Source organism: Enhydra lutris, unplaced genomic scaffold (genome assembly GCF_002288905.1).
Source record: "Enhydra lutris kenyoni isolate GAN:26980312 unplaced genomic scaffold, ASM228890v2 scaffoldscaffold22, whole genome shotgun sequence".
Classification (NCBI taxonomy): Eukaryota; Metazoa; Chordata; class Mammalia; order Carnivora; family Mustelidae; genus Enhydra; species Enhydra lutris.
The window spans coordinates 10939632-11011720 of NW_019154106.1; the positions used below are offsets into that span (position 1 = coordinate 10939632).

A 72089-nucleotide genomic window follows, 5' to 3' on the forward strand; every position below is an offset into this window, starting at 1 on the left:
AAACAACCAGCCTTTGATTTTGCTCAGAATTCTGTGGGTCATGTGGGTGGTTCTACCGGTCTGGTGGAGCTCAGCTCTTGTGTGCCAGGTTTTCTCTGAATCTGTGGTCATTTGGTGGAGTGGCCAAAGCTAGGTGATTTAGCATGGCCTCAGTCACATATCTGGCAGTTGGTAGGCTCTTGGTTCTTCTCTAACTCACACATGTTTTTTAAACTTCTGCTGAATCATGTATGCTAACCTAAGCAAATTGCAGAGACAACCCATATTCGAAGGTAAGGAAACAGACTCCATTCATTCGCTGGAAGATTTGTACTGTCATATTGCAAGGACATGGATGAAGGGAGGAGAAGAATTTGTATTCACTTATACACACTACCTTGTCATTCTCTGGTGTTTCCTAATAGATCAGATCTTCCTAAATTAAAAATTGTGATGTGACAGCCTCTAGCCACTTGCCAGTTAGAAATATTAAAGGACCAACCCTCTTACAGTTTTTCCTCCAAATTTACCTTCTAGTATTCAGTTTTTCATGAACATGGAATCTTTTTTTTTTTGTCATCTAGGTAAATAGCTTGAATTTAATAACATTAATTAATAACATTACAAAATGTACAAGACGTAACATTACAAAAATATGTATCATCACTTAAGTAAGATTTTAAGTATTACTATTTTTTAAAATTTCTTTTCAGCATAACAGTATTCATTGTTTTTGCACCACACCCAGTGCTCCATGCAATACGTGCCCTCCTTAATACCCACCACCTGGCTCCCCCAACCTCCCACCCCCCTGCCCCTTCAAAACCCTCAGGTTGTTTTTCAGAGTCCATAAGTCTCTCATGGTTCACCTCCCCCTCCAATTTCCCCCAACTCCCTTCTCCTCCCCATCTCCCCATGTCCTCCATGTTATTTGTTATGCTCCACAAATAAGTGAAACCATATGATAATTGGCTCTCTCTGCTTGACTTATTTCACTCAGCATAATCTCTTCCAGTCCCATCCATGTTGCTACAAAAGTTGGGTATTCATGCTTTCTGATGGAGGCAGAATACTCCATAGTGTATATGGACCACATCTTCCTTATCCATTCACATGAACATGGAATCTTAATGGTGATCTTCCCTTGTGAAAATCCTTTGATATTGGGTTAGTGTTCTCTGAGTTAAGCAAACTCTATTCCAATATACTTTATGATACCATGTCATCCTTATTTACTCATGTTTTAACTTTCCTCTGAACCTTCTCCAGTTCCTCTTTCTCTTTCTCTTTCTCTTTTTCCCTAAGCATGATGACTAGAACAATGTTTTAATAGCCATCAGACAAATGGTAGAAAGATTACCTGAAGTTTTAATTATGCTTTAATTCATGCAAGCTAATTCTGGAGAGGCAGTTCTGAAAGACTCAATTCTTGGAGCATAAGAGCTTAGAATTCCAAACCCTTTTATTTACTAGGTATGAAGTCTCGGCTAAGTGATACATTAATTTACATATTCATATTACTTACTTATTTATTAAAATATTACATCTTTTATCTAAAACTGAGAATAGTAGTTACCTTATAGGGCTATTGTGAGTGAATAATAAGGTATTTGGTATGTAGTGGATACTAAATAAATAGTATTTACAAAAATAATAACAATCAACATTTTTTACTATTATTACTATTTTAGTCATAGTGGCTAAATGCTTCATTTTATGTTTGCATTATTTCTAAAGTTTATTTCGGTTGGTTCTTGGTCAGCTAAATGTTCGATGTATTTTCGTAAGCTTAGCTATAGGAACTTTGGAAATGTCACACTGAGTTGGTCCAGAAGTTACTTTACCTCATTTCTACATTTCAGAATGGCTGTGGAACTCCATAGCCCTCCTGCTAATAAGGCATCTAGGCCCACTGATACATGGGTAAGATAAATTTGTGCACTACCTTCTCCCCATGTCTTTAGGTTTTTTTATTTTCCGATCTGCCAAAATTGACTCTGGGGATTGTTCTAGCTCTAAAGTGGTTTATGGAATAATTGTATAATATCCCTGTATTCCTCAACGTTCCCAAATCAAGCTTTTATTCAAGCCTCTTATTGCTGGCTACTCCAGGGAAGTTACAATGATCCAAGTGGTTGATGTTCTCGGATTCATAGTTAATGGGATCTCCTTGTCACAGCTGCCCTCATTTCCTTGTTAGAAAGCTCCAAGAAAGGCCCTCTGTGCTCTTTATCTTTCTCTTCTCTTCCTGCAGCTGAAGCTCAGTTTTGTTTTTAAATTTCTTATCTTTCTCTCTGTTGCAAAATCTCTCCCATTTAAAAGATCCAGATTCATATTCTAGACAGTAGCTGTCAGTTAGTGTGACCAGATGTCACCTGTGTAGGGGCTTGCAGATCCTTTAGATTTCTCTTGCTCTTTAAGTTATAAATATATTATTCCATGAATGATGATAAAACCCAGTGTCCTTCCCAGATATATTTCAGAAGGGGTAATTAGATACAAGGGAAGGAGATTATTTTAATCACGGACTAAAGGGGAAATAAAATCATTGCCCAGAACATCACACAGGTAAAAACACTGACTATATCAGAACCTAAAAATAAATTAAAGCCCTTAATTAGAAAGATATGAAGGATACTAAAGTGTAGGGTTTCTTGAATCAATGACACGGTAAGTTCATCTAACAGAAAAGCTCACTGATGGCAAACACTGTAGGCTCCAACCTTCTAATTAAGCTTTCTCACATTTTCCTTCTGTCACGTGAACAACCACAAATTATTAGAAATGTGAGGGAACATGGAATATAGAAACAGAAATAAAAGGAAAAAATCAGGGACTATATAAAAGAAGAAAACTTAACCAAAAATCCACTAATACACTCAGAAATATAGGAAGAAATACTGCATCCATGAAATGAGAACACTATAAAATGGGAACAGAGAATAAACACATCTCTTGAAGATGATAGCCAAAGAGAAAATGCCAGTAGAAGCGTTGGCATATTCAGTAGAGAAAATTAACAAGAATGTACAAAAAAGGAGCAAGTTGATAGAAAATAGAAGATAAAATATAATAGTAGTAGTAGTTGTAGTAGTAGTAGTAATAATAATAATAATAAAATGGTTAATTCAGGAGATTTAACAGCAGTTCCAGAGAAAAACAGAGGGGAGAAAATAATTTTAAAAATTTATACTTAAATACTTAGAAGAATTGATAAAAATAGACCCATATGAATAAATTTCAGAGCAGTTGGTATAAAAAAACATCCTTTAAGATTCAAAGAGGAAAAAAACTGAGTCACACACATAAAGGACTAGAAACCAGAATGGCTTTGGACTTTCCAACATCAATACTAGAACAGAGAAGAGTGTGAAGCCTTAAATACTCAGAAGAAAAAGTTGTTCTAATCTAGAATTTAAAAAAAAATTTAAGGATTTTATTTATTTGTTTGACAGAGAGGGAACACAAGCAGGAGGAGGGGGCTTAGCAGGGAGCCAGACATGGGTCTCGATCCCAGACCTTGAGATCATGACCTGAGCCAAAAGCAGAGGCTCAACCCACTGAGCCACCCAGAAGCCCCCTAATCTAGAATTTTATAGCCAAGACCAACCATCAAACTTTTGAAGATACATAAACCAAAAAATTTTCAGGCATACACCATTTCCAAATTTTATCTTCCATGTGCTTTTTCTCAAAGGACTACTGGAAACATAAAAGGACGTTCAAACTCATTAGCCATTAAGGAAAATGTAAGTCAAAGCCACAGTAATGTATCTCTACAAACATATTAGAGCGGTTGAAACAGAGAAGTGATAATACCAAATGCTAGTGTGGATGCGGAAAATTGGATCTCTCATACATTGCTAATGGTAATATAAAAATGGTCATGTACCTTCGGAAAATAGTCTGGCAGGCTCTTATAACTTAGCAGTTGTACTCTAAGACATTTATCCCAAGGAAATGAAATTTTACATTTCAATTTAATTCAATTACATTTCATTACAATTCAATTTACACAAAAACCTATACGTGAATGTTTCTAACAGCTTTATTCATAATCGAAAAATACACGAAACAGCCATCTAATGTCCTTCCATAGATGAATGCTTAAATGAAGCTTAGTGAAAAAAAAAAAGCTCAAGAGTTTAAGTATAGTTGATTTTACTTATGGAACATTCTTGAAATTACAAGACAATGGAAAAGGAGAAGAATAGTGGTTGCCGGGAGATAGAGATAGGGTTGGCGGTGAGGTATTAATACAAGGAAGTATCAAGAAGGAGTTGTTTTGTGGATGTGAAACAGTTTTGTATCTTGATTATTGTGATAGTTCCAGAAATATATACCCAGGATAAAATTATATAGAACTAAACACAACTAAACACACAAACATATACACATGCAAATGTAGGACAAAAAATGATAGAAACTAAATAAGGTTTGTAGTTTAATTAACTGTAAATGTACCAGTGTCAGTTTCCTGGTTTTGCTATTGTGTTACAACTATATAAGATGTAGCCACTGGGGGAAGTTAGGTGAAGAAAAATCAGACACCTATCTTTGCATCTTCTAAGAATTTTAAGTCTATAAGTACCTCAAAATGTATGATTAAAAAAAACTTTATAGAGCTTGAAAAGTAAAAACACTGAAGTATGAAAGTAAAGTGTATATGCGCATTTGTTTTTTATTGTTATGTTAGAAAATTAGAGAATAGTTCTTAGGAACATTAAAATCAATAAATGTGCTTCCATGTTTTGGCTATTATGAATAATGCGTCAATAAACATAGGGGTGCATCTATCTTTTTGAATTAGTGTTTTTCTTTTCTTTGGGTAAATAACCAGTAGTTGAATTATTGGATTATATGGTAGTTCTGTTTTTGTTTTGAGGGACATCCATAGTGTTTTCCACAGGGACTGTACCAATTCCTGCCAGTAGTGCAAAGGGTTCCTTTTGCTCCACATCCTTGCCAACAGTTGTTATTTCTCATCTTTTTTATTTTAGCCATTCTGACAAGTGTAAGAGGATATCTCATTGTGGTTTTGATTTTCATCTTCCTGGTGATTAGTGATGTTGAGCTTCTTCTCATGTGTCTATTGGCCATCTGTATGTCTTCTTGGGGAAGTGTCTATTGAGGTCCTAGGCCCATTTTTTAAATCAGATTGTTTGGGGTTTTTTTGGTGTTGAGTTGTATAAATTCTTTATATATATCAGATATTATTAACACCTTATGGATATATCACTTGTAAATGTCTTCTCCCTTCCAACCAGTTCTTGGGACCTGTAGGTGTAAGGTAGCATCTGAAAAATCAATTCTTCCAGTTTTACCAGAACAAACCTAACCTAAAATAGGAGTAAGTTAGTTTCAGAAAGAAAAATAGGTTGCCTTTAAGTAAATCATAAGTGCTCTGGCTCCCTATAGCCCTTTTCACCTTGTTTTATAAACAGCTACTTTACACATTTACATTCCTTTATCGGCTCCTAAACACATCTGATTTTGTCAGCTCTAGACCCAAACTTATTGATGGGATGGTACAAGGTATCTCAAAAAAAGAAGGAGAGGGGTGGGGGCAATGCCTTTGAAAAGCAGAGAAAAGTGGAATTCTTGCAGATTGGAAAGCTGCCTCTGGGCCCAGGGGGCATTGAGGACTTCTGACTTGCTCCCTAGCATTCTCAGTAGAATGAAAAAACCTCAGAGAGGATGGTTTTCAACTTTCTTACATTTTCACATTGTAAGTCCAGCCCTAGGCACTGTATTTTTGCAATTTGGGGAAAAAATCCTGTATTCCAAGTGTGTTATATAAGCATCAAATTCAGAGGACACTTTGGATCTAATAGGAATTGAGACAATGAGTTTCTCAGTGTAAGTGGTGTGGACTAGTCATTAATGATGGGAATCACCTCTACAATGACTTACATTGTTTTAAGACCACAAGACCCTGTGCTTGGGTGTATGTGTGTGTGTGTGTGTGTTGGATGGGTGTGGAGAAAAATGAGCAGAACTGACTGCATGGGTTGGATTCTCAAAGAATATGATTTAGAGTTGTAAATATCTATTTACTGAACACCAGCGTTTGTGGACTAAAAGTTAAACATAAACAAACACCACATAAATATGTGCTAATCTAGCTGAAGCAAAAGGGGAAATTATTAGTATTATTCAGAGTGAGTTGAATACAAAGTGGCAACCATGTAGGAACAGGTAAGGTAAGGACCCTACCAAGGTTGAACTAACTCGGGATTCAGGCGGCTCATCCTTACTACAGAGGCAAAAGCGACAAGGAGCGGATTGTCAGTCTCTCCAGCTCCATGCCTCATTATTCTACCATACATAAGTTCACTCAACTCTAGTTGGAGAGCTTGGGTTTTTAAAAATGATTGAATGCCTGCTTAAAGCAAGCCTTTTTGTGGAATTCTGCTGAAGACACAGCTATGACACGGTCTGGGGTTATTCACAAGGATATGAGAGAATTATGAGAGTATATATGATTTCAAAAAAGGAGAAAGATGGAGAGAAATCCCTGGAAACACTAATTTTAGACTTTTTGAAATGGCAAGAAAAATGCAGAATCTGACAAGTGATGAAGACCGCAGAGAGAAGGGGTGGTTAGCAACTCCAAATGTACTTAAGAAATTGAAGAAATGTTGATAGCCTTGGAGGATGCAGAGTAACTGATGGTTTTTGACCACAAAACGGGCAACCAAAGGTCAATTTCCTTTGTCCATTGAGGTTATGTGTTGACAAATTAGAAATGATTGCAGGCATACAGAAGTGAGCAGATCTTCAGTATGTGACAGTTTGTTACAACATCTGCATCTCTGCCATTCCCTGCCTCCTACTTTTCCTATCCCTAGGTATGTTTTTTTTTTTTAAAGATTTTATTGACAGAGAGAGAGATCACAAGTAGGCAGAGAGAGTCAGAGAGAGGAAGCGAAGCAGGCTTCCTGCCTAGCAGAGAGCCCGATGTGGGGCTCGATCCCAGGACCCTGAGATCATGACCTGAGCTGAAGGCAGAGGCTTTAACCTACTGAGCCACCCATCTATCCTATCCCTAGGTATGTTTTATCCTCTCCCTGTACACTACAGTCTGTACCCATTGCTACATTACATCTCATTAACAATTGGACAAACTTAGAGCATATATCCTCAACACAGATTTGTGGAGTGAGGAGTTGGGTGGGTGATTGGAAACAGCAAAGCAAGGGAATGGTGTGATTGATTTTTATTTCTCACGGACTCTTGGCTCTTGAGCCCTTTGAAAGCCTACCTGGACTTCTTCCTGGTTGACTTACTGAGCCCCTGTAATACACAAGGGAGGAGGCAGGGAATTGTAGCACCATAGAAAAGTAAGTTCATTAAATATTAAACTGTAAAACAGAAATAGACTCATAAATAGAGAACAAACTGGTGGTTTGGGGGAGGGTGGGTGAAATAGGTGAAGGGAATTAAGAGGTACAAGCTTCCAGTTTTAAAATAAATCATGAGGATGAAAAGTACAGCATAGGGAATATAGTCAATAATATTGCAATCCCTTTGTACGGTGACAGATGGTAACTACAGGTACTGTGGTGAGCATTTTTTAATGTATACAATTGTCAGATCGCTACGTTGTATACCTGCAATTAATTTTGTATGTGAACTATTCAATAAAAAATGTATTCTGTTGTAAAATGAATTGGTGATCATAAATTGAAACACTCACACTAGTAAGAGAGTTTAAATGTGAATTACTCCTTCAAACACAGAAAGTTCTGATGTAGCATTAATATTCGTTGCCATTTTATTTTAATTAAGGACAAATCCTTTGCGTGTTCTGCATGCCCTTTTTTTTCTGCTGAGTGAATAAGGTAGCAACTGTACTTGAGAACATAGGTTGGAGGAGACTATATTGTTTTTCCTTATTTTGGTTCCATAATTAGGAGCAGTGTGGCATTTGGGTAGATTTTGCCCGTTAGTCAGAGTCTTCAGATTGCTGTTGGTCTTTTGTGTAACATGAGGTAGAATTTAAAGGAATATCTTCTTGGTATGAAGTTGAGCAAATTGAAATGTCTTTCTGCACATCTTGTTCTGAATTTATATCAGATGCAGAAGTGAACTGTGTGTCTTGTACTGAGCTTTGGCGGGAGGAACTACACTTAAAATCTGGCTTTTTGTCTTCCGACTGCAGGTTGTATAGGTTTTGATTCTCATGGTTCATGCTTGTTGGTTTGTTGTCTCTTGTTTGCATGGTATCTATCTGCATATCTTCTTTTTGGTTATCTGTGGATTTACGGTCTTGTTGGTTATCTTGATCCTGACTGTCTTGAAACGGAATGCTTTGTAATTGTTGTCGAGTTATGGCGTGCACAGCTTGGACTTCTTGTTGTAGAGCGGTCTGCTTTAGGGATTCTTCCTCTACTAGATCTTGGGTTTGCCAGATTTGAGATTCCCACTTTAGGGAATGTGGCATTTCTAATTGCACTTCCTGCACTTTCCAATCTTTGCTTCTCCAGCCTTGAACTCTTGAACTCCAATCTTGGGACTTTTGGTCTAAAAATTGCCAGCCTTGGTATTTCTGGATTTGGAATTGTCCATCTTGATGTAGCTGCTCTTTGACTTGCAGGTCTTCAGCTTGCTGTGTGTGTTTCACAAGGGATTGTCCCTTATAAACCTGTAGAGCTCTTTCTTGTCTATCTTTGTATTGTTTTTTCAGGGATTGCTTCTCTTTGTCCTGTTGATCTTCATCTTGTCCATATGGGGATAGTTGCTTTTGGGGTTGTTCCCATAGGACCAGCTGGCCTTCAGATTGCTGATCTGGGTATTGTTGTTTGTCTTGCTTAACTTGGATTTGCGTATCTGTGGAGTGCCTCTTTGGGGATAGCCAGCCCTTGATGTGCTCATCTAGGGATTTCCTTTTTGGGGATTCTTGGCCTTGAATTTGTGGGTCTGGGGATTTCTGTTTTGCATATTGCAAGGCTTTGTCTTGCTGCTCTAAATTCTGTGACTTTGGAGGTTGTGAATTTTTGTTTTGCCAGTCTAAGGCTTGCCAATTTGAGGATTTCCTGCTGTGGAATTCCTCCTTGGATTTCCATTCTTGGGTCAATAACTTGACTTCTGATTGCATGTCTTGATATGCTACCTGCATAAATTGCTGATTTTGTTGTTGAAGGGACTGCTGATCTAAGCATTGAATATTAGAGGACTGTACAGCATGGAATGTTGGAGCTTCAAATAGCACGACTTGTGCTGGCAGAGCTGGTACTTGGGAAATCAGATCTTGGTTAGTTATGCCTTGGGCTGGTGCATTTGGGGATAGCATGTCTTGGGGTGCCATGTTTTTAGATGGTGTATCTTGGTATGGTGGATTCCGGTATGATATGTCTTGGTATACTACCTTCTGAGATGGGAGGTCTAGGGATTGTGCATCTTGGGATGGTATGTCTTGGTATGGCATGTCTTCGGATGTCAGGCCATGAGGCTGTGTGACATAGGGTTTTGGGGCTTGTACTGGCAGAGCTTGGGGTAGCAAATCTTTGGGTGGTAACGCCTGGAGTTTTTTAGAGTAGGATGGAAAAACTTGGATTGGTGAAGCTGAGGACTGCAGCAATTGGGTTTGCTTTTTTGGGGGTTGTGGGACAGCAGATTTTAGGTCTTCATCTTTCAGTTGTCCAGTGTGTGGAATATTTTCTGTGGGCTTCTTCTCCTCTGTGAGAGGCAAAACTTTCAGTTTAGTTTGTTGTTCTTGAAGTTGTGAAGGTGGAGGGTTATTTTTATGTTGTTCGTCTAGCACAGATGCAGAAGATGTATAGTAAACATTGCTGCCTCTCCTCCTTGAATGTTGAAAGACTAAAGGATTTCCTGAGATTCTTAACTTGAAGAAAGCATAGCCTCCAATGAAAACAGGTTGCTTGTTTGTTGTTGTTATATCAGTAGAAGACTGTTCTTGAAGCTCAAATTGTATTGTAGCATTTTCTTCAGGGGCAGATATTTCACTATCTTGAGTAATATCCGAAGACAAGAAAAATACAATCTATAAAACCAAGGGGTAGGGAAAACATTAATGTAACAACCAACTTTTGATGTTCTTTTCTTCTTGTTCACAAATGATTTTTCATCTCTGCCTTAAGGTAGCACACAGAACATAACATCTACACAAGGAGTCAGAAAACGAATACCATTATCAGCACTGCCTTTGTCATCAACTCATTGGTTTTATTTTGAACAAGTCATCACCCACCACTATCTCAAATATTGAAAAGGGGGAATTTGATTAAGATTGCCTGAAATATTCTTCCCATACTTAATATTATAAAGCATCTCAAAAATTTAAAATTATCTACTTGGTATTGATATAATCAGTTAAAAAAAAAGATTTATTTATTTCAGTGAGAGAAAGAGCAGTAGGGAGGGGCAGCGGATGAAGGAGAGAAAAACTCAAGCAGACTCTGCATTGAATGTGGAATCCAATGCAGGGCTCAGTCTCAAGGTCTGACCTTGAAATCAGACCTGAACTGAAACCAAGAGTCCAATGCTTAACTGACTGTGCCACCCAGGTGTCTTCATACATTCAGTTTTATAATGATTTACTGCCCACCTACTAGATGAACAAAATACTGGAGATAAAAAAAATTGGATGTAGGTTTTGTCTATTAGGTGTTCACAATGGATAGGTATACCAAGATATAAATAGATAGCAATACAATTTAGCAAATGTTATTATAGAAATCGGTATTAAGTGCTTTATGGGATTGAAGAAGGTGACCTAAATTTGAGTGCCAGGAAATGCTTCATTAAGGAGCGGTATTTGATCCATGTCTTGATGGATGAGTAGGAAATTCCTTAGGCAAAAAAGTCAGATGAAGCAAGATAAAAATAGAAATCCAGGTAGAAAGAAACAGTAGGTAACAAAACACCAGGTTATGATGCAGCATTGTGTCATGGCAGATGGTAAGCAGTTAGATATTGTTAGATAGCATGCTAGGCGCTATAAATTGAATGTTTGTGTCCCTCCAGATTTGTATGTTGAAACCTAATCTCCAATGTGATGGTATTTAGAGGTAGGCTCTTTGGGAGGGAGATTAGATTATGGGGCTGGGGCCCTTGTAAATGGAATTAGTGCCCTTGTAAGAGGACCCCAAAGAGCTCCCTTGCCCCTTACTATCTTCAAGGACACAGTGAGATTACCAGTTATGAACCAGGACTCTGACTATATCAGTTTTGATCTTGGACTTCGCAGGTTTCAGAACTATGAGTAATAAATATTTGTTGTTTAAGGCCTTCTATCTTTGGTATAGCAGCCCGAATGAACTAAGGCATAAATAGATACCAAGAAGTGGGAGTGCTTCTGTAACAAATATCTAAAATGTAGAAGCAGATTTGGAACTGGATAATGTTTGGAGACTGGAAGAGTTTGGAGGTGCATACCAGAAAAAGCTTATATTGCTGTGAATGGACCATTAAGGGCAATTGTGGTGAGGGCCCAGGAAGAAAAAAGGAGAGCCAGAGAAATAAAATCTCAGACTTCTTAGAGAATATCTAAGTAATCCTGAATGAAATGTTGGTGGAAATATGAAAGATAAAGGTCATTCTGATGAGATCTCAGACAGAAATGAGGACTATGTTATTAGAAACTAGAAGAAAAGAGATCTTGGCTATAAAGTGGCAAAGAACTTGGCAGAATTATATTTGTGTTCCAGTGTTTTATGGAAGGTAAAACTTGCAATAGTGAATAAAGTGATGAAATTTCATGTAGCAAATGATATTATTAATAATGAATAATAAGTATTTTATGAAATAAATAATGAAATTTAGCTGAAGCTATTTCTAAACAGTGCTGAATGTGAGACTTATCTCCTTCAGAGAGCTAATAGTAAAATGTGAGAAGAGAGAAATTACTTAAAAATGGAATTGTTAAGCAAAAAGGAAACAAGACTTAATTTTTTGGAAGATTCCCAGTTTAACCATACTGCAGAAAATGAGAGCACTAAGAGTCTGACCAAGTGACTTGTTTGATGAAGAAATTGGTATAGATCAGCCATCTCAACAATAGCCAGAACCTGTTCTCCAAAACAATGCAAGAATGACACCAAAGGTGATTCAGAGAGCATCAGGGCCGCCACTCCTATCACGCGCCCAGAGTAAAGGGCCCTGGGAGAAGAATGGTTTTTAAGGATAGGACCACCTCTCTGGTTTCAAGCTAAGCCAGGATGCCCCTTCTCAGTGTCTCCGAGGTGGGCCACTGCAGAGAGCTGCTGCATGACTGCAACCAGCTGAGCCATGGGATCATGACCACCTCCACTGAGATTTCAAAAGACAGTGCTTCCCCAACAGAGCCATGGGTTTGGGACCCCAACCCAGAAGAGCTGCAGGCATGGGACTCCTGCCCAGGAGAGCCACAGGGCCCAGGCAGAGAGCTGCTACAGGGGTAGAGCTCAGGTGAAGAGTTACTGTGGTGCCTTCACACTGAGCCACTGGGAAGATGTCAGAGCATTGAGCCAAAGAGGGTTATTCTTGCCTTAAGGTTTGTTTTGCCCTGTTAGGTTTTAGACATAAGTGGGACTTGAACTTCTTTTATTTTTTAAATTAAAAAAAAATGTTTTTTTTGCTATTTCTCCCTTTTGGAAGAATACACCATTGTATTTTGGAAGATTAGTGTCATAACATGTTTGGTTTCATAAGTTCACAGCTAGAGGGAAATTTGCTTCAGGATGGATCATATGTTCAGTCTTACCCCTATCTGATTTAGATGATACTTATATGAGACTTTGGACCTGACTTTAAAGTTAGTGCTGATAAAAGATAAAACTTGTGGGCCTATTGGGATGGAAATAATATATAAATAATATATGAAAAGGACATGAATTTTGGGAATGGGAAGGGATGGAATACTATAGATTGAATGTGTTCCCCCTAAATTTGTAAGTTGAACTTAATCCCCAGCGTGATGGTATTTGGAGGTGGGGCCTTTGGGAGGTGATTAGATCATGAGGGTGAAGCCCTTATGAATGGAATTAGTAAGAAACCCAGACAGTGCCCTTTCCCTTCCTTCCATGTGAAGACACAGTGAGAAGATGGCATCTATGAACCAAGAAGTGGGCACCCACCAGGCTCTGAATCTACTAGCACTCCGATCTTGGACTTCCAGCCTCCAGAACTTGGAGAAATTTTTGTTATTCAAGCTACCTAGTCCGTGGTATTTTTGTTATAGCAACATGAATGTACCAAGACCCTAGGCCAGGAAATTTGAGCTTTCCTCTACAGACAAGTGAGATCTATGGACATTTTTTAAACAACTAAATGACAGCAGCTGATACTATCTTTAGCCAATGCTTCCCATTCTTTCCATTTTTCTTTTTTTTTTTTTTTTTGAGAGCAGTTGACATTACAGACCAATCTACTGAGTCCTGTCAGCCTGTGCCCTTTCTAAGGTCATCCACAGAGTCAGATTAGACTACTTGTTCTATTTGATGAAGTGATTGGAATTCTGAGTGATTAAATGACCTAATTATGGTTGCCTATTTGATTGATGGCTGGTCTAAAATGAATCTTCATGTTCTCTTATACTACACATTGTCATTCCCACCTTCTAATTGGTTCACATCTATATTTTATCACCATTGGAAGGGTATTTATGTGATACATTTTTACTCATCCTCAAACTTTTGTTTCATTTGAATAGTAATTTTTTTCACTTGTTAAAAGATTTAGAAGCATGAATTATAAGTTCTTTAACTTTATTCAAGATTTTAAGTGTATAACTTTAAATGTACTCATCAGTGATTACCAGGTGCTGGATTAGTTTCCAAAGTCGTCTCAAGTAACACTTATAATATTCCTATGAGGTTATTTGAGAGAACTGAGTTCAGCCAGTGTCTAGGAGTCATATACTACAGTTGAATTCTGGATCCTGTGCTTTTCTCTCCAACTAATCTATCCTAATTTCTAATACATGCTTCTTTATAATAACCACTTCACGAACTTATTCCAGGGTGGCTATCACTGAAAACTATATAAAATAATGCTTTGGGCATGGTGATTGGCATGGAGAACTTAATCCATAAATATTAAGAGTTCCCATTCCCTTTCCTCTTTTTGAGTTCAGAGTGCATATTACATAGTACCTTTGTATTCTCTGCTGTACTTTGCACATTACTATGCCATTAAAAAGCCCTTTTTGTGGAATTAAATTGAGTAGTTATTCAGTGTGAGTAATATGTTTTAATATTTCTCCTAAAGGGTTTCATACTCTCCTGTGGTTGTATCAAGAAAAGAACAACACATCAAATACCTGGGCTCAGATAATGTTATAAAAATGCAAGCTTGAGATGAAAAATGATAAAAGTTGATGCTCATTGATGATAAAAAAAAAAAGTTCGCTACAAATGAGGATAAATTTAGTTTATGAAAACCCTATAGGTAACATCATATTTAAGGGTAAAATGTAAAACTTTCAATCTATGGTTTTGAACACAAAAAGTTGGCTATACTCAGCATTTAAAAAAACTTGGAGGCTCTACACAGTGCAAAAGTCAAGAAAGTAAGGAATATAATTTGCAGATAAAAATGTTTTCATTTACTAGTATAACCATTGTCTACTTAGAAAATTCTAGGAAATCTATATAAATGCTACTAGAATTAATAAGTTTATTAAAGTCTTAGTATGCTGGTATATAAAAATAAATTGCATTTCTATATGTAGGAATAGATATTAAGAAAATAAAGTTTTAAAATACATGTACAATAGCAAGAAAAAACATGAAATACTTAGGGATAAATTTAACAAAATATGAAAACTACAATATATTGCCGAGAGAAATGAAAGGAGATGTAAGAAAATGTAGACATATTCTATGACATGGGCAGGCAGACTAAATATTTCTAATAAATAAATTTTTCCTAAATCATTTATAAGTTTAGTGAAACTCCAATCAAAAGCCTAACAACATTTTTTTAGGAATTGATAAACTAGTTCTAAAACTTATATGGAAATCTATAGGATGTGGGCTAGCCAAAAATTATTTTGAAAACAACAAATTTAGAAGATTGATACTATCTGATTTTAAGAATTATGCTAGGGGAACCTCAGAGAAGAAAGCAGAAAAGGAAGCTCCTGGAATCTGTCTGTTCAGAGACAACAATTGTACTGGTAGAAGCGCTCTGAAATAACTATTTTGCAACTCTGGATTCTTGCAGCTTCCAGATGAAAGCTTGGCTGGTAGATTCATGGCTTTTGTCTGTCAGTTTAAACCTTGAGCAAGTTAGTGACTACTTATCTCCCACTCCAAGCCCCTGACAGGCAGCTGGGAGGTGGCAACCCATGCTGCTGGAGCCAGGGTAGCCAATTAGGGTCATGTTTTCCAAATATCAGGTTTTCTGTATTCTTACTGTGGATTGCTGCTTCTGATCACTGATATGTAGGCACAGAGGCTAGATGCCATTATTTCAACCCATATTGGCTGAAACAGCTTGTAGGGGAAATTATTCAACTTCCAACTATTTTTGCTTGGGTTTTTTGGTTAATTTTGTTTTCTTGATATTTAAAAACAATGGTATTTATGGGAGAATGTAGAAACCCACCATGCATCCCCAGAAAATGGTGCAGGCTCAGAAAAGACCTGAGAAGACCTGAAGCTTTCCTCTCAGGATTATCTCTGGCACAGAGATGTTTTACAACAATAAAAACAAACAAGCAAAACCACCCAGCAAAACCCTAAGGCACATGGATAATCTGATTTCCAGAGTTAACACATTATAAGATTCAAATAATGACTTTTCAATAAAAGAAATCCCAAGGTATACAAAGAATCAGGAAAGTATGGTTTGTTCAGTGGAACAAAACTAATGAACATAAACATACCCAAGAAAGCCCAGACTTCATGTTTACTAGACAAAGACTTTCAAACAACTATAATAAGGATGCTAAAAGGGCTAAAGGAAGTCATAGGAAAATGATGTATGAGCAAAATGAGAATATCAATAAGGAGATATAAATTATAAAACAGAACTCAAAGGAATTTCTGGAACCAAAAAGTACAATAAAATATACACTAAGGGGTTCCAAAACAGATTTGAGGAAGCAGAAGAAATAACCAATGAACTTGAAGATAGAACAATTGAAATTATTGAGGAATTATTGAGGAACAGAATAAGAATTTACAAAAATGAACAGAGCCCAAGCGTCTTGCTATAAGGCATATAGAAAACAAAAAATGGTAGAAGTTCTTCTTTGCTAGTATTTACTTTAAATATGAAAGGTTTAAACTCTCCAGTCAAGAGACAGGGATTGGCTAAATGGATTAAAAACAAAACAAAACAAAACAAAACAGTTCAGTTATATACTGTGTACAAGAGACTCACAGTAGATCCAAAGGCACAAAGAGATTGAAAGTGAAATTATTGAAAAATTATTTGATACAAATAGCACCAAAGGAAAACTTGGGGAGGGGCTATACTAATATCAGATAAACTTTAAACCAAAAAAATTATAGGAGACAATGAAGGACTTTATATATTAATAAAAGTTTCAGTAGAAGATGAGGACATAACAATTATAAACTTTTACACACCTGATAACAGACCCTCAAAATATATGAAGCAAAATTGGTAAAATGGAAGAGAGAAATAGACTATTTGACAAGAATAGTTGGAAGCTTCTATACTCCACTTTCAAAATTGGTAAAATGACCAGACAGATGATAAGAAACAGAGGGCTAAACAACACAGTAAATCAATTAGACTTGACAGAACATTCCAACCAACAACAGCAAAAAGCACATTCATATGGGACATTCTTCAGGATGTACTACATATTATGCCACAGAACAAGTCTCGATAGATTTAAAAGATACTGCACAAAGTACCTCTACTTTGTGTCCATACCTTTTCTGTCCATACCTGGATGAAGATAGAAACTAATAATACAAGGAAAACTGAAAAGTTCACAAACATTAAAGAAGAATTAGTACTATTCCTTCTCTTAATGCTGCTAAAAAACTGAAGAGGAGGGAAAAATTTCCAATTCATTCTATGAGGCTGACTTTACTCTGATACCAAAGCCAGATAAAGACATTGCAAGGATAGAAAACGTCAATGTTCCTATCAAAATTCCAACAGCCTTTTTCTCAAAAACGGCAAAATCATTTCTCAAATTCATATGGAATTCCAGAGGGCCCAACTGGTCAAAAAACATCTTGAAAAAGAATAATGTTGAAAGAATCACACTTCCCAACTTTGTAACTTAATCCCAACTACAGTAAATAAGACAGTATGGTACTGGCATAAAGGCAGACATATTGACTAATGGAGTCAAATACAGAGTCAAGAAATAAACTCTTATGTATGGTAGATGGATTTTTTAAAAAGATTTATTTATTTAAGGGAGAGAAAGAATTTATGGGAAGGGGCAGAGGCAGCGGGAGAGAGAATCCCAAGCAGATTCTGCCCTGAGCATGGATCCTGACACAGAGCTCAGTCCCACGACCCCAAGATCATGACCTGAGCTGAAACCAAGAGTCAGATGCTCAAATGACTGTGCCACCTCATAGACAGATTTTTGACGAGAGTGCTAAGACCATTCAGTGGGGGAAAGGATAGTTTCAACAAATAATGCTAGAAAACCATATATCCACATGCAAAAAATGAATTTAGAGCCTTGCCTTGCACCATATATAAAATTGAACTCAAAATGGATAAAAAAATCTACTGCTAAAAGTAGCCGAATCTACAAAACTCATAGAAAATATTGAGGGAATTCTTCATGACATTGGATTTGGCAGTGATTTCATAGATATGACCCTAAAAGCACAGACAACAAAAGAAACAAGTAGTAATTGAACCTCATCAAAATTAGAACCGTTGTGCATCAGAGAATGCTGCCAAGAACAGGAAAAGACCTTAGAGAATGTCATTAGAAAATGACAGAAGATATTTACAAATCCTATATCGACTAAGGGGTTAATATCTAGAATATAAAAAGAACTCCTACAGTTCAACAACAACAAAACAACCCAATTAAAAATGTGCAAAGGAATATAATAAACATTTCTCCAGAGAAGATACACAATCAATAGGTACATGAACAGATGCTCAACATCACAATTTCTGGGAAATTTGAATCAAAATCATGATGAGCTGTCTACCACTGCATACCCATTAAGATGGTTATTATAATGAAAAGAAAGGAAATAACAAATGTTCATGAGGATGTGGAGATATTGGAACCCTTGTGCACTGCTGATGGGAATGTAAAATGATGCAGCCATTGTCAAAACATTTTTGCGGTTTCTCCAAAAGTTAAATACAGAACCACCACATGACTCAGGAATTACACTCTTAGATATGTATCCAAAATAATTGACTAGAACAGATATTTGTACACCAGTATTCCTACCGGCATTATTCACAATAGCCAAATGGTACAAAAAAGCGGTGTCCATCAATAGTTGAAGCTAGACAAAATGTGAAATATACACAAAATGGACTACTGTTCATCTATAAAAGGAATGAAATTTTGATAGATGAATATGAATGAACCTGAAAAACATTATGTTTAGTAAAGTAAAACAGATACAGAAGGATAAGTATTATATGATTCCACTTTTATGAATTATTTGAATAATCAGTAGATAATGGAAAGTAGATGGAGAGACATAAAATAGACTAGAAGCTACCAGGGGCTGGAAGGAGGAGGAAAGGGGCATAATGTTTATGGGCACAGAGTTTGTATTGGGATAATGGAAAAGTTTGGGCATAGGTAGTGGTGACAGTTACACACCATTCTGAATATATTTAATGCCCCTGGATTGTATACTTAACAAATGGCTAATATGATAACTAGTATGTTATGTATATTTTACCACAATAAAAAAAGGTTACTATACTAAAGCTGCAGAAATTAGGACAGTGTGGAATATGTGGAAGAATAGACATATAGATCAATGGGACAAGGTAGCATCCACAAGAGACCTATAAATAAGAGGTCAGTTGATTTTCAGCCAAGGTGCCAAGGTAATGGGGGAAACCAATGCATTTTCAACAAATAGCATTGGCACAGCTGGGTATCTCCATGGTGGGGGGTTGCATGAACGTCTCACCTCACTGCTGCATAGCATGTAAAAGTTAACTTGAAATCTGTTATAGACCTAAACACAAAAGCTAATTCTACAAGAAAATAGAGAAGAAAATCTTTACAATCTTGGTATAGGCAAAGCTTTGTTAAAACACAAAAAGGACTAATCATAAAAGAAAATAAATCATAAATTGGACTTCAATAAATTTGTTATTTGAAAGAAACTATTAAGAAAATAAAAAGGCAAACCAAGGTTGGGAAAAATGTTAGCAATACACATATCTCAAAAAAGGACTTTTATTAAGAATCATTTAAGTTCTTATAACTCAATAAGATAATGTAATAAAAGTTGGCTAACGATTTGAACACACATCTCCAAAAAAAAAAAGAGATATACAAATGGACAATAAACACAAAAATAGTCATTGACATTTGTCGTCAGGGAAATGCAAGTTAAAACTACAATGAGATTTCACTATATGCCCACTAGAAAAGCAAAGTTACTAATATAACTGGCAATTCCAAGTGTCGGTACTTATATAGAGCAACCTGGCAGGGAGAAAAGGAGCTATATTTGAACAGAGATGACTGGATAGCAGAGAAGACTGGAAAAAGAAATGTAGTTATCTCAAAAGGTAGAGTGAACCATCGATGTTATATACCTCTCATATATTGCTGATAAGAATGCAAAATGATACAGCCGCTTTGGAGAACTGTTTTACATTTTCTTACAAAGTTAAATGTCCCCTTGCCATCTGACCTAGCAACCAAATCCAAGATATGATGCTCCAAGAGAAATGAAACCACATGTCTACACAAAGACGTGAACTCAAGTGTTCATGGCAACCAAGTGCCCATCAGGAAGTACATGGATAAACAAATTGTGGCGTGCCCTCACGTAAAAGGAACACAGTATTGATACATGCAACATCATGAGTGAAGCTCATGAATGTGTTGCTTGGTGAAAGGAGCCCAGACACAAAAAAAGAGGACTTATTTATAATCCATGTATATGAATTTGAAAAAGTAAAAACTAATCAAGACAGAGATACTGGGGCGCCTGGGTGGCTCAGTGGGTTAAAGCCTCTGCTTTTGGTTCAGGTCATGGTCTCAGGGTCCTGGGATTGAGCCCCGCATTGGGCTCTCTGCTCAGCAGAGAGCCTGCTTCCTCCTCTCTCTCTGCCTGCCTCTCTGCCTATTTGTGATCTCTGTCAAATAAATAAATAAAATCTTTAAAGAAAAAAAAAGATACTGTGAAGAGGTTCCAGAGAATCTTTTGGAGTGATAGGAATGCACTAAATATTTTTTTAAGATTTATTTATTTATTGGAAAGAGAGAGAGAGAGAGAGAGAGAGAGCACAAGCAAGGGAACAGCAGAGGGAGAGGGAGAAGGAAGCTCCCCGATGACCAGAGAGCCCGATGTGGGGCTGGATCCCAGGACCCAGAGATCATGACCGGAGCTGAAGGCAGACGCTCAATCAACTGATCCACCCCAGTGTCCGAGGAATTCACTATCTTGATGATGATGGTAGCAAAACAAGGGTTTATAATTTGTCTTAACTTCTTGAATTAGGTATCCTTTTTTTTTAAGATGTTATTTATTTATTTGACAGACAGAGATCACAAGCAGGCAGAGAGGCAGGCAGAGAGAGAGGAAGGGAAGCAGGCTCCCCACTGAGCAGAGAGCCCAGTGTGGGGCTCAATCCCAGGACCCTGGGATCATGACCTGAGCCAAAGGCAGAGACTTAACCCACTGAGCCACCCAGGTGCCCCTTAAATTAGGTATCCTTAAAATGGGTGCATTATACTGTTAGTAAACTATACTTCTATAAAATTAATGTAAAAAAGAAAAACCCACCTAACACAGGGTGTGGAACTGTTTTTTGGGATTTAGAGAACAGGTTCTGGAGCCTCTTTATTTTAGTCAGAATCCTGATGTTCTGTGACACCGGAGAGGGTGCTCTTTGTGCTTTAGTTCTTTCATAGGTCAAATAGGGAGTCTTGATAGGTTTGATAAGTATCACTGTTAAATATTTTTCTTCTCTGCTTCCACTCTGATGAGGGGATTGTCTCACACACCCTTATGGCCTAGGAATAAGCTCCCCATGACATACTAATATAGGTTCCCATTAAGTCTGTTTCTCCTCATTTATTTTGCCAGGGAGATAAGGAGCTGTGTCTAAACAGAGTCTACCAGATATCGTAGAGGGCAGGAAAAAGAAGCATCATTATCTCCAAGCGTGGAACGAGCCATCAATGTTAAGCTTTTCTCTCCTTGACCCTCTTCACCTTAGAAGTTCTAGTTCAGCATCTGAGAATACTACTCCGGCAATTAATAGACCAGAGGTCATCTTGCAGCATCCCAGCAGGAACCCATTCTTCTAACAACACTGAACGCACCTCATCAGAGTTTGTCCAGCACTTGCTTCTGAAGGAGGCGATAGTCACCGCGATGCTGAGCTCCACTATGCTGATGATCAGTAAGACCGACAAGATTCCCTGCAAGTTATGAGGATGGCGTTTGGAATGAAAGCTGTATCATTTTAAAGATATAAGCCAAAGACTATTTATACTGTATGACCAGCTAGGGGAAAACACACATTTTATATGCTCCCGTAGCCATCAATGATTGAACAATCTTCATCTTATGTCTTTTTGATAAGCAGAGGTAACAAACTCCAGTGCTTATAGGAGCCAGGCAACCATCCCAACTGAGTGGAACAGTTAGGAGGGGAGACAGTAGAGAATAAGGGTATTCCTAGAATGTGTCCATTAATCAGTTCCGAGCAGTAGGTAACTACGTGGGAACATGGGCCCCGTGGTGTTTATTTTTCTTTCCTAACGAAGCTGTATATGCGTATTTTTAATGTGAAATTTTCCAGCTATTCATTGACTTGTGTGAACCAAATAGAACATATCTGCAGGCTGGATATAGCCCACAGATTGCTGTTTTGCACACTCTGCTTTAAGTTAAGAGCTAGATCAAAAAGCAGGGTAAGAAGTAGCATGGTGTCCAGAAAGCTTGGGCTGGGGGCACTGTAAGAACTGGGTACAGTCAGGCCGCACTTAACCTGGCCAAGTAACTGGGTCTGTCTGAACCTTGATCTCGCTGCAATACATTCAGGGGCTTGGGTATTCTCCCATTTGTTGGTAAAACTGAAATGTATGAAGTGTCTACTATAAATTTGCTGTTGGGGAAGATAGACCCACCCCTGGTCATTGTGGAACTTAGATCATAATAAGGGAGGCAGGCAGTGGAAAATAATTAGACAATTATTTACTTAACTAAGTTGTGATAAACGCCATAAAAAAGTATTGGGAACTACACCCTACTATAATGGGAGATCCCAACAAGCCTGCACTGGGAAGGGTAGAGGGCAATCAGGAAGGACTTCTGAGGTTCAAGAACAAGGAGGAGTTTTAATTGGTGGGGGGGGTGTGTGGAAAAGGGTAGGAACCAGGCCAGAAAACATTGGAAGCAAGAGAAAGCTGGTCTTATGGTCCTGGGACAGTGGGTATTTAACACGTTAAGGAATTTGAGGAAGTACCGGATGTGAGGAGTAAGAAAGATAAAGAACTGGAACAGTGTTGGAAAGGTAGACTAGGTAGGTGTTACAGGGTCTTGTAAGCCTTTTAAGATTTGGATTTTAATTCTGTGTTTCACAAAAAGTCACTGTGTAATATGCTCAGACTTGCATTTTTAAATGATGGCTTTGGTCATGGTGTAGACAGTGGATTGGTCTTTGAGACAGAGGTCCATTCAGGAGATGTCTAGAGCCCACTGTTCTGGCTTTTTTTTTTTTTTTTTAAGTTTATTTGTGACATTTAAATTACACCAAGGAATAGTGGCGCCATACACGTTAGATTTTGGAACAGATTCTCCCTGATTATATATACAGAAACTAATCCTGCATTTGCCATCCGAGCAGAGTCAAAAATCTGGACATTTAACACTTTCAGTGTACGGTTTCTTCCTGATACATACTAACATAATGCACAGTAGTGGTCTCCTGTCCACTAGATAAAAGAGTAAGGGATTATAATGCTCTATGTCTTGGCCCAATTAGGACAGTATTATGTTCCTCATATAGTTTTCTGGCTTTCCTTAGTAACTTTTTTTGAGTCTAATTCTGGAATTTATCTCAGAATATATGAGCATTCTTTAGGCTCGCCTTTATGGATGATTATAAAGATTAAATAAGAATTCGTATCCAGGAACTGGTAGCTCTTTTCTCTTTCCTTCTTTTTTGGGGGAGACATTTCCTGTGATTCTTTTTCACTTCCATCCAAACAGGTCAAATCTCATTAACATTTTAGGAACAAAGCCTTCAAGATGTGGCTGACAGAAATAAAATGAAAGCCAGGATTTCATTGGGGAAGTAAAGGGCAAGGCCTTTTGGAGTCCTTGACATTCATAAAAATGATGTCATTGAATGCTTACTAGATAAATACTGAAAACTACACGTACAGTTGTGTTTCCTGGCAATAATGATACATCTTGTCTGCTGTAATGAATAAAATTGCTACATTTATGTAAAATAACTTATGTTCTAAAATTATTAGAATACTTTATTAAATGGCTCAAACACCTGCTCCCACTATATTTTGTTTTTAGTATTAATTGGGTAAGCTTTATTTTTTTAGGATTTTATTTATTTATTTGAGAGAGAGAGAGAGAGATCGTGTGAGAGAGGGCACAAGCTGGGGGAAGGACCAAAGGAGAGGGAGAGGCAGACTCCCCACTGATCAGAGAGACCCATGCAATGCTGGGTTTGACAGCAGTTCACTGAGAGCATGACCTTAGCCAAAGGCAGCCGCTTAACCAACTAAGGCAACCAGGCACCCCAGTTGGGTAAACTTTTTAGATAATTTTGTCCTCACTAATTCTTTAAAGATAAAATTTAATCCAATCTATGTCAGTACTAATGGTAATAACCAAAACCTATTGACTGTTTACACTGTGACAGGCAGTGTTCTAATTTAAGTAATCCTCATGACAACCCAATGCAGGACATATTCTTAACATCTTCATTTTCCACAAAAGAAAACTGGGGCTCAGAGAACTTACAAAAGTCAGATTCAGATCCTGAATCACAATATAGTTCTCAACAGTCAGCTCAAATGCTAACTCAACTTCCATTATTGGAATCAAAAATTTAATGAATTGATGTATTGTGAACATAGTTCAAATAAGATTGTACAGATTCACGTTACAGAGTAGGACCACTTACATTAAAAAGAACTCTACCTACGACACATATTCCTTCGAGGGAAGGCATCTGACAATATTTGTGTTGATATCTGTAGCTGATAATGGTTAGAGTAATCCCAGCCACTGCAACCAAGGAACTGAGGACATTCATGGCCATGACACTTTGTCCCTGAAAAATAGTTTTTAAAATAATATTAAAATAAATAAAACCCAACCCAAACCAAAAATACCTTATAAGAAATTCTTAGTGCCTTTGTCTTTCCAGATACTCCTCAGGGATGAATTCCTTTGTCAAGTCAGTATGCCTGAAAAGCATGATAAGTTAAATCCTGATTCATTGAATTCAGAATAGAAACTAAGTTTTAGAATGAGCTAGGAAGACAAGAATGAGTACAGGTCGAGAAGAAGGAGTGCTCTATGGCTAATGCTAAAGAAAACATTCACTCTGTCCTATTGCATGGTCTTTCATAATCTACAAGCAAAATGGTGTGTCAGGAAATATCTTCACCTTATAATTAGACCTGATTTTGAGTCCTATTAAACTAGGACCTTGTACAAGGTAACTTAATCCCTTGGAAATCTCAATTTTTACCCTCAAAAAATGAGAATAATGTCACTAATTTATCCACTTATTCACTTATTTTAACAAGTGTTTAGTGTGCCCCAACTATGTATCCAGCACTGCCTTAGGCCATAGACACAAAGATCGACACAGTAGATGAGGTCCTGTCTTTGTGTGGCTTGCATTCATTCTCCCAGGGATTTGAGCAGTAACCAACCAAATCACTGACATATTTATGGATTGCAACAAATTTAGACTGGGGTTTAGTGATTTCCTTGATTTCAGTGTCTCAACATGTAAGTCATGAAAAGTCCTGATTGCCCCACTACTATATAATATATATTATATATCGTATATATGATATACATATTATTATTTTACATCTATTTTACATATATTTTACATATATATACATTTTACACACTATTTTACATATAGATTTTATATATATATGTATATAAATATATATATATTTTACATGTCATTCATATATATATATACAGATATATATGTGTATATATATGTAATAAGACACCCCTACCCCCTTTCCTGGCCTTCCTTTAAAGGAAAAGAAAATGCCAGGAAGGGGGAACTGTCTTATTCATACCTACTCCCAGCACTGCTATTGCTTTTTTTTTTTATTAACATATAATGTGTTATTTGCCCCAGAGGTAGAGGTCTGTGAATTGTCATGCTATTGCTTTTTTAAAGGAAAAACAAAGAAAAGCCTCATATCTCAATTCAGTAGATCTTTACTCTTCTTGATTTATGTATGCCTGTTGTGATGGGCAAGGCAGTGGTGCATTTACAGAGGCTGTCCTGTACAGGAGCAGCTGTGGCTTAGTGTGGCAGGACTTGGAAGTATACCTATGACTTCATGCTTATCCCATGTCCGGGTCTTTACTACACACAGGCATTTTTGGTAGAAAATGCACAGGGACATACAAATGTTCTGTTTCTATCAATCTTCAGTCTTTCGCTCTTTCTGGGCTCTGTTCTGGCTCCCATAGGACATTTAATGGACGAAAATTTCTAAGTAAGGAATCCCCCATGTGCTTTTGGCTTTATGGTCTACAAAAAATATCCCAGCCTTTGTCTCATCTGATCCTCATTATGGCTTTGTGATGTAGGCAGATCACTGCTTATCCCCACATGACAGCTGAATAAGATTCAGAGACTAAGTGATTGTGAGTAATCCTGCAGTTGGTGGAAGATCTGGGATGGAAAACCGGATCTTCTGATGCCCAAAATTCAGTGTTCTTGCACCATGTTTTCCTGCCTGCCTTCGTCTGTGCAGCTCTCAGTGAGTGGGGGATGGGTCTGCCTACCCTTAGTTTATTCCTGAGCCCTGAAGGGAATTGATATGGCGGGAAGAACAGCATCTGGACCTATCTGCATTGTATTTATTTCTACAGGTAGAGAGAGATGGTGGCTTTCATGCTCTCAGAACTTTCCTATGGTCCATCACTATCCCTAGAGGAAAGTGGCAAAGGATCATAAAAACACAGTTAAAATGGTTTTAAAAGAACGCTTATATCTCCAGAGCCTTAAAAAAATGAGTTGTTAGAAAGGAGTACAAATGTCAAGTATCTTTTATACATAATATCTTTTTTAAAAAAGATTTTGTTTCGTGCTCGCTTCGGCAGCACATATACTAAAAAGATTTTGTTTATTTGAGAGAGAGCAGAGTGAGAAAGAGCAGGAGCAGGGGTGAGGGGCAGAGGGAGAGGGAAACGCAGACTCCCCACTGAGCAGGAAACCCAATGCAGGGCTTGATCCCAGGACCCTGAAATCATGACAAGAGCCAAAGGCAGACACTTAAGCCCCTGAGCCACCCAGGCACTCCTATATGTAATATCTTATTAAATTCTCAGAATAACCCTTTGAAGTAGGTACTTTAGGTACTTTTCCCTCTAAGTTGACACAGGAATGAGTGTTAGCCTTGATTCCATCCCAGAATGATCTGGCATCAATGTCAGACTCTTTCCTTCAGACTTTGGGCAGGTCCCAAAGAAAATCTGTAGGTAGGGGTGAGGGGCAGGGAGATTAGAGCGATCCTGGGACTGTTTTTGGTTAGAGTAGAGTTTCTCAAACTTGGCACTACAGACATTTTGGGCTAGATCATTTATTTTTTGTAATGATAGACTTTTCTGTACATTTTAGGATGTTTAGGCACATTCCTGACTTCTACGCCTGGGTAACAATAGTACCCTGCAAACCAGTTGTGACAACTAAAAATGTCTTCAGATACTGTCAGATATTTCTGGGGGAGGAGGCAAAATTATTCCCAGTTAAGAACCATTGAGTTAGAGGAATGTAGACTGGTTTCCAACAAATAAATCTCTCACATTACTTGACCAGGGAAATGGGAACTAGTAGAAGGGTGAAGGCTGATGGCAACCCTGACAAATAGCAGTGTCCTGAACTGCAAATTTGGTGTCTAAAGATTTTCCTGGGAGATCCTTTCTTACTAAAGAATTTATATACAAAGATGATGTAAAGCAAGTAGAAGGTCATAAATTACAAAGAAGTCACAAAAGTAACTTACCTGGCATTTTCCCTTATCATTTGTTCCTGTGATAAGGCATCCTGTAATAACATACTGTTAAGAAAAAAAGATATAAAAATTAACAGGTGATGTCCTTGACTCCCTTACAATATAATCTCCAAATTATATTGTAATATCGCAGATTGTAATTTCCTTTGGAGATTCTATTGTAGTCTATATGTCTGTGACTCCCCTCGACCGTATTGTCTTTCGACCTGAGCATCAAGGAGGAAGAATAGTAGGTACTGATATAAGATGAAATATTGTGTTGGGCATAAGCAGCACTGAATAACACCCCTTTTGCCAGGGTCAGCTGGAAGAGTCAGGCTCCTTAACATCCCAGACATACCACCCAGATGTTTTGCCTGGCTGGGCTCTAAACAGGAAGATACTTCTGGGCTCTGGGCCTGGTGGAGAGAAGGGACAGGTGAGCTGTGTCTGCTCTAGCTGATGGAGGGAGAATTCCTCATGCCACTTCTTTATCTGGAACGTAAAGAGTCTACCTATCTATGGACCCTCAGGGTGCTCTTATATCTTGGCTCATCGTAATCCTCATCAAAATATCCAACATTTTTCACAGAACTAGAACAAATAATACAGAAGTACTGAATTTGTTTGGAGCCGCAAAAGACCCTGAACATCCAAAGCAATCTTGAGAAAGAAAAACAAGCTGGAGGTATCACAGTTCCAGATTTCAAGATATCATACAGAGTTGCAGTAATCAAAACAGTATGGTACTGGCACAAAAATAGACATAAAGATCATAGAGAGCTCAGAAAGAAACCTATGATTATAGGTTCAGTTAATCTGTGACAAAAGAGGGAAGAATAAATAATGGGGAAAAGACAGCCTCTTCAATGAATGATGCTGGGAAAACTGGACAGCTACATGTAAAAAAGAATGAAACTGGACCACTTTCTTTAGCACCATATACAAAAATAAACTCAAAGTGGATTAAACACCTAAACCTGAAACTATATATAAAAATCTTAGAAGGAAACATAGGCAGTAATTCTTCTGACATTGGCCATAGAAACATTTTTCTGGATGTGTCTCCTAAGGCAAGGGTTTAACAAAAGCAAAAATAAAATTATTGGGATTACCTCAAAATAAAAGCTTTTGCACAGTGAAGGAAGCCATCAACAAGATTTTAAAAGATAACCTACTGAATGGGAGAAGAGTTTTGCAAATGATATATCCATTAAGGGGTTAATATCCAAAATATATAAAGAATTTACACAACTCAACACCAAAAAAAAAAAAAAAAAAAAGCAAACAATGTGATTAAAAAATGGGCTGAGGACCTGAATAGACATTTTCCCAAAGAAGACATACACATAGCGAACAGACACATGAAAAGAGCAAATCAAAACCATAATTGGGATATCACCTTACACCTGTTAAGATGACTAAAATAAAAAAGATAAGAAATAACAAGTCTTGATGAGAATGTGGAGAAAAAGGAACTCTCATGTAATGCCACTGTGGAAAATAGTATGGAGGTTCTTAAAAAAATTAAAAATAGAAAAACTGTATGATCTAGTAATTCCACCATTGATTATTTATCCAAAGAAAACAAGAAATGCTAATTCAAAATATGTATATATATATATATATATATATATATATATATATATATGCACCCCTATGTTTATTGCAGCATTATTTAAAACCACCAAGATATGGAAGCAATCTAAGTGTCCATTGATAGACAAATTGATAAGGAAGATGTGGTATATATAGTGGAATATTACACAGTATTGAAAAGGATGAGTTTTTGCCATTTGAGACAATGGTTGGATGGAACTAGAAAGTATGATGAGTGAAATGAGTGAAATAAGTCACACGGAAAAAGACAGATACAATGTGACTTCACTCATATGTGGAATCTAAAAAAATATGAATGAACAAACAAAAAGCAGATTCAGACCTATAAATACAGAGAACAGACAGTTGCCAGAGGGGTGGGGGTGGGGGAATGGAGAAAATGAGTGAAAAGGAGAGGGAAAAACAGGCTTCGGTTATGGAATGAATAAGTCATAGGAGTAAATGACACAGCACAAGGCATATAGTCAATGGTACTGAGTTAGAGATGTATGGTGATGGATGGCAGCTACACTTATGCCGAGCATAGCATGATGTATAAACTTGTCAAATCACTCTGTTGTACACCTGAAACTAACGTAACATTGTGTGTCAACTACACTCAAGTAAGAATTATTATCTACTCTCAAACGCCAATTCTGTATTTGCAAAGGAGAAAGTTGGATATTTGCCCGTCTGATCTCCCATTGGTAGTAAGGAGCAGATGACTTATCCTACACACAGGGCTTTGGAAACTTTTAAACACTGTACACCTAGAAGCATCACTGTTGTGATGCTGGTAGTGCAATGACCAGATGGAGTGACTTCTCTTGCCAAGAAGGGACTGGCTATCTGGTCTCCCTGGGGACCACATTCATAGGATTCATTATTCCAGGACCTGAGGCAGCTCAAACCAGTCTTGATTGTAATTTGTCAAGAGCTCCTGAGAATACTCACAACAAGTGCTCCCCAAAACGGATATCCTGTGAGGAAAACGAGGGGAAATTTCTGGGAGAAACTGATGTAATTAAATGCAAATATAGTTCCGACGCCCAAAATGATCAGTGCCAGGAGGATCTGGATAGCCTGTGAGGAAAGAAATGGGTCCATGAGATCACAAGTGCCCCAGCCTCTTTGGACTCTTCTAGGTTCCTGGGGCATCCTGCTATTTTTATGTCACACCTCCCTCCACATGAACGCCTTCCTCTTCCATGTGCCAACGGCCTTGAGATTTGCAAAAAGTCCGCTGTCTCTTTCCTCATCATGCTTACCTGGGTCCTTCACATTCCTCTCATCCTTCCCTACCTATTATATCCCCTCTATTGCTAATTTACCTTGCACCAGATTTAACTATAAACCTGACCTACTTGCAAGCTTCTTCAGGGTGGCCTGCAAACTATTCACCCTTAACTTTTTTCCCTTCTGTAGCTCCAGCATCCTATTATTACCACCCCCCACCGCACATATTTTCCACATTCAGTATATGCTTTTTGGAGTTAAGGCTCAAGTCCCCTTCTCTCAAAGTCTGAAGTTTACTGATCTAGAGTGTAGAAGCTGGGGTGAGCTCTCTGTCTCATCTGCTCTTTGGGCAAGGGTTTGTCTAGAGGTGAGACTAATCCAGTGAGTTCATCAGCCTGTTAGGAGTCTGCACTGTGGTGGTCTTGGGGTTGGCAGCTCTTCTCAGGACAGAGCTTCTCCTCAAGCATTCTGGGTTTTCCCCAGGCCACAGCTGTGGAGCACTGTACCACAGGTTGTGTATTTTCCTTTTGTACCAGGGATGGAGGCTGTGTGTACAGCCCTCCTCTGGGTATATTTATGATTGAAAATTTTTTTGTCTACCTCGTGGCTCACCATGGAGCTTTGAATATAATTTTCAAAGAACTCCCAATGCCAATGACAGCACAAAGGGGAAGTTTAACCTATCAAGGGGTGGCTTTTAGCTCCATGGGAGGTATTACCTCACCCTGAGGTCACTGCCTCAGTAAAATATTTGGAAAAATTACACCAGTTTTCTGCATCCTCTCTGCTAGGATTCAGAGAGCAGTACTAACTCCTCATGAAACATGCCCAGGATTTCCTCAGTATTAGGAAGTTATAGCCAAACTGTGGAAGGAGCCCAGATGTCCATCAACAGCTGAATGGGTAAAGAAGATGTGGTCTATATCTACAATAGAATATTACTCAGCCATAAAAAGGATGAAATTTACATTGATGTGGTTGGAACTGGGTGGTATTATGCTAAGTGAAATAAGTCAATCAGAGAAAGACAATTATATGGTTTCAATTATATGTAGAGCATAAGAAACATTGCAGAGGATCATAGAGGAAGGGAGGGAAAAGTCAATGGGAAGAAATCAAAGGGGGGAAAACCATAAGAAACTCTTAAGTATGGGAAACAAACTGAGGGTTGTTGGAGGGGAGGTAGGTGGGGGGACAGCATAACTGGGTGGTGGGCATTAAGGAGGGCAGGTGATGCGAAGAGCACTGAGTGTTATGTGCAGCTGATGATTAACTTAATTCTACATCTAAAACTAATGATGTGGGACGCCTGGGTGGCTCAGTTGGTTAAGCAGCTGCCTTCGGCTCAGGTCATGATCCCAGCGTCCTGGGATCGAGTCCCACATCGGGCTCCTTGCTCATCGGGGAGCCTGCTTCTCCCTCTGCCTCTGCCTGCCATTCTGTCTGCCTGTGCTTGCTCTCTCTCTTTCTCTCTCTCTGACAAATAAATAAATAAAATCTTAAAAAAAAAAATAGTATGTCATTTTATAAGTGATGAACCTGAGCCTTAGAGAAATAAATAGGTCACAGCCTATAAAAAATATAGTAGCTATGGGACGCCTGGGTGGCTCAGTTGGTTAAGCAGCTGCCTTCGGCTCAGGTCATGATCCCAGCGTCCTGGGATCGAGTCCCACATCGGGCTCCTTGCTCATCGGGGAGCCTGCTTCTCCCTCTGCCTCTGCCTGCCATTCTGTCTGCCTGTGCTTGCTCTCTCTCCCTCTCTCTCTCTGACAAATAAATAAATAAATAAAATCTTAAAAAAAAAAAAAAACTAATGATATACTATATGTTAGCTAATCGAATTTAAATTAAAAAAAAGAAAGATGCTTTCTAAATAAATAAATACTCTATTTCCCAGAGTTCCATAAGCCCCCAGAAGCATCTCTAAGGCATGCTTATAAATAAGACATTTCTAAGGCAAACTGTGGGCATTTTCTAAGCAGAATATTTATTTCTCTTGTTTATCAAAATCTAGGGAAATGGAATTATTGGCTACATATTGGCTCTTCTACTGAAGATCGAGTTATTTGTACAAGCAAGTGACTTAGAGGTTTTTATGATTAATCAAGAAGGAAACATTACAGAAAGGTGAGAGAAAAGAAGGAGAATCAAGTCCCTCCCTGAAAAAGCATCCATATGGTCACACCTGGAAAAATAGGTTCTTTTCTCCCTTCCAGGAAAACCAATGGATGGGAGAGGACTTACCCCTAAGACTTCTGGTTCTCCCTTCAGGAAATCCAACAGTGAGGCATGAGGTCTGTAGGGAAATGCAGTTAGTACTTTATCATTTGGTTGTACAGTGATGACATGGGCCGATCTTTTGACCTCGGATGATGACTCCATGTTTCAATGGTAGAACTCTATTAAAAGAGTGAGTGATTGAACATTGCAGCGAAAATCATGGTCTTCCATCAGTTTCACATGGAGTCCTTAGCAATGAGCCTTTGTGACTGCTCTCCTCACTCCTAGAACCACAGAATCACAGTCATTGAGTCATAGAGTCTTAGAATTCTAGAGCATATCCAGGCCCTAGATCCAGGTGAAGGATAGTCCAGTTTTCCAGAAGACCAACTTCCTTGTCAGTTTGATTACAAGCAAAATGTACAAAAATAAATAGATGATGTATATGAAAACAAATCCCAGTACCCGTGTTCAAGAGTGCTTTGTTTTGGGACGCCTGGGTGGCTCAGTTGGTTAAGCGGCTGCCTTCGGCTCAGGTCATGATCCCAGCGTCCTAGGATCCAGTCCCACATCGGGCTCCTTGCTCTGCAGGGAGCCTGCTTCTCCCTCTGCCTCTGCCTGCCATTCTGTCTGCCTGTGCTCGCTCTCTCTCCCTCTCTCTCTGACAAATAAATAAATAAAATCTTTAAAAAAAAAAAAAAAAGAAAGAAAAGAGTGCTTTGTTTTAATATCTAGTAAACAGTTCTATCCTTTTAACAATTCTATAGTCCCAAAACTGAGGTACAGAAAGACAACATTGCCCAAGGTAACATACTAAGGGATTGGGAAAGGAGCCAAACTCCACCTGTCTTAGCTCTCAAATTTGTGTTTCTTCCACCCTCATTCAAAAGGAGTTTTCCACTTGTAGTTGATGAGTTGTCTCATTTGCTGTTTGATCCTATTCCTTTATAGTATAAAAATCCATATTTAAGGAGGTATAGGGCTGGATGTAATTGCCACTTTATGAGAGCATATTTTAGCTTTCAGAAAGACAGGTAAAGCTAATCCTGCTCAGAGCCTTCCTGATTTCAAACTACACAAGTACGGTAAAAAGAACAAAAAGTTCCTTTTGGAATTTTGCTTCCCACATTTAATCCTTTATAATCCTGTATTTGTTAAGATTTTAACTATTAAACCACAACAGTAAATAGTTTCACAAATCCAAAAAAAATTATATGCACAAATGTTCTCTTGAGTAATTCCTAGTTTGTGGCAACCATGCCTAGCAGGGTTTCTCAGCCTCAGCCCTGCTGGCATTTGGAGTCTGCTAATTCTTTGCCGTAAGGAATTGTTTTGTGCATTGTAGGATATTTGGCAAGATGCTACTACCATATCCCCAGTTGTGACAGCCAAAATTGTCTGCAGACATTGCCAAATGTCCCTTGGGGGTGGGGGTGGGGCAAAATCATTTCAGGTTGAGAACCACTTCTGGAGAGAAATAATTGCAGACTGTTCTCTCTTATTTATTTATTTATTTTTTTTCTGATAGAATGACTCTTTGTTTTCACAACCTGGGTACATATTTCTCAGTACAACATTTTCCTAACAACATTTATTCAAGTAAATTTTAATTCATGTACCCAAAGCACAAGGCAACCTTTCAAACAAAACCAAGTGTGGGACCAGTCTGTATTTAAATTGTAAGCAGAACTGATAGATCATCAGAATCATGTGAAGTTATGAAAAGCATGTTGGGTCCAAAAAGGGGAAGTGCCCCCAGGATGGCTCTGACTCAGACTACAGCCATGTACTGCCAAAAAAAAGCCAACTGCTGTGATTACGTGGCATTGAAAGAATCACAGGATTTTAAGCGTTTTTATAGCCTGACATGTTAATTTACTATTCACACGTAGATATTTTATTGCCTTTTACTTATATTTTGGGAAATTGGATGGGAGTTTGGGTTGACTGAAAGCATTGGTTTTTCCCTTAGAATGCTGGGAAAGAGCTGTCTTCACGCAGCATACCTGGTTTTTAGGAAGGACTAAGTGATATGCAGCAGGAGACACTTCAAATTTCATTGCCTTGGTTTTTTCAAAAATGCATCTTATTTTATTATTTCTACTTAGTTATAGTTGTCAGCTTCAGCTCTCTGCCCCTGCTTCTGACTTTTAAGCTTCTTAAAGATGGGTTGTCTCACATCAGCCCACAGACTCAGGACAGAAGGAACTAGGCTATTCCATGGAAAGGCAAAATGACAGGATCTGTGTGGGACAGCTACAAGCAGGGAGATACACTTTGGGTCGAAATGGCATTCCCTCTTGCTTTCCACCAGCAGAAGGCCACTCAGCATGTGACAGATAACACTTAGCATGTGCCGATGCTGCTTTAAATAAAACGAGATATTTACTCCCTCACTAAATTCCTCCTTCTGCTTATACTATCACATCCATTTTATTTTAATTTTTAAAAAAGATTTTATTTATTTATTTGATGAAGAGAGAGAGAGCACAAGTAGGCAGAGGCAGGCAGAGAGAGAGGAGGAAGCAGGCTCCCCGCCAAGCAGAGAGCCCAGTGTGGGACTCAATCCCAGGACCCTGGGATCATGACCTGAGCTGAAGGCAGAGGCTTAACCCACTGAGCCACCCATGTGCCCCTATCACATCCACTTTAAAGAAGAGGTAACTGAGGTCCAATGTTACTGCTGGTAAGGGTTGAAGCCAAAATCTGAGCTTGGCCTTCCCCCCTTTCATTTTCTATGCAACAATCTAGTGTCTATTCATTTTTTTTAATTGTTATTATCTACCACAAATTTTTAGGAGCTCAGAACAACACACATTTATCATCTTATGATTTTCATGGACTGGGAGTTGAGGCATAGCCTGGTTGGGTACCTCTGTTCAGGGTCTCACAGGGATGCCTACAGTCAAAGTGTCAGACAGCATGTATTTTCATCTTGAAGCTCAAGTGGGGAAAAACCCACTTGCAAGGGCAGTCAGATAATTGACAGAATCTATTTCCTTGTGCTTGTATGACGCAGGGCCCTGGGTTTTGCCAGCTGAATGCCCTGTTCCTCTTTTTCTCAACATGACTGCTTACATCAGGCCAACAGGAGAATCCTTCACCCCCGTTGGTTAAGATGGAGGAAGGATGGAGAGTTTGTAATAAGGATTTGGGTATGTGTGGCTCAGCCACAAATTTTGGGTTCCTTTTGGGGAACCTGCAATTTTTTTCTAAACTATTGAGAGAACACAGAATTGTATTATGTATGTTCAGTATCTGCAGTATCTGCTTGGAATTGGTTGAAACTGTTCACTCTTTTTCTTTCCATGAATTGATTTGACCTTCATGCTTATGGTTTTTTGCCTGATTGAGTTCCCAAAGTGAATAAGGTAGTGAGGCAAAAGATGGAGTCAAAAATGACTCCCAAATTTCTGACTTCAGAAATCGAGTGGATGGACATATCATTTGGCCATCAGGCTGAGGGAGTGGAGGGAAGTTGCAAATGAAATATACATTGTCTTTACTGTACCTACTATTGGTTTGGAATATTATTCCAGATAATTCTGGATATATTCCAGGTAGCATTATCTGAAATATTATTCCAGATAATTCTAAATATAATTCTTCAAATATTCTGAAGAGCTTTCCTATTAACAGAGAAACAAAAAGTAAGAAATAGGTCTTGGATTAAATATTTTATTGCATTGCTTGGCTGATAGAATGAGGAGGAATCTCCAAGGCCCTTCACCCCCTGTGTGAAATACTAACACACACACACGCACAAACACACACACAGGTTTGAAAACACATAAACAGGAGCTGAAAACCTCAGTAGAGAGTAGTAAGGGAGTATCCTAGCTTACAGACTGGTGGGGGTAGACATAACATTAACAAACCAAGAAAATACATAGTCTGTCAGATGGTCATAAGTGCTTTGGGGAAACAAATAAGGAAGTGAATGGGAGAGAGGCCCGTAATTTTGTGTGGGTCGGTGCAATTAAGAGATTTGAAGAAAGACCTGAAAGAAGTGAGAAAGGAAGCGATGGAAGTAATTGCAGGAAAAGTACTCCAGGTAGAGGGCCTGCCAGTGTAAAATTTCTAAAGAAAGAATTGTGTTAAGGGACAGCAAAAGGCCCATGTGCCTGGAATAGAGGAGCCAGGGGGGATTGTCAGAAGGTCAGAGCAGATATGACAGTTCAGATCCTGTAAAGACATTTAGGGACTCTGGCTTTTCTTTGGAATGGCATAGAATGGTTTTGAGCAGAGGAATGACATGGTCTGATTTTAGATGGGGAAAAAAAATCTGTTATCTGCTATATGGAGAACAAACCACATGGTGTGGGTGCCCAGCTAGTTGCCCATTGCAGTAATGCCTGTGGGAGATGATGAGCCAGAGGACTCATGAGATGGTGAGAAGTAATCAGACTCAATATATTTTGAAGTTTTAATGATAGACTGGATATAGTGTATGAAAAAAATAGAAGAGCCAAAGACAACTCCTTGGTTTTTGGAAGATGATGTTTCAAAGGAAATTGACTATGGAGAAGTGAGGGGGCTTAATAACTAGACAGGCCAAGGAGTCAAAGTAACTTTTTAAAAAAACATTTTTATTCAATTATAACATAGAAGCAAGAGAACACAAGTCACCTGTGTATGACACCAGCATCCAGATCAAGGAAAAGAACGTTTCTGCAAGCCCATAGACCCTCTGGGTTCCCTACCTATAACTATCTACCCCCCAAGGGTAACCACCATCCTGCTTCTAACACCACCTGCTAACTCAGCTTGTGTTTAAACTTTATACACATACAGTATTTACTCTTTTATAAATGGCCCTTTCCCCCCTGAACATTATGTTTGTGGGATTTATCTATATGGCTGCATGTAATTATAGTCTGCCCATTCACATTACTGTTTAGTACTCCATTGTATGAATATAATACAATTTTTATTTCTCTCTTTTATTGTTTATAGTCATTTGGATAGTTTCCTTTTGGAGGCAATTATGTGTATTGGCTCTATGACCATTTTTGCACATGTCATTTGGAAAACGTGTATGCATTTCTGCTGCGTCCTTGTCTTGGGGTAGGACCCAAGACCTAGATCTGGGGGACAATATTGGGACCCTCTTTATAAGGTAGGTCATGTTATTTATTGTTTATTCCAATACAGTAATAAAGTGGATATTCATTCTATATGGCTAATTTCTTATTTGGTCTAGAACTTAGATCAGGAAGTGCGTTATGATAAATTATAATCTTTGAAGCCACATATTTAAGAATAAAGTCATAAAATGAGACAGAATATTGAGCCACATTTAGTTGGCAGAAATGCACTTCAATTGGCAGAAATGGAGCCATATATTTTTAAAGTACTTCTAATTTAAAAGTTCTTGTAGTCTCTAATATCCAGTGTTTAAGCAACATAGTGTGAAAATAATACAGGCTCAGAGCCTGCAAAGCCACGTGACTTGGCTGCGTCACACTAGCACAAGAGTGCACATTTTCTCTTCTTATTCATGGGTAGGTGAATCACTTTCTGTTCAGCTTACCCGCCTGGGCTTTTGAGAGATTATTTTCAAAAGCAATGAAATCGCTCACACTGAGCAAGTGCAACACAAAAGCTGTTTTCTGAAAGTTTCTTTCAGTGTCTGTAGTAGCTGAAATTTCAGGAAATTATAATCACACTTTGCCAGGAGTGCTGGATTTCTCCTTTTTCTTCTGAAGCATTACTTTCATACATGACCCCGAAGAGCTTTTTGACATGTTGAATATGACCTTGGCAAGGAAAATGTGTTCTAGAAAAGAGAAAGTGTATTATTTTATTATTATTTTTTAAATTATTATTATTATTTTAATTAACATACAATGTGTTATTTGCTTCAGGGGTACATGTCTGTGAATAATAATAATATTATTTTAATTAACATACAATGTATTATTTGCTTCAGGGGTACATATCTGTGAATAATAGTATTATTATTATTATTTTAATTAACATATAATGTATTAGTTTCAGGGGTACAGGTCTGCGAATCATCAGTCTAGTAGTAGTAGTTACTAAAACCTGATTTTGAAGGCTTTCTTTGATCCATATTTAGAATGCATTCCCCCCACATGTTGTACAGTAGTAGCCCTTCCAACTTTACCAAAATATATCATTGATTCAATATTATTTCAGACAAATTCCATTCTTCAATCTGCTAATCATGTTACCATTTAAGACCATAATTGAATCATTATTCTGTCCCTTTAAATAATTTCCTTTAAAAAAAAAAAATATGGCTTTGGGCACCTGGGTGGCTCAGTGGGTTAAGTCTCTGCCTTTGGCTCAGGTCATGATCTCAGGGTCCTGGGATGGAGCTCTGCATTGGGCTCTCCGCTCAGCAGGGAACCTGCTTCCTCCTCTCTCTCTCTGCCTGCCTCTCTGCCTACTTGTGATCTCTGTCTGTCAAATAAATAAATAAAATTTTTTTTAAAATTCTGGCTTTTAGAGGAAAAGCGAAGATTTTTAAATTGTAATGTCACGCCCTAAGAAGGGATAAAGAAGAACACAGAAAAGCATAAACAGAACAGAGATGCCCTAGTAAGATCTCATCACATAGCAGGAGAATGGAGCCCTGGAGACTCTACCAAGGCAGGTGGCTGTGTCTGTGACAAGAAGGAGGAGATGCCAGTTTTCACTCTCAGCCGGTTTGTCTGTGTCACTCATTGTCCATGTGATTTTGTCCAACCCTCAGTTCTTTCATAAGGGCTAGGGGCCCGTGATTTATGTTTTGTTTTGTTTTGTTTTTTTTTAACATTTTATTTATTCATTTGAGAGAAAAAAAGAGAGCATAAGTTGGGGGGAAGTGCACGGGAGAGGGAGAGGAAGAAACAGACTCCCTGCTGAGCAGGGAGCCTGATGCGGGGCTCAATTCCAGGACCCCGAGATCATGATCTGAGCCAAAAGTGGACACTTAACCGACTGAGCCACCCAGCCATCCCGGGGCAGATGATTTCTAAAGCCATTCCAACCTCATATTAAGCGGTTCTCTAACTGATTTGCTGGCCAGAAGTCACCCACTAATAATCTCAGATACCAGTGTCATCATGAAGGGGAACCCATTCTTAGAACTCTCTCCTCACTATGAAAGTCGCCTTCTCCATGAACTGCAGGAGCAACAACTGACTCCTCTTTCTGACACTTTCTCGACCTGGATCATCACAGCTTGAATGTTGGGACCCAGCAGGCTTCATGTGACATACCAGAGTACTCACCCCAGGGTTGTTGGAATACACCTCTTTCCACCAAAGGATGGAAGCATATGCAGCCAGTGAGAGCTCCAGCATAGTGAAGACCAACATCACCACCAGCACCCCCTGTGAATCAAGCCAGGGATGGTTGGTGCCTGACTGCAGAGGGGAGCCTGGGGCTTGAAAGCTCTAGCAGTGGACAGAAAGGGAAGCGGCAAGAAGAGTAACCTTTCCTTTATCTCTAGTTTTTTTTTTTTTTTTTTTATGTTTATCTTTGTTATGATGTTTCTAGTGTGGATTTGTTTTTATTTATCCAGGAACAGTCTCCGTTCATACCTTCCATCTGAAATCTCATTTTTTTTTAAATTCTGAAATTTTGCTGGTAATTTATCTTTGTATATTTCTTCTCTCCTTGGCCATCCTCCTGGAGCTCATGTTAGATGTGACCCTTTGTGCTTCACTGTGTCCTTCCTGTTAGCCTGTCACTCGTATTTTTCAGATTTCTATTGCAATGCAGTGTGCTCTGTGTGATTTAATTAGACCTAAATTTCATCTCACTATTTCTTTGGGTATATTGAGTTACAGTTTAACTGATATGCTGAATTTTTAATTTCAAAGATTATAATTTGCCCTTCTAATCATACTGTTCAGTTCTTTTTCAAATCTACTTGTTCCTTTTTCTTACCATCATGTTCTTTTATTTTGATTTTTGTTCCTTTTTTATGCCTTTAATCATTTAAAACATATTTTCATTATAGTCTTCTAAATTAATATATAACCTCCAATTCTTGAGCTAACTTGATCTAACTTTCATATTTGTTCCATTTCCTGCTGTTCCCCATTTTTCCTATGTTTTTCAAAACATTTTCACTCTTAGGTGATTTAGCATATGGGTGGGGGGGGAATTTTTTAATATATAGGAGACCCAGTGGTTGGGTTTATGGATGACTCCCTAGTGGGAATTTTAGGTTTGATTCTGATAGAACCTCAGGAGTTCCACAGACCCAGGACGTTTTTAAGTTAATCCTTGTATTCCAGGTTCCTTTATATTATATGTAATTTTGGATTTGGATACCGTCCATTCCTGCCCATGGCTTGGTGAGATGAATTCACCCTAGCATCCTTTATGGCAGAGTTTCTTAATGCTTCCTGGGATGTTGGGCAGGGATTTCCTTGTCCTATTTTCAAAAATACAGCAAATATTCAGTCTCTGCTTTTAACGTCTTTGCAGGACACTCAGTGTGGTCCTGAAGAACTTCAGATTTATCATGGGCATTAAAATGCCATTACCCCAGCTGGTAACCCCTGTGTTCCTGTCCAGACTTCTCTGGGTTTCTGGTCCCAGATCTTATTTGATTACCTGGCTGCAGCATCCTTCTTAGCTCCTGGAACACAAGATGCCTTTCTTCCTTGATTTTTTCTTCCTTCTTTCAATCCTCCCTTCCTTCCTTCTTCCAACCTCAGGTATATATTTTAAATGTTTTGATGTGTCACTTTGCTTAGGTTATCTTTGTGTTCATAGAGAAATAATGGGTGTTTGGGGTCAGTCCTGTTGCAACTTCTCTGATTTTGCAGGAAGTTCTCTGGTTGTCTGAGAGCAGGGGACAGTTTGATGTATTGAGAGTAGTTTTCATCAAGTTAAACCTTCAGCATCCTGGCAAGGAGGATGTCTCCTTCACCCTCCCAGCTTTGCCTGATGTCTGCCCTGCACCAGGGTAATGCTGTCTCCCAGGCTTCCTTGCACTGATTTCTAACCTGATGCATTTCTGTGCCCTTTCACTTCCTCAAGCTACAAGCCCTTCTACTTCCTCAGGGGGGTTGCTTTTGACAGCCTCTGGGTCACACGGGCAGAAACTTGCACACATTTTCTGGGATCCGTGAGACAGATCCAAGGGAAGAAGAGATACTACATTTGTCTCCATGGCTCTTTGCTAGAGGAGTCACAAAGGAAGAAATTTTTCTCCTTAAAAGGCCAGAGCTTATGGTTTTAAAACCATGAACCTGTGGATAAAGGATTGACTAAGCCAGGATTTTTACCAAACAGGTGATGACCATCCAGCTTGGGGGAAATTTCGGCAAGAAAACGCTGCCCAGAGATGTTGGCATTTTTGCTAGGAGTGGAATCCACTAGTGGGCCATCTCCCATGCCCTTCTCCCTCTGCCAGCCTTCCTGGGCCAAAGTATAGTAATTATGTGCTTGGGCTTAAGTCCAAGTTCCATAGCTAACTTACTGTGGCTACATTAATTGCAAATCAAATAAAATTCAAATAAAGAGGGATATTTCTGCCTGTGTTGAGGGGGAAAGATGCCTGCTCAACAAAGGGGGCGCCTCGAGAGCTAAACCTATTGAGAAAGGAATATTTTTTAATGTAAGAAGGACTGCTGACCACCTCTTCTTTATCCATTTGTCTATGGATGGGCTCTTAGGTTGCTTCCATATCTTGGCTATGGTCAGTAAGGCAGCAGTAAACACAAGGGTGCCTGTATCTTTTCAAACCAGCGTTTTTGTTTTCTTCGAGTCAATGCCCAGTAGTGGAATTACTGGATCGTATGGTATTATTATTTTTAATTTTTTAAGGAAACTTCATACTGTTTTCCCAAGCGGCTACACCATTTCACATTCTCATCAATGGTGCATGTTGTTCCCTTTTCTCCACATCCTCACCAACACTTGTTTCTTGTCTTTCTGATACTAGCCATTCTGACACACATGGGGTGATACCTCACTGCAGTTTTGAATTGCATTTCCTTGATGATTAGTGATGTTGAACGTCTTTTCATGTGTCTGCCATCTGGTGTGTCTTCTTTGGGAAAATAGCTATTCATGTCTTCTGCCCATTTTTAAAGTTGGATTATTTGTTTTTCCAATGTTGAGTTGTGTAAGTTTTTATGTATTTTAGATATTAACCTCTTATAGGATATGTCATTTGCAAATATCTTCTCCCATTTAGTAGGTTGCCTTTTCTTTTTGTTGATGTTTTCCCTTGCTGTCTAGAAGCTTTTTTGTTTTGGGTGGAGTCTCAGTAGTTTATTTCTGCTTATTTTTCTTGCCAGATGAGACATATCTTGAACCCACAGCCCTTCTTGATTTCCTATTTTGACATGACACAATGCATCCCCTATATTTTGCAGTCTGATGATAGGACTTTTTCAACCACATTTTTTTCCCGTGTCTGCTTCCAGGGGTTCAGATCAACAAGATACAGACTGCTGGAAAAGCAGAAATCATGCAAAAGAGAGAAGCTGAGATTTCACATGACAGGATATTAAGTCTGAAGCTACTTACTGTTAGACTGACGCTATCCAGGAGACAGCCCTTGAATTCATATATCGAATAATAGTACATCGAATAAGGCAGTGTGGATAGATACTCCCTTTCTGAGTCACACCGTTGAGAGGCAGTCTCTAGGGCTGCCAGACCATCAGCAAGGAGGAAGAGGCCTGCTCCAGCAGTGAGAGAACTCACTGCACTTGAGGTCAGGCTGCTCACGGCCTGAAAAAGATAAATCTGTACTGGGATCTCACGGCAGAAGCAGCATGTGATGCTGTTATCCTTCCATCCATTACACTACAGTGGCGCTTCCCTGAGTCTGTTTCCTCTCTAATCTGTGTACTCCTGGGGGCGTGGACTGTGTTTTATTCACCTCTGTATCCCGCTTCACTATCTAATTTATCACCTGATATAATTAACACATGTTTGTTGAGTACAGTGCATGAATGCATGAATGATTTCTTCTTCGGGGTAGGGATTCTGGCTCCTTGGCTCTCTGCAGACAGAGGTGGCCCTGCTCAAACCACTACCAGTCTATTCCTTGACTTCCTCAACAGTCTTAGAATCATTCTGTTGCTTTAAGATGTTCTAGAATATGGCCTTTGGTGGCCTCTGTGCCTTTTCTTTCCATAAAAGAGAAAATTGGAGAAGCTGGAATACTTACTTATAGGTGGGTCAGGCCTGAGAACTACATGGACCACACTCTCTCCTGAGTCATGTTCTACATTTTAGAGTAAAGGTTTCTCACAGAATATGGTTCCTCTGCAAAGAAACTGAAGTGCTAGATTCTGTGCTAGGTTCCCAGTATATGTTCTTTTCTACTTAAACATCATTATAGGATACTGTGGGATGGGAGGATGGTTGCTCTTCCGTCTTCTCCCTGGACCTGGTAGCTATGTGGCTTCAAGTGCTAAGTTACCGAAGGAAGAGCAGACAGAGTGGGTAGTGCCTTTGCCCAGAGCTGCCACAGGGGTAATGGAGCCCACATGTTGGCTTTTGTCTTATGTATGAAGTCCACATCATGCTCAAGTATAGTTTTCCCTTTTAGGGTGTTCAGGACACTTGGAAAGCCACCTGTGAGATCCAAATGTTCATCTTCCACATTTTATAAATGAGGATACTGAAACCCAGAGAAGGAAGGAACTTTTTTGAGCACACAGATGGGTCAGTCACAGCGCTGGGACAAGAGTATAGGTTTCCTGATTCCAAGTCCAGAACTCCATGCAATGGGGTAAACTCCATCCAGTGGGGTAAACATTTCAAAATTCTGTCCACTGATTCTGGGGTTTAGATTCTAGCTTCAAGTACCAGGAACACATACCAGTTTCACACACCATCTTAGGTTCTCTCATCCATGGCTAACTACACCTTGGATCTTCCTGAATCAGGATGTGGCTTTTCCCTGAGTCATCTTTGTGAGTGTGTGGAAAGGGAAAGGGAAAGGTTGCAATGAGAGGATCAAAGACCCCACCCACACATTCCTGACTTTTGTCAGGAAAGTGGCTACAGTCTGCTAATTTCTTGTTTCTGAGGGGGTGGAGGAGCTAACCGCAGGATCTAAGCCCACACACCTGTGCCTCTGACCTTGCCATTTAGGGAAATTGATTCATCATGAGACAGGTTTTTCCAGAAAAAGGAGCTCTAGGTTCTAGCTGGGATGGTCATCTACCCTATTCAGGGCCAAGATAACAAACTATAAAGACTCCATGGTGTATTTAAAAATTTCTACTGTTTAAGCAACTGAGGTAAATCTACAAACTTGGAATATGATCCAGGAGGACATTGTGTAAGGGAAGAGCACCTGTCTAGAAGGTAGGGAATTTGATGTTACTACCTGGTTCTGCCAGTGGACCAGCGCTGAGAATTTGGGTTCTCTACCTTGCTCAGAGCCCTGTTTTCCTAACTTGTGAATGGAAACTAAACTAGGGTAATTAACTGTCAAGCTCCCTTTATTCCAGTGAGCTGAGATTTGATAGTTCTCATACTTACAAAGGACTTAGTTGCTTTTTTCCCAGAAATAATCAAGAGGGATCCAGTAATGGCAAACTGTTCAGAAAAGAGAGAAATAGTCAGTTCAGTTGTCTAGTGGAAATGTGGAAATCTACTCTCAATGCTTATGTTGATTTTGAAGAAATCCAGAGGATCTGGATTTATGTTAGCAAAAATCGCTGTGAGCTGAGGTGGCCTGGAGAGGAGGTGTACACGGAAGGAGGAGAGCAGTGCTGAATTACAAGGTGGGAAGAGTGGAGGTTGAGAAAGACCAATGACTTCAAGGGATAGGAAGGTGAGAGCAGACAAACGAAGCACTTAGGAAAGGGTCTCTGATGGCACAAGGTACAGAAACACATGGGCTTCAAGTATTAGTGTAGGGGACCTGTGTTAGACTAGTTGCTGAGGAAGGTGGGAAGTTACAGGGACAGATGTGAAGAGTCATCCTGAAGCCCCAGAACTCAGTATTTGAGACCAGTGGTGTTAACAGATCCAGCTGGTGGAGGAAGAATGTTTGGAGAAGCTGAAACATTGGTTAAGCTTGTGGCTTTTAGGGGTTGGGTAGTCACAGACAAAGAGGGTCCAGCATGACCTATTTCTACCTTTCATAAGGGAATGTGGGAACCACAACCACTGATCAGATAGAGATATAGGACAAATTATGCTCTAGGGGCAGGAGCACGGCTTCCTTGCCTCACTGCATGGTTTGTGTTCACACAGAGGCTATATCCATACAGTGGTGGTGCCTTGTAGAGTTCATTTGCCCAGAATGTGTGCTTTTTTCTCCTTTTGTACAAGATACTACATGGGAAATAAGTGGCCCTTTGTGGGAGGTGTGACTAGGCCCTGGCTCTCTTCAAAGAAAAAGATTAACTAGGACCTTCTCTATGAGTGATTAAATGGAAGGCAGCAAAAAAGTTTTCCAAATTCTCAGGATTATTTCTGTACAGATAACAAGAGTCTTTGCTTCCCATGAATTTTACTATTGCCGTTTTAGTTCCCTGCAATCTTTGTAATCTACCAGTGGTGCTCATTCTATTTTAAAAATGATCTTTTCACTCCCTACCTGGCAGGTGGATTATTCTTAAACTGGAGGAAATCCAATGGCCTTATCAAAAGCCCAAAGAAGAATGTGAAAAATCTTCCATTATTCCAAAGGTAGGCTGTGAGGCCAGGTAAGAAATGCTGGACTGATATGTCCACTGTATGACCCTCTTGTGTCCTGCCCCAATGAGCCACTCCCTGGAGTGCTGACACAGGAGGAGGGATTAAACCCCTCTGTTGCTCTTCCTGAATTGGAGAAATGTGACATGGGACAATGACAGAGGGAAAGTCAGAGGCCTTGGCTGCCTTGTCCTCTATCCCTACCTCTTGGGAGTCATGGAGTGACTTAGTACCTACTTAGCATTTAGAAAGCATGTTGTCTCTTGGAGACCCCACTGTACTCACACATGGAGCTCCTACAAATGGATACCCAAACATCAAAATGGTGGAAATTGTTGGCTTGAAGTGGGAAGAGTAAGGAGCAGAAACCAAAATGGCCCCCAAACTTGAAATCAACAGGCAACACAGGATCTGGATAACCTACAAGAGACAAGAAGGAAAATTTTAAGAACACATGAACAGATGAAAGTGACTGTTTTAATGTAAATTGTGTTTATAAAGAGTATAAAATATGCTATAATTTGTCATATTAAAAAGGAAAAAAGGGGCACCTGGGTGGCTCAGTCAATTAAGCCTGCTTAAAATTCTCTCTCTCCCTTTCTTTCTGCTCCCCCTGCTCTCTCATGTGTGCTCAATCTATCTCTTCTCTAACAATTAATTAATTTACTTATTTATTTTATTTACTAAAAGGGGGAAAAATGTGTTACAAGGAGTCAGTAAGCATTTTCTAAGAGAAAGAAATCAATGTATAACTAACCTCTTCTCTTCTGATAGGATTATTAAATTAGCAATTCAGGAAGTGATCATACGTACACTTTAACTTTGTTTTGAAAAAGATAATTGACAATTTGTTATTCTTATTGTTCTAGGAAAAGCAAATGGAGAACATTTTTCTGGACACTAGTTCAGTTAGATGGATGTAGAAAGCAAACTTATCAAGGAAGAGTTAATAAAGGACTCAATTTTTTTATTTTAATTTATTTCAGTTGAAATAAAATAAGGCAGAAAGTCTCTAGTGCCATAATACATCTTGTTCATCATTGGATTTTAATAATAGTTACTATTTTCATGACATTAGTGATAATTATGATAATCTATATTTGTTGAACACTTTCTACACTCTGATTATTTTTCTCATCTTATTTATGGGTGAGAAAAATGAGGCACCAGGTTAAAAATAGTTTGTACAAAACCACACAAATGGCCAAGTGGGAGAGCTAGGTTTTAGCTTTATTACTTTGATCTAGAACCCACACTGTAACCCACTATTTAATGCACATGCAATTGAAAGTTGGTATAAACATAGGAGAAATAACCTAAAGTCAAGAGAATTCAAAAATTCATATAATTAATATGTATTAAATATCTGTTTTGGGTCAGCACCAGGGAAATGAAGCAAATGAAAATCCCTGCCACTGGCCACGTATTTTGTGCTTTACAGATATGTTCCTAGGAAAGTATAGAACAAGTTAAGAGTAAAGCAACATGAAATGAGGTCCAAAAAGTAGTGGCAGCATGGTGCAAACCACATAGGACTTTGTAGGCTATTTTACGAATATTGTCTTTCATTCTGAGTAAAAAGGGAAGTGAAGTGGATAATTTTGAGTGAAGAGATTACATGATCCAATTTATATTTTTAAAGGATGGTTCTACCTGCTGTGTTGAGAATAGATCATAAGGAAACAGAGTAGGGAGATCAATAATTAGGACATTGCATTAATTCACATGTAAGATGATGTTGACTTGACAGAAGATGTTGACCATGGAGACAGCAAGATGGAGTTGGATCCTAGATGCGTGATGAAGATTAAATCTGTAGGATTTGCTGAGAGTTTGTGGATTATGAAACATAGGGATGAAGGTTGCCTCCAAGGGTTTTGGTTTGAGCATCTGAAATGATGGAACTGATATTGATCTGAGCTGGGAATGTTGTATGAGGGGTGGGTTTGGGGACAAAGATGATGATTTCAGTCTGGGACAGGTTAGGGGAGAGATATCTAGTAGATATCCCAGGTGTTGGGTAAATAAATCTTAAGTTTAGAGGAGACAGCCAGGTAAGGGATATAGTTCCACCCCCCAAAGTTGTAAGTGAAGATAATATTTAAAACTGTATTACCACTTGGGATCACTATTGCAGCAGATACAGAAACAAAATGGAATTAAGGACTGAGCTATCAAATACTGCAAATGTAGGATCTGAGAAATAAATAGGAATGGTAAAGGAGCATAAAAGGACAAGCCAAGAGGGAAGGAGGGAAACCAGAAGAACGTGGTGTGTAAGAAGCCAAGTGAGTAAAATATTTCAAGTAGGAGAGTGTAGTCAGCTGCGTAAAACACTTCTATTAGTCCAAGAACATTAACAACCGAGACTTGGAAATTAGGTTACTAATGTGGAGCAATGGGGACAAATGCCATTAGGTGTGATTCAAGAGAGAATATCATTCTGGAGGAACTGGAAACATGGACTTCCTACCCCTTAGAGGAGTGTTGCTGGGAAAGCAAGTGGCCAGTGGGCAATAGTTGAAGGGAGTGTGAAATTATAATTATTTGTTTCTGCTTTTTTGTTCTCAAGATGGGAGAAAATACTGTAAGATTCTGTGCTCATGGGACTGATAAAAATTTTTGCAGAGAGCATAAAGAGACTTACTGGAACGAGTAATAAGGGATAGGATCTATTGCACAAAGGGAGGGCTATCATCAGTTAGAAGATCATATTGGTAATGGAGGGGGGAGGGAGAATATATGGCACAGATGTGAGTAATTGCAGATGTGTAGCAGCTTGTGGACATTCTCTCCAAATTGCCTCAATTTTTTTAGTGTTTTAGGAAGCAAGGTAATCAGTGGAGAAGGAAGAAGCATCAGAGGTTTCAGGAGATAGAATGTATGAAATAGTTTTCTGGGGTAGTAGGTAAATGAATAGATGAAGGAAAGATCATGTTCTTTTCAGACAGCTTTTACCATCCATCTGAGGTTATGGTCATAAACCAGAAGTGGAGTCCACATTTGGTTTTCAGCCAAGTTTAGTTGCATGGGTTCAGGTGTAGAATAGGCAAATGGGCAGAGCTAGAATTAAACCAATGTTGCTATTTTTCCTGAAGATTATGCCTTAAGTTGAGGAACGCAAGGATGTTGAGGGTGTTCACAAGTGGGAGTGAACTATGGGATCTTGGGTGGGTGAGAAAGGCTCTGTGAAATAGGAATATTATCAATAAGTTAGTGAGGTTAAAGAGAGAGTCAACGTAGAGTCAGAGGGAGTTGATCTGGAAAGGTCAGAGTTGGTGGAATATGGGGTGCTCGAAATGTAGGTAACGGTGGCTTTATTGCTGTTAGTATTGATAAGGCCCAGGGTATGACTCATAGAATGTTTGACTAAGGAAGGATGGACAAGATACCTGGGGAGAAGAGGTCAAGGAACAGAGAGGATGTGATACTGGAGGGATCATAAACATGAAGATTGAAACAGTTAAGTCTTACAATAGCGGGATGACAAATATTAATTGGTTTTATTTTCAAGCAACACATTAAAAGATTTTTCTAAGGATGATCACTTTTCAAATTTTCCAGTACATCATTTAATGTTATTTCCTAAACACTGATTATTTTTATGTTTTTAAACTAAACTCAGTCTTCTGAAATTTTAATTCTCCTACCAATTCTTGATTATTCCTAATACTGGAATTACCTAAGAGAACCTTTTGAAGTTCATGACTGTTTAAATTGCTTGAGATAATTATTTTTTCCCGTGCTCAAAATATAGATAACTTTTTCAAAATATAGATAACTTCTAAAAAATATCTTTTTGGGGGGTAGAAGACTGAATTAGGATTTTTCAAGTAATATGTAAAAAGAGTCATTATGTGGTTTTTTAAAGGAAGTGGGAGTGAGCAGTATCTGGGTTGGTTAGTGAGGGGTAGCTCAGTTGGTTACGCCTGTGCCTGAGGTTCAGGTCATGATCCCAGGGTCCTGGGATCAAGGCCCACACTGGGGCTTCCTGCTCAGCAGGGAGCCTGCTTCTCCCTCTCCTCCTCCTCCTCCCAGCTTGTGCTCTCTCAGTTAGCCACCTGTCAAATAAATAAGTAAAATCTTTAGAAAGAAAAGTGGGAGTGAATTACTTAGTTGGATGACATGAGATTCTAAAGTAGGAGCTTTTAGAGATGGAGAGGAGAAGAAGATTGATCTAGAAGTGTCCCTGAGAAACAAAGAATGGATTGCTTTCATTTCCAGGCCCAGAAGTGAGGGTAGCAGTGGAAACAGTGCCCAAGGGTTTCTGTTTACACAAAAGATTTGGAGGCTTTTGAGAAACACATTCGGGAATGAAGAGGATCATGCAGTTAACTGATCCTGAATTCCAGAGGCCACAACTAGGCAGGTTTCCAAAGTTGGAAATAAGTATGAATCAGGTCTTAAAAGGGATATTCAGAGCCAGGTGGGAATTACAGTCCTGGAGAAGGGAGTTGGGGGCAATTGGAGGGGGAGACGAACCAGGAGATACTGTGGACTCTGAGAAACAAACTGAGGGTTTTGGAGGGGAGAGGGGTGGGGGGTTGGCTGAGCCTGGTGGTGGTGTTAGGGAGGGCACGTATTGCATGGAGCACTGGGTGTGGTGCATAAACAATGATTTCTGGAACACTGAAAAGAAATTTAAAAAAATAAATAAAATTTAAAAAACATAATAAAGTCCTGGCATGACCAGAGACACTTGGACGTCTTATAGATAGGTGAACAGGGAGAACATGTACAGTGAGGTTAATCCAGACTGTCTCATCTCAAAATGGTTAAGAAATAAGCTCAAAACAGAAAAATCTAATTTAACTTAATTGAGTAAAATCATGTGTTTAAATCCAAAATCGACTATATTAGAGACAAGTTGCAAGATACTTTTTTGGTAAAAATTTCAAGTAGAGACCTAGTGGTTTTAGTTTATAGAAAAGCCTGAGTTGGATAGAGTCTTCCCATAAAGCCCCATTTCGTGTCCCAGTTAGCCTGGAGTCAGACAGAAAGAAAATGAAAGACTCTCGGAGATCCACTATAGATGTGTAATCGGAAGACATTCACCACATTTCCCCCAGGGTTCCCCTTGCAGCGACATCAACTTACTCCAAGGACTGTAGCTTCTTCCTTCAGACTGTTCTGTGGGTTATCTTCCTTTTGGTAGCTGTGCTTGGGTTTTTCTCTTTTGAGGATGATAATGCCATTTGGAGTAAAGGAGTCAAAGGCTCCTTTGGTCTTGGTCTTGGGCTGGAACAGCATGATGCTGGCGGTGCTGGAAGAGGACCCAAGGTTCAGCTTGAAGGTGTGAAACCATTATAGATTTTTCTCCATTGCCTAAGGGGTGATCTATCCTTTAGGAACAAAACTGAAGGTGGGGAGCAGTGGAAGCGTTGGAAGGCCAGCATGCTTGGCACAGTCCATCCACGTGGACATGAAGCATTGTGGACAGGAGGCACTGGAGGAAAACTGTAAATATTTTGAGGAGTCCCACAGTTAAGAGGTAAACAATTCATATAGAACTTACCTTGCAGCCTTGAGTGTATCCACCTCACTGTCCTTCCAACAAGCTCTGCTTCCAGCCCCCCTCTCATACCTGGGTGCAGCTCCTTCACCTGTGCTGCATTCCCATGCCCATGTCCCAGTATTGTACTTTCACGTGCACCTGTACTGCTCAGTCTTCCATCAGAGTCTTGTTTCCTTTCCATTCAGGTGTTGGTTACTCCTAGTCCACATCTCTTTCTTGTATTGGTCCTGTCCCACACGGAATGACCCCCTTGCATATAGTAGCTCAATGACTGTTAATATGAACATTTATTTAACTCCTGCTAATTCCGGGCACTATGCCATAGTAGCTTTAATCTTTATAACAACTTGGGTGTTACTAACTCCACTTCATGCATTAGAAACTCAGGACTAATAAGTTCAAGTGATTTTCATTATATGAAATACACAAAGTGCTCAGCCTGGCGCACTGAAAGTGTTTAACACATGGTAGCAAATAAAATTATTATTATTTTTTAAAAGATTTTATTTATTTATTTGATAGACAGATCACATGTAGGCAGAGCAGCAGGCAGAGAGAGAGGGGGAAGCAGGCTCCTTGCTGAGCAGAGAGCCTGAGGTGGGGCTCGATCCCAGGACCTTGAGATCATGACCTGAGCCTAAGGCAAAGGCTTAACCCACTGAGCCACCCAGGCGCCCCAGAAATAAAATTATTATTATCCTATATTTGCATAACAGTCTGAACCAAGTTGATCTGGCTCAGAAGCTTGTGATAGTTTTCTCAATACCACATTAATTCTCCTCATCTTTCCTTCTTTCCTAACATTGGCAGTTCCAGTGTAGACTCAAGAGGCATGTCGCCTGCTGCCCACCAGCTCAGCAGTGTTGCTGAGCCTCTGTGGTGTGAACAGCAGAGTCCAGCCAGTGGGATGCTCCTTAGATCTGTTCTCAGTACAACATTCTCCCCCTTGAAGGCCGTAGTTTGGATAAAGGCTTGTGATAATCTGATGGTGCCACAGTTCTTTTCCCTGATCCTTCTCCTCAACATCCAGGTTCTCCTGGAGGGAGTGCATAACCTATAAAGATTGAAACTGGCATCTATAATCTCATTACCAGGGAGGGAGATGGGAAGGGACATTGAGCTGGAAGTCACATTGGACTTCAGAAGTTTGTACATTTGAGCATTATGTCTTGGAGAACAGTCCTGTGCTTGTGTTCTATCCCATCGGTTATTACTAAATATAAGCAAGTTGTTTTAGCCACTTCATAGGTTCATGTGAGGGAGAGATGAGATGATGAATGTAATGGCTTCAACATAGAACAGGGGCACATGATATACTCTCAATACATATTAGTTGTATCTAAAACTCAGTAGGATTCCAGAGATATTTATTTGCTGGCCACGGGCAGGTTATTTCCCTTCATTTATCCTGTTTTATTATAAAATAGGAATGATAATGCTGTCATGAAGGACTCCTGTGAGGGTGTGACTGAGGTAATTTAGATGAGTGCCTTTTGTTGTGTTTCTGTGATCTTTATCGGGTGCTCCATAATACTCAATAAAAGATTTGGTGAGCTCTATCCCATTTCTACTCCTAGATCCATGCCCTGGTCATTTCTTATGCTCTCTAGGCATCAAATACATTTGAAAAGTTATTATAAATACAGTTCTCCTTGTCTAAGGAGTTCATTTCCTTTTTTGGGAATTTTGGAATCTGAACACAAGTATGGTTGAGGTGACATGACTAAGGAGGGGACTAGTGTTGACGCTCAATCCTTTACAGTAGGACTGGGGCAGAGGGCCATGGGTGAGCATTCTAGCACATCTTTAAAACCAGAGTAGCAGAAAAAGTATCAGGTTTGGAGAGATTCTGGGCTTCACAATCAAACAGTAGTTCCTGGGGCACCTGAGTGGCTCAGTGGGTTAAGCCTTTGCCTTTAGCTCAAGTCATGATCTCAGGGTCATGGGATTGAGCCCCACATCAGGGCTCTCTGCTCAGCGGGGAGCCTGCTTCCCTCACCCCTCTCTGAGTGCCTCTCTGCCTACTGGTGATCTCTGTCAAATAAATACATAAAATCTTTAAAAAGAAAACAGTAGTCCCTAATAAAGTGATAATAATTGCTAACATTTACTCAGTATCCACTTAGTCTGGCACTCTGGTAAGAGCTTTGTGGAGAATCTTATCTAGTTTACACAACGACTCTCAGAGATAGGTGCTATTGTTACTTGAATTATACACATATAAAAACGAGGCTTAGATTTTCCTCTATGGTCAGGAACAAGACAGGGATGTCCACTCTGACCACTGTTATTTAACATAGCACTGGAAGTCCCTGCCACAGCAATCAAACAACAAAAGGAATTAAAAGGCATCCAGCTCAGCAAGGAAGAGGTCTTTCACTATTTGAAGATGACATGATAATCTATATAGAAAACCTGAAAGACTCCACCAAATGATTGCTAGAACTAATACATGAATTCAATGAAGTTGCAGGATACAAAATCAATGTACAGAAATTTGTTGCATTTCTTTTTTTTTTTTAAGATTTTATTTATTTATTTGACAGACAGAGATTACAAGTAGGCAGAGAGAGGAGGAAGCAGGCTCCCTGCTGAGCAGAGAGCCTGATGTGTGGTTTGATCCCAGGACTCTGAGATCATGACCTGAGCCGAAGGCAGAGGCTTTAACCCACTGATCCACCCAGGCACCCCGCATTTCTATATACCAATAATGAAACAGCAGAAAAAGAAATCAAGAAATAGATCCCATTTATAATTGCACCAAAACCCATAAGATACCTAGGAATAAACCTAACCAAAGAGGCAAAAGATTTGTACTCTGAAAACTATAAAACTCTGATGAAAGAAATTAAAGATGACCCAAAGAAATAGAAACACATCCTATGTTCATGTTGAAAGAACAAATATTGTTAAAATGCCTATATTACCCAAACCAGTTGACACATTGAGTGCAATCCCTGTGAAAATCCAACAGCATTTTTCACAGAGCTAGAACAAACAATCCTAAAATTTATATGGAACTACAAAAGACCCCAGATAGCCAAAGCAATCTTTTTTTTTTTAATTAAATTTTTAAAATTTTTTAATAAACATAAAATGTATTTTTATCCCCAGGGGTACAGGTCTGTAAATCACCAGGTTTACACACTTCACAGCACTCACCATAGCACACAGGCTCCCCAATGTCTATAACCCCCCAGTAATCCTCAGTTTGTTTTGTGAAATTAAGAGTCCCTTATGGTTTGTCTCCCTCCAATCCCATCTTGTTTCATTTATTCCTTTCCTTCCCCCCAAACTCCCCACATTGCATCTCCACTTCCTCATATCAGGGGATCATATGATAGTTGTCTTTCTCCGATTGACTTATTTCGCTAAGCATAATACCCTCTAGTTCCATCCACGTAGTCGCAAATGACAAGATTTCATTTCCTTTGATTAGCCAAAGCAATCTTGAAAAAGAAAATCAAAGCTGAAGGCATCACAATTCTGGACTTTCAAGTTTTATTACAAAGTTGTAATGATCAAGACAGTATGGTACTGGGCACAAAAATAGACATGTAGGTCAATAGAATAGAATAGAAAACCCAGAAATGAACCCACAACTATATGGTCAACTAATCTTCAACAAAGCAGGAAATAATATCCAATGGAAAAATGTTCCTTCAACAAATGGTATTGGGAATAGTGGACAGCAACATGCAGAAGAATGAAACTGGACCGCTTTCTTACACCATACACAAAAATAAATTCAAAATAGATGAAAGACCTAAATGTGAGGCAAGAAACCATTAAAATTCTAGAGGACAACATAGGCAGTAACCTCTTTGACATCAGCCGCAACAACTTCTTATTGGATATATAACCTGAGGCAAGGGAAACAAAAGCAAAAATAAACTATTCGGACTTCATCAAAATAAAAAGCTTCTGCACAGTGAAGGAAACCACCAATAAAACTAAAAGGAAGCCTATGGAATGGGAGAATATATTTGCAAATGACACATCAGATGAAGGGTTAGTATTCAAAATATATAAAGAACTTACTAAACACAACACCCAAAAAACAAATAATCCAGTTCAAAAAACAAATAATCCAGTTCAAAAAACAACAAAGAATCCAGTTCAGAAGACATGGATAGATATTTTTCCAAAAAGACATACAGATGGCCAACAGAGACATGAAAAGATGCTCAACATCACTCGTGATCAGAAAAATACCAATCAAAACTATCATGAGATATCACCTCACCCCAATCAGAATGCCTAAAATTAATAACAGGAAACAACCAATGTTGGTGAGGGTGTGGAGAAAGAAGAACCCTCTTACATTGTCGGTGGGAATGCAAACTGGCACAGCCACTCTGGAAAACAGTATGGAGGTTCCTCGAAGTTGAAAGAAGAGCTACTCTACTACCCAGCAACTGCACCATTAAGTATATATCTAAAGGATACAAAAGTACTAGTTCAAAGGGATACATGCAACTCAATATTTATAGAAGCATTATCTGCAATAGCCAAATTATGGAAAGAGCCCAAATGTCCATCAACTGATGAATGGATATAGAAGGTGTCGTATACACACACGTGCACAAGTGCGCACACACACACACACAGAAACAGACATGCTATGCAATGGAATATTACTCAGCCATCAAAAGAATGAAACCTTTCCATTCACAACAACATGGATGGAGCTGGAGAGGATCATGCTAAGCGAGTAAGTCGGTAAGAGAAAGACAAATACCATATGATCTCAGTGGTATGTGGAATTTAAGAAACAAATGAACATAGGGGGAGAAAAGAGGAAAATCAAGAAACAAACTCTTGACTATAGGAACAAATTGAGGGTTACCAGAGGAGAGGTGGGGGAGGTTTGTTTAACAGGTGATGCTTAATCCTAAACTGATCCTTAATCCTAAGGAGGGCATTTGTGATGAGCATCCAGTTGTATGGAAGTGTTGAATCACTAAATTATACACCCGAACCTAATATTACACTGTATGTTAACTAACTGGAATTTAAATTAAAAAAAAAAAAGGAAAAATGAGGCTTAGAGAAGGTAAATGGTTTGCATAAGATTATATGTATAACATATGATGGAGCAAGATTTGAACCCAGGCAATATAATGCCTGGGCTTTTCTATGCTACTACTCTCCAGGTTCATATTCACTCGCAGGAGCATTTCTTTACTTTTCTTTTTTTTTTTTTAATTAATTAACATGATATATTATTGGTTTCAGAGGTACAGGCCTGTGATTCATCAGTCTTATATAATACCCAATGCTCATTACACCACATGCCCTCCTTAATGCCCATCACCCAGTTACCTCATCCCCTCACCCTCCTCCCCTCCAGTGATCCTTAGTTTGTTTCCTATGATTAAGAGTCTCTCATAGTTTTTCTCCCTCTATGATTTCATCTTATTTTATTTTTCCTCTCTTCCCCTATGATCCTCTGTTTTATTTCTTAAATTCCACATATCAGTGAGATCACATGATAATTGTCTTTCTCTGATTGACTTATTTCACTTAGCACAATACCTTCTTGTTCAATCCATGGCAAGGTTTTTATTTTTGATGGCTGCGTAATATTCCTGTGTGTGTGTGTGTGTGTGTGTGTGTGTGTGTGTGTGTGTACCACAACTTCTTTATCCATTCTTCTGTTGAAGGATCTGGGCTCTTTCCATAGTTTGACTATTGTGGATATTGCTGCTATGAACATTGGGGTGCAGGTGCCTCTTCTTTTAACTACATGTGTATCTTTGGGGTAAATACCCAGTAGTGCAGTTGCTGAGTCATAGGGTAGCTCTATTTTTAACTTTTTGAGGAACCTCCATACTGTTTTCCAGAATGGCTGTACCAGCTTGCATTCCCACCAACAGTGTAGGAGGGGTCCCCTTTCTTCACATCCTTGCCAACATCTTTTGCTTCCTGACTGGTTAATTTTAGCCATTCTGACTGGTGTGAAGTGGTATCTCAATGTGGTTTTGATTTGCATTTCCCTGAACCCGAGTGGTGTTGAGTATTTTTTCATGTGTCTATTAGCTATTTGGGTATCTTCTTTGCAGAAATGTCTGTTCATGCCTTCTGCCCATTTCTTGATTGGATTATTTGTTCCTTGGGTGTTGAGTTTGATAAGTTCTTTATAGATTTTAGATATTAGCCATAGGAGCATTTCTGACCTTGGACATTTGGTCCCATATTCCTGGCAAATTGGCTTCTGCTGAGTTCCCCTGGTTTACTAGCTCAAAGGGCTAAGTAGATGCCTTTCTCTTTCTAGTCTTAATCGCCAGTCTCTTGGGGTTCAGCCACTTTGTCACAAATTGCAGGATTTCCTCCTTTGTAAGGCAGACCATGAGGACACTGTGCTAAGTGGAACAAGCTGGTCACAGAATGACAGATACTGAGTGACTGAACTTACATGAGGAACCTAAAATAGACTCACAGAGGCAAAGACTAGAATGGTGGTTGCCAGGATAGGGGAAAGGAAGGAATGAGGAGTTGCTGTACAATGGGTATAAAATTTCTGTTGTGCAAAGTAAGTTCTAGAGATCTGCAGCACAGCGTTGGGCCTATAGGTAGACCTACTGTATTATACATTTAAAAATCTGTTAGAGAATAGATATCATGTTAAGTGTTCTTACCACAATAAAAACCTAAAAAAAATTTAAAATCACAATTTAGGATTTTAAAAACAAAAGTTTCTAGTTCTGGGTCCTTTCCTATAGGAGTTCTATAGGATTCCTTCCTATATTTTTCAGTCCTCATACCCAAGGACTACAGGATATACTTGATTCTAGTCCTGAGGCTAGGACCTGGAAGCGTCCTTGGTACAATTACCATACTCTGCATACCACGTACATTTATTTTCTTTTATTATTTTTTTAATTGTTCTGTTTGAAAGAGTATATAACATAGCAAATACAATGAAAAAGGAAATACATTTTGAAGAAGAAAATGAAGTTACTTAAATCCCAACTTCTACACAATAACTAACATTGCATACATATCCTTTGCATTCTTGCATTTTCTCCTTCTTTCTTTTTATGTGTTTACACACATTCAGTGTTCTGCATAAACAGAATCATTCTATCCATGCCGGTTAGAAATCTTTCTGCACTCAACATTATTCTGTGGACATCTCTGACACTAATGAATGTAGGTGATAAAAATCCTAAATTTAAGAGCCAAGTGGTACATTCTGACACATGATACAATGTGGATAAACCTTGAAGACAGTACATGAAGTGAAATAGCCAGTCACAGAAGGACAAATATTGTATGATGGCACTTCTGGGAGGCAGCCAGAGTACTCAAGCTCATTAGGACAGAAGTAGAACAATGGCTGGGTGGAGAGGGAAATGTGGGTTAGTGCTTAATGGGCATGGAGTTTCATTCTGGGAAGATGAAAAGTTCTGGAGTTCCATTTGTGGGGATGGTTGCACGAGAATAAAGATATACTAAATACCACTGAACGATACACTTAAAAATGGTTAAAATGCTAAATCTTGTGTTATATATATTTTACCACAATAAAAAAGACTGTATCCAAATGAATGATGTTTCAAAATTCATTTAACCAGTGAAGGTTATTTAGATTGTTTTCATCTCTCCCCCCCCCACTCCTTTTCTCTCTCTCCTTACCATTATGAACAATGCTATAGTGAACATCTTTGCACTTCTGTGGTACCTCATCTATTCAACTATCTCCTCAGAGTAACATTTAGAAGTGGATTTGCGGAGTTTAAGGCTATGATACATGTATTGCTACTTTTTAGGGGTAATTCTATAGAGCCAGCATTATTTGTGGTTTCATAGGAGTCTCCAGACTGATGCCATCATCCCCAGTCTCCAAAGTCTGAGAGTGATGCTTGGTCCCTCCACATTCGTCAAGTGGAGGCAAACTTGGGGTGGCCCACAACTTTTCCAGACAGTTCTAAAACCCCCACTTTGGAGACAAATCATAGCTTAGAAGACAACTGCTCTGCATTCAGCAACTTTTTCTATGACAGGAATAGAATGGAACCTTGGGGTCCTAATGCAGGATCCAGTCTAATCGCACAGTATTTTCTGAGAGCATATTCTGTATAAAAATGAGTGACATGCCAAGAAATGCAGAGACTTGTAGAAAATCATCAACTCAATTCTTGAAGGGAACCGAAAGATTGTTTCACCCAATTCTTTTGTTTGGAAAGTAGGTAAACTAATCACCAGAGCAGGGAATTAACTCACCAGTCATGCAGGGACTCAGAAGAAAGAATAAGAATCTGATTCCTGGCTGGTTATTCCAAGGACAGTCATCTCCCCCCAAAATTCAGGATTCAAACCAAGGTGCCCACCTGTTCTTGTAGCCCAGTCCTGCAAGTGGTGGTTGGTGGGCCAGCTCTCTGCTGGGGAGCTCTCAACCAGAATTTCCTGCTTACTGTTCCTGCCAGAATGATCTCGCTCCTCTGCTCTCCAGCCTCTGAGACTTCCTGCCCCTTTCTCAGAGCAGTAGCTATGATTACACAAGATATGATCTTCGGTGTACTTACAGTCAGTGCATGAAAAATACCTCTGCTTTCTTTTTATAAATTTCAAGGACTTGAAACTAACACAAAATACAACTAACACGTAAGAATAAATAGCTGGTGAAGACTAGTGACTTGCATGATCCCAGTTAGAATTCATTTCCCCATCCCTGTAGGTAAGTCAACTAGTTTATCTGAGCCTGAGTTTTTGGTCTACTGAATAGGGATGAATAATAGGGATTCCACTGTTGGCTGTTGGGAAGACTAAAGAGAAAAGATGCAAAGAGCTTACAAAAAGTAGTGATAACGATATTCATTTTGGATTTGGGGGAATTTATTTATTTTCCCATTTCCCAGGTTCTTGGCAAATTGAAAGCCACCTCTGGGGACTTGTTGCCCAACTGTCACTTCTTTGGGTGCTTTTTTTCTTCTCTGCTTCTGGCTTCATATCTTCCGAATAACTTCGCGCTCAGGCAAGTCCAGGCACATCTTGGGAAGGATACAGTGGATGGGGGTCAGAAGCACAGCCATTTAGACTGCATACAAGCTCACATGCTGGGAAGTAGGGGTATTGAGGGGACATTGTTGCTACCTTAACATTCCTTTTAAGACTGCTTGGAGAACAGCCTCTGCTCAGAAGGACAGAGATTAAGATGTCTCTGCAAGTGTGACCTGCACACCAAGAGCTGGCAGCATGATGTGCTCCATACTTCCTCAGTTTCCTAAAGGTGGCAAAGCTGTCCCCTAAGAGAGGAACAAAACTAAGCCAGGGATATTTAAGGAACTCATAAAATCTTGGAGAGAATTTTAGTCCAGTCTTTTCACCTCCAAGTGAGGAAATACTACTGAAGGAGCCTACCACAGATGACTCATCATGTCAGTGGAAGAAGTAGGACTAGAATCCAAGTCTCTTGGCTTCTGGGTCAGGTGTGCATTGGGACAACAGTCTGTCAACTTTGTCATCATCTCCATCCTCATGGCCAACATCATCGTCATTGAGGAAAACCTTCATGGTCCAGACCTTCCTCTGGGTCTGTGACCTGCTTTGAACAAATTGTCAAAGAAAGACATAGGTCATTGGGCTTCTCTCACACCTCTTCTGAGTCTGAGAAGGAATTTGTGGGGAAATCAGTTAACCAGTTTTCTCATATATAAAATGATAATAAAGAGGTTTTCAGAATTTCTGTGAGGAGTTGGTCATGTATTAAGTCACTTATATAAGTCTATAATGTGCCCAGCATAAAGTCTCACATATATTAGAATTCATAAAAATCTGTGTTCTTTGCCCAACATCTTCTCCCACACCCTTTATAGAAAAGTATGTTTCATGTCTTGATTGATCTCTGGCCTCTATGTGTAATTTTTCTACACATACTCTAAATCCATGCTCCTGTGTATTGATTGGGTATCCTCAGCCCTTTCCAGAGTCCTAGCACTCTAGACGGCAAATGACTCATGGTGCTAAGCTTGCTTCAAGGGTGAAGTCCAAGAATTTCCCAATTTCCCCCTCCCTGGTCTAGGCTGACCCTGAAGTTAGTAAGTATGGAAGTGCATCTCAGATGTATGAACTGGAACAGAGATGACTGAGATTTCTTTTCTCCAGAAACAGGGGATACAGACTATCCAAAAGGGGTTCCCCAGAGCATGGTTCATTGTCTTCGACATTTGAGCTCCTCCTTTCCAACTTTCTGCTCAGCTACCCTTAACTAACATAGGGTTTCATCCTCATGGGAGCTATATGGTGGTAGTAATTTGGGTGCTCCACTACTGGGAGGCAGAAGAAAGGTATCAAAGAGGAAGGTAGACATTGACACATTCCCATGAATCTCCAACAAAATTCTTCTCAAGTCTCATTGTCCAGAAACATGTCATATTGCCATTTCCATCCATAAGCTAGAAAATACCAGATTTTTAGTTGTGCACCACACCATTCCTGAATAAAGTCACCATGATTTTATAAGAAAGATAAGGAGACCCTACAATGAAGAAGCAGATTATCTTGCTACAATTAGTGTTGAATTTGCAAGGTAATTTCTGTTGAGGTGTGTGTATTCATCTTGGTTAGCTGGATTATTTACATCGTTCACATAAGCTGGTTATGAACTCTTTGAAGATATAGCTGAAAATATTTGAAAAACTATGAAATGGCACATTTAAGACTTGGGAAGATTTCTTCCTATTTTCTTAAACCAGATAGTAGCAGTGTAAGGATATGAAACTATTTTACCATCACTTTGCAGATATTAAAATATATTTGGAAGAATTTTATATTTCATTTTTAAACACACACACACACACACACACACACACACACCTATATTATATCAAATTTTAATCACATTTTGAAGACCAAAATTTCTTCATTAGTTTTTTTTCCCCTATAATTTGGGCTAGCAAATAATTTTGAGTGTGAAAGGTAAATATTTCTAGGAAATAAATCAAAACTGAGTATTGTGTCTCGTAACAACTGATTCCATCCACTGAAGCTGATAAATGATTATAAATGTTGAATAGAAGGATTTGTTTTAAACAACTAATTTTCCCTATCCAGAGTGCTAGCTTTCAGTCTTCAGTTTACATAACCACCACGAAATGTCCTTCTTACCATTTGGAAAAATCCTTACTTTCCCCACTCAGTGATTTCTTAATGATTTTACTCTCTGTGGTGCTTCCTTACCAGGCACATATATAAACACATAAACTTAGCTTTCCTCCCTCCCTCCTTCTTTATCCCTCCCTCCCCTCCTTCCTTCTTTCCTTCCTTCCCTCCTCCTCTCGCTCTTTCTTTTCTTTTCTTTTCTTTTCTTTTCTTTTCTTTTCTTTCCTTTTTTTCTTTCTTTTTTTCCTTCTTTGTTTCTTTCTTTCATGTTTGGTAACTCTGATGATGTTTATTTTGCTCTTTGACACATGTCAAATCTTTTTTTTTTTTCCAAGATTGTATTTATTTGTCGGAAAGAGAGAGAGAGAAAGAAAGCACAAGCAGGGGGAACAGTAGAGGCAGAGGGAGAAGCAGACTCCTCGCTGAGTAAGGAACCCAATCCTGGGATCATGACCTGAGCCAAAGGCAGATACTTAACTGACTGAGCCACTCAGGCATCCCAACACATGTCTAATCTTATCAGATAAAGTCTTATCAACCTTCTGTGATTTGAGATTCTTAATACTGGTTAAATTTTGAAAAAAACTCCTTATTGATATGAAATGTCACCTTCACTTTAAGTAAGTGGTACTCAGACAAAATCCCCTCACTGCTTAACCTGTTATAATCATACTAACTTTTGCCATTAAATAGTCAATTAGATTTATTGCTACAGATATTTCTTATTTACTTAATATGCAATGATTGTCATATAAAATTACATTTATTCGTGGTTATTTTTATTTTAACAAATAATACTGCACAAAAATATACAGTGATGACATTTACTTTTTTTTTTAAGATTTTTTATTTATTGGACAGAGAGAGAGAGAGTAGAAGTAAGCAGAGCGGCAGGCAGAGGGAGAGAGAGAAGCAGGCTCTCTGTTGAGCAGGGAGCCTGATGTGGGGCTTAATCCCAGGACCCTGTAATCATGACCTGAGCCAAAGGTGGAGGCTTAACTACTGAGCCACCCAGGCGCCCCTGACATTTACTTTTTAAAATGCATTTATTTAAGTAGAAAAAGTAGAAAATTGCTAAATTTCAACTGGTTTATAGTCATGGTTCTTTAATTAGAATTTGGAGATAGGGCACATTTTCTAAGATGGGCACTTAAGAAATCCCAGTTCTTCTCTAAGGATCATACCATGGTGTTAAGGAATCTAATGGCTCAATTTCTCAAGCATGAGTGTATGCAACATGGAGAGCACAAAAATAATATATCACTGGGGCACCTGGATGACTCAATTGGTTAAGCATCGCCTGGGGCTCAGGTCATGATCCCAGCGTCCTGGGACTAAGCCCCACATTCAGCATCCTACTCAGTGGGGAGCCTGCTTCTCCCTTTACCTCTGCAGCTCCCCCTGCTTGTGCTCTCTCACGTGCTCTTTCTCTCTTGAATAAATTAAGAAAATCTAAAAAAAAAATAATAATAATAGTAACAGCACTTTTTCTTTTTGGGTTTTCAAAATCTTTGTAACTTGTATTTGAATAAGCAGGACTTACAGAATTCAAAGAAAACAACCTCATTCTTCCCCCACAACTGTCCTATCCAGATGTTCTCAGTAGGACTACATGTCCCCAGCTTTTTATTTAAAATCTTAGGTAAGTTGCTTTCAGGGAGTAGAGAATTCTAGGCACTTGAATATCTAAAATGTACTGTTTTACATAAGAATCAAAGTTCAGCTGTCATTTACTGTGAAAGCTTCTCTCTCAGTTCCGGTCTGCTCTAGACAGGACATCTATTGTGGGAAGGAGGATAGAGTACTCTTTTTTTCTCTCTAACAGCCCTCCCCAGCTTGCTGACAGGGATTTCTGTTCCTTGCAATCAGGGGCAGGAGTGAGGAATGCTGAGGGACAGAGAACATCAACTGGTACTTTCCCACGGTTATGTCAGAGGGCTAGGGGCTGAGTGCACCAGAGCTGCACCACTGGGATTCCTTGGCTTGGCCCTCGCAGTACTCTAATGCACTTCCTCGGCCAGTGGTTCATGATTCCGCCTACTTCCCACCCCTGGGTAGCCATCAAAAATCTCTGGCCTCTTTCTCTTCAAGGTCTCCTTGCCTCTTTTGGTATCCTTTTGGAGCAAGTCTAAGACCACTCAGGTGGAGTTAACTTTCACATGGCTGACTTATGGAAGGACAGGCCATCCCAATACAACCTGCTTCTCCTGCTAGCTGTGGCAGACCAACTCTAGGGTGCTCTAATGCTTCCTGCCTCCTCGTGTTCATGCCCTTTGTGATTGCTTCCCCTTGAGTAGAGGTGAGACCTATGACTTGCTTTGAATAAATAGAACACAGCAAGGTGACAGAACGCTTGCTTGATCACATTGCAAGAGATGGTAGCATGCCTTACTGGTGTCTCTTTCTCTTTCTTGTTGGCTTGGAGGAAGCAGGCAGCCATGTTGTGGAGTTCTACGTGGCCAGGGACTGTGAGTAGCTGTTAGGAACTTAGAGTAGACTCTAACCAACAGCCTACAAAGACTTCCAGGCAACACCCAGCCAAAAAAAAAAAAAAAAAAGAAAGAAAAGAAAAGAAAAGAAAAAGAAAGGGTGGGGGGCCCTTTGTTCTACAGCTGCAAGGAACTGGATTCTTTCACCAACTCTGGAAGCTTGGAAGTGGATCCTTCCTCAGACAAGCCTCAGTTGAGACCAAAGCCCTGCCAACACTTTGATTGCAGCCTTGTGAGACCCCGAAGTGAAGAGCCTAGTTAACCCATGCCCAACCCTGACCTGTAGAAACTGTGAGATAATAAAGGTGTGTTGTATTAAACCTGTAAGGTTGTGGTCATTTGGTGTGCAGTGATAGATAATACTCCAGCCATCAGAGTTGAAAGCCCAAACCTTAGCCTCTTTTGGTTCCTCGGAGTGTGTTAGATTCAAGTCTACTGTCTTCCCCAAATTGTGAGTCTCCACATTAAGTTCCCCATGTGCTACCATTGCAGCATCTGTTTCTGAGCCTAGAGGTGAGAGAGAAGTCCTCCTTCCTTCTCCTACAGTGGGAAGAGGGGGAAAAAAACCCATAGAACCTCAACAAGTTTCTTGCAGTGAAATTCTCAGTAAAGTTTTCAAGTGCTATCCTGTGGCTAATGAAATTCTCTGAGTTCCAACTCAGTATTTAAGTTTCTTTCTTTCTTTTTTTAATATTTCATTTATTTATTTGACAGACAGAGATCACAAGTAGGCAGAGAGAGAGGAGGAAGCAGGCTCCCTGCTAAAGCAGAGAGCCCAATACAGGGCTCGATCCCTGTACCCTGGGATCATGACCTGAGCCGAAGGCAGAGGCTTTAACCCACTGAGCCACCCAGGCACCCCAGTATTTTAAGTTTCTTTTATAGGCTGGTTGAGAAAACCATTTTTGGCTATTTCTTTTGCAATTTCTGTTTGGGTGAACGGCATTTCAGCTCCACTGGCCAATCCCGAAGGGGTGGGGGTCGTGATGGGCATAGTCAATCCCAGGGCAGGCAGTAAAACCGCCTTCTGCCTTATGTCATCCAGGTGCAAGCATTCTAAACAATATTGATAATAAAATACTCTCTGGGAAAAAAAATCTTTCATTGATCAAAATTCTAATATAAAAGTGGCCTATCCCTGGGGCAGATCCCTCCCACAGTACTGTCATCTGTTGTCTTTGGGCCTCGGATGAAATGGAGCACAGTCTCCTATGTGAGTCCCCTTAATGTCCAGAGGGACAGTTTAGCCTCTAGTCTTTACAGTGTCTTCTGTCCTTCTCCTGGACACTTGGCTGCCATCTGCTGGTGTACCGGATCGCAGGGTTCTTGTCTCATGGAGTGAAAGAATGAATGTTGTGGGCAGAGGAGAGTGAGCAAAGGAGATAGAGTTTTATGAAGCAAGGATACAGAAAGGGCTCTCTCCAGAGACAGGGGTCCCGAATGGGTTGCCACTGAGGGCTTTTGGTGGCCGTCTTTTACTGAGAACTGCCTGGGAAGCTTATGGCCTTGAGATTCTTGGGCCCTCTTGGTTTGAGCAAGGACTATTGATAACACCCTTAATGACATAATTCTTTGAGGTTTGGTTACTTTCTATGATGACGCTGTAGCCACCAAGGAAAAATACTCCCTAACATCCAGGGCCAGGAGGTCTGTTTCCTTATCTTTTGGTAACTAATTTCCTTAGCGCTTCTGCCTGCCAGGAATAGTTTTAGAGTAGGACCCCCTCACTCCTCCACTGTCTGTACCTTAACCCTTTCCCTATTCATCGGGAAGCTGTAAAAAGCACATAAATCCATGGTGGTTCCAAAAGTGAAGAGCTTCTCAGTTTTGTGTTCCACCTGCACACTCACAAGTGGTGGCCCTCGGCACGTGTGCAGGTGCACCTGTGTACACACGACTTCAGAAAGCAGATGGAACATTTGGCCCTATCTAATATGTAAAGAATTTGATGCAAAATTTCCACCACACATTGCTTTTCTTTTTTGTCTGGGCCAACAGGAATGGTACTGGAAAGTCACTTCTGTGGGTCTCGGGATAAGTGTGTGGCGGGAAGTGGGGACAGCGGAAGTCGGACTCTCTGGAGACAGGCTGTGCATGGGTGGACTAGCTTTACTGTCTAAGAAGCCAAAGCCAGGAAAGAAAGGAAGAGAAGGAAACCCATGAATACCGAGGAAGGGACCGTGTCAGGCACTGTTCTAAGTATTGGATCATTATTTCTCACCCTGTGAGTCCACAAGGCTAGTATCCTGTGTTTCACTCTTCCTGTTGCCCAGAGAGAGGAGGACACTGAGGAGTGAAGGTGCTCACTCAAGGTCATATTTTTTTGTTTGAGGAAGTAAGTAGAGAGGCTTCTAGAGGGAAGGTTCTCAGGCACCTGATCTGCAGGGTTAGATGTGCACTCTGTGTCCTCTCTGAGCCCACCCCGACCCTGAATGAGCTCTGGGGACAGACCCTTAGCAAAGGGACTCACAGCAGTGCCTGGATCAGTGGCCCTCAGCTCCAGGAGAGGACTCACCCCCCTGGCAGCCTCTATGCTGAGGCTTTCACAGAAAAAAATGCAGATGGGCAGTTTCTGTTTTCTGCCAGGGCATGAGGAAGGGGGTTTCCTTTGCTTCTGCCTTTGAAAATAAAAATAAATCTTTTCAAGGCAGCTGCAACTCTGCCATTAGCGCTCACCCTGGTGGTCACCATAGAATGTCACCTCCTAGTCACTGCTTGAGTCTGAGACAAGGGTCTTGCAAAACATTTGTAGTGCCTCAGCTGTGGGGTGAGGAGGGAAAGGAAAGCATGGTTGTGTGTAACTGCTGGGAAATGGAAACTTGGTATGTTTTCCTGGGAATTGTCTTTAAACTACTTTCAGTTTTTTGAGAAGAATTCTATTGCTTGATTAATATTCTCAGGCCTTTGGATCCCGACTGAATTACACCACCTGCTTTCCTGGTTGGGTTCTCCAGCTTGCAGGAAGGACTGCGGGGACTTCCCTGCCTCCATAACCACTGTGAGCCAACTGCTGGGATACTTCTCTTCTCTCCCTTTCCTCCCCTACCTGCTTCCTCTCCACCTGCCCCTCTTCCTCTTCCTCTCCCTGCCCTCCTCTTCCCCTCCTCCTCTTCTTCCCCCTCCAACTGGGTCTGTTTCTCTAGAGAAATCTAACTATTAAAGTACCACAGTATCTCAAAGCCCACCCTCTGAAAGAGAAAGCAGCCCCTCCCCAGTGCAGACAGCATTAAAAGGTCCCCAAATTTGATTTTAAGTTATTTTAAATTCATCCATCATCTGGAATTGACTGGCATCCTTGAGGACGGAAGCCGAGGTGCTTTTCCTCCACTCACCTCCTTCCTTCGGACACTTCCGAGCTACCACTGTGGCGCGGGGAAAGAGTGTCGTGGGTCTAAGTTAACTTCGGGGCTCTAGAAACATAGCTTTTTGCGGGATAACTGCTCAGAAGGTTCGTTCCGCACTCGTTTTCTAAATATTGTGAATGCGGACCTGAGGAACGTTGGAATGCTGCTAAAAGATCTCTATAGAGAAGCCAAGGGAAGCATCTCTGGGTGCGTTAGAGCAGAAAATGCGGCAGCATGAAAATGGGGCCTCATACAGCCCCCTCAAATTCACTCCCCACTGTGGGCTTCCCGAGAGCCCGTGATTGTGCCTGGAGGTCCCTGTGGTTTTGAGGAACTGACTCCACCCCCTCGCCTGCACGCGCTGGTTCCAGGCTGTCAGTCAGCGCCTTTGGTCCTGCCCACCGCAGTGATTGGTTCAGCCAGGGCATGGGACCCAGAACGGTCCAATCGGGATGATTCTCAGTAGTCTGGTTTGAAGCTCAGGCCAAAACAAATGTTTAAGAAGAAGCCTTGGTATAAAATCCTAATGTCTAGGGTGCGATCAGTCAGGAACACAGAATATCACTTTTTGCTTCCTTCAGTCATTGGTGTGTGGCACGAGGAAAACGGGCTGCGAGGTCTTCCTGTAGCCAATGAAACAAAGACCTCACGAAGGGGAAGAGACACAGCCCTCTGCAAAAGCCAAAACCCTCTCTGAATTTCTCTTAGTGCGAACGGGCACTCATGCAGGTCTTTCACAAAAGCCAGGTTGTGTAATGCAAACGTTTGAAACATGGGAGACACCTGTATCCCGTTCGATCTGGAATATTTTAATCTAATTATTCTGCCTCATACATGTGTATGAAGCTTTTTTTTTTTTTTTTTTTTTAATATAACCAATGTAGTTTCTCTCCTTTGCTTTTAGGAACACAAAAGTGATTTGTTTACTGTCACAAAAACCACCGTCTCTCCAATTCAGATTGTAATTCAGGTTGATAAATTATCTAACTCCTTTACTCTGGGCCCTAGAAATGAAGGATAGAAAATAAGGAGAGGAAACCAAGCTGTTCTTGAGGGAAGACATGGGAAAAGGAGCTGGAAAGAAACAATGTTTTCTTCTCCAGTACAACCAAGGAAAAAACGGGCTTCCCTCCCACCAGGAATTTTGGCTTCCCCTACCGGGACTTCAGGTGGTAAGTTTTTCTAGGCTGTAGAAAATTGATATTAAACTGAGGAATCCATTACAGGCTGTGACATATAATTATTATTTATTAATTTGCACTTGATTGTGCAAAAGAAATATGTTAAGAGGATGTCTAGTACTGATACCAAGTAGGCACACTGCCTGCGATTGCTACCTTGCCTTACTTTGCTCTTGCTCCGAATTCAGATCATCCTCCCGTCACTTCATTACTGTCTAAATGTGACAGCATTCTGTCCTATGAGTGAAGACCTGCCTGAAAACAGGTCTGTGGAAGCTCGTCTTCCCTGCTTCACACAAGTGGTCACATCATTGTCCATCCATTCAACATTCATCCAGCAAATATTAATTGTGGGAGTCCCCGGTGCCAGCGGCAGTCTGTGTGAGCAGAATCATACATGTTTGCCCTCCTGTGCTACCACCACCCTGCGTTACTGTTCTACGTGAGCTGCCGTTCACAATTAATCATCTTACTCAGCCAGTATCTGTGAGGTGCCAGCCACACGCCGGCTGCAATGGAGACTAGCGATGAATGATGAATAAGATACGTGATGAGTAAGATACTGTCCTTGCCCTTAAGCATTGTACAAAGAGCATTGTGGGAGCACACCGGTGAGAGAAGCCGGTTAAACAAAGGGAAGAACAGGCTTTTCCAGGTGACATGTAGATGGCAATTTCAAAGAAGAGCAGATGCTTGTGGCCGTATGGTTTCTAGGTGGGCAGACCGTTGTAGGCAAAGGTCAGGATGCTGAAAAGAGAAGCAATGTTGTGATTCTGTCACAGAGTGAGCAGTGAGAGACCCAGCTGGGAGGGGTGCAAGGTCTTGGATGCCCAGAGCATTGAATGCCTCCTGGAGGCACCGAGATTGGTCCCAGGAGTGATAAGCAGCCATAGGATTTAAGCAGTGTTGTGATAAAGTCACACTTGTATTTCCAGAGGTCCCTAGTACAGTAGAGTTTGCATGGGTAAGGAGAGGCAAAGATAGGTCACAAAATGCAACATAGAAGGTCAAAGGATGCCATATTAATACTGGGCAACAAAAAGTCCTTATGACCAAGTCACATAATATACAAATAATAAAAAATAATTTAAAGATTTTCCTAGAGATAGGAGAAACTAACAAAAACACAATAGTCATGAGAGTTTTTAACCTGCAAGTTTTGAGAAATACAAGCAAAAAACATTATTTGAATCATAAAATGCTTGAATAAACCGATATAAAACAAACATGCCTTTTAAGCTCATTTGGTACGTTGATGAAAATTCAACATAAATTCATCCCAAAGAAAACCTCATTAAATTAAAAAAAACAAACAGATCATCATACTCACTAATCATGTTGCAATAAAAGAGGAAATATATAACACAAACATTTGTTACCAAATAAAAAGATTCAAGCCCAATGAAAATTTATAACTTCTCAAACCTTCAATAACCAGATTTAAAGTATGAAGTGAATATATTTTGTTCACATTGCAACAAAAGTGTAAAGTAATCAGGAATTCACTGAAAGCATGAAGAATTTATATGAGGAAAGATACACATTTTTTATTACAGGACATCAAACAAGCCTTGGTTACATTAACATATTTCTGGATGTCAGTTATTCCAAAATTTAATTCAAATGTAATATACTTCCGAAAAAATGTTTCTTGTAGAACTTGACAATGATTTGAAGTTCATCTGGAATGAGTTTATCTAGCCAGAAGCATTTCAGAAAAAGAAATGTGGCAGGAAGGATTGTATTATCAGAAATTAAAGTAGAATATATGTTAAAAGATACAAATTGTGGGGTGCCTGGGTGGCTCAGTGGGTTAAGCCTCTGCCTTCAGCTCAGGTCATGGTCTCAGGGTGGTGGGATCGAGCCTCGTGTTGGGCTGTCTGCTCAGCAGGGAGCCTGCTTCCCCCTCTCTCTCTGCCTGCCCCTCTGTCTACTTGTGATCTCTCTCTCTCTCTCTGTCAAATAAATAAATAAAATCTTTAAAAATATATACAAATTGTGCAAATTGTGTGTTGCTGGTGCTGAAGTGAACTGAATGGTAAGATAGAGTAGAAATCCCAGATAGGGGAGCCTGGGTGGCTTAGTTGTTTAGTGTCTGCCTTTGGCTCAGGTCATGATCCCAGGATCCTCGGTTCGAGCCTCACATCGGGCTCCCTGTGTTCCCTCTCTTGCTGAGTCTCTCTCTGTCAGTAAATAAAATCTTTAAAAAAAAGAAAGAAATCCCAGACAGCAACCCTGTCTCTATACGAAAATAGCATATAAAAAATGTTAGTAAATGTCTATTGAATGTACTCAATAAATTACTTTCAAACCATGGGAAAAAATATAGCTAGGTCTCAAGAAAACTGGTCCAGTTCTCAGAATCCAGCCCAGCTGCCAAACAAAGAAAGCCCTATAACCTGATAGAAGACCGTATCCAAGCTTAAA

The 72089-nt window shown here is 39.6% G+C and overlaps 2 protein-coding genes across 2 annotated transcripts; both read right to left on the reverse strand.

Moving 5' to 3' along the window:
* Window positions 1–7740: 7740 nt before the first annotated feature.
* LOC111150274 (membrane spanning 4-domains A14) lies at window positions 7741–32548 on the reverse strand. Its single transcript, XM_022507715.1, has 6 exons — window positions 32411–32548; window positions 29885–30013; window positions 27344–27397; window positions 24253–24402; window positions 21422–21520; window positions 7741–9985 (listed from the first exon to the last, which is right to left on the reverse strand). Exons 1-6 carry the CDS (start codon window positions 32546–32548, stop codon window positions 7928–7930), a joined length of 2628 nt encoding a protein of 875 aa, XP_022363423.1. The 3' UTR covers window positions 7741–7927.
* Window positions 32549–37194: 4646 nt separating this feature from the next.
* Window positions 37195–51287, reverse strand: LOC111150257 (membrane spanning 4-domains A7). The gene is made up of 6 exons (XM_022507691.1): window positions 51125–51287; window positions 46313–46447; window positions 44864–44920; window positions 42890–43096; window positions 39628–39729; window positions 37195–38165 (listed from the first exon to the last, which is right to left on the reverse strand). Exons 1-6 carry the CDS (start codon window positions 51275–51277, stop codon window positions 38103–38105), a joined length of 717 nt encoding a protein of 238 aa, XP_022363399.1. The 5' UTR covers window positions 51278–51287; the 3' UTR covers window positions 37195–38102.
* Between the last annotated feature and the right edge of the window lie 20802 nt (window positions 51288–72089).

Excerpts from the sequence above, each read along its gene's own strand:
- LOC111150274 (XM_022507715.1), bottom strand. The coding sequence starts at position 32,548 with ATGGAGTCATCATCCGAGGTCAAAAGATCGGCCCATGTCATCACTGTA. Across the intron at positions 27,398-29,884 it reads CGTTTTGGGGAGCACTTGTT|TATGTTATTACAGGATGCCT; the intron begins GTGAGTATTCTC and ends TTTTCTTAACAG. Across the intron at positions 21,521-24,252 it reads TAGGTAGAGTTCTTTTTAAT|GGAATCTTGTCGGTCTTACT; the intron begins GTAAGTGGTCCT and ends CATAACTTGCAG.
- LOC111150257 (XM_022507691.1), bottom strand. The coding sequence starts at position 51,277 with ATGCTGTTCCAGCCCAAGACCAAGACCAAAGGAGCCTTTGACTCCTTT. Across the intron at positions 44,921-46,312 it reads CATTTGTAGGAGCTCCATGT|TTTGCCATTACTGGATCCCT; the intron begins GTGAGTACAGTG and ends TTTTCTGAACAG. Across the intron at positions 38,166-39,627 it reads TGTATTCCAACAACCCTGGG|AACACATTTTCCTTGCCAAG; the intron begins GTGAGTACTCTG and ends TCTCTTTTCTAG.